The 69,939-nt window shown below is 38.6% G+C and overlaps 8 protein-coding genes across 8 annotated transcripts in view; all 8 read left to right on the top strand.

Moving 5' to 3' along the window:
* Positions 1-438, top strand: part of LOC146636094 (E3 ubiquitin-protein ligase TRIM39-like) — a 4,278-nt gene extending 3,840 nt beyond the window's left edge. The window contains exon 7 of the mRNA XM_085350708.1: positions 1-438. This exon is cut by the window's left edge and continues 95 nt beyond it. Coding sequence (XP_085206834.1) covers positions 1-438 — 438 coding nt within the window.
* A 6,319-nt stretch (positions 439-6,757) lies between these two features.
* Positions 6,758-8,147, top strand: LOC146636093 (E3 ubiquitin-protein ligase TRIM47-like). Its single transcript, XM_085350707.1, has 3 exons — positions 6,758-7,273; positions 7,798-8,025; positions 8,124-8,147. The coding sequence occupies exons 1-3, from the start codon at positions 6,758-6,760 to the stop codon at positions 8,145-8,147; spliced, it is 768 nt and encodes a 255-aa protein (XP_085206833.1).
* A 2,197-nt stretch (positions 8,148-10,344) lies between these two features.
* On the top strand, positions 10,345-12,919 carry LOC146636092 (E3 ubiquitin-protein ligase TRIM21-like). Its single transcript, XM_085350705.1, has 6 exons — positions 10,345-10,920; positions 11,095-11,190; positions 11,663-11,896; positions 12,027-12,174; positions 12,258-12,284; positions 12,369-12,919. Exons 1-6 carry the CDS (start codon positions 10,345-10,347, stop codon positions 12,917-12,919), a joined length of 1,632 nt encoding a protein of 543 aa, XP_085206831.1.
* Positions 12,920-15,455: 2,536 nt separating this feature from the next.
* Positions 15,456-25,511, top strand: LOC146636091 (uncharacterized). The gene is made up of 29 exons (XM_085350703.1): positions 15,456-15,657; positions 16,302-16,516; positions 16,863-16,941; positions 17,029-17,111; positions 17,210-17,305; positions 17,392-17,488; positions 17,601-17,677; positions 17,795-17,878; positions 18,118-18,213; positions 18,289-18,385; positions 18,474-18,529; positions 18,653-18,709; positions 19,073-19,148; positions 19,222-19,304; positions 19,377-19,472; positions 19,552-19,648; positions 19,748-19,821; positions 19,945-20,034; positions 20,136-20,216; positions 20,507-20,674; positions 20,869-20,950; positions 21,218-21,258; positions 21,357-21,443; positions 22,252-22,347; positions 23,024-23,111; positions 23,202-23,245; positions 23,408-23,506; positions 24,670-24,762; positions 25,459-25,511. The coding sequence occupies exons 1-29, from the start codon at positions 15,456-15,458 to the stop codon at positions 25,465-25,467; spliced, it is 2,643 nt and encodes an 880-aa protein (XP_085206829.1). The 3' UTR covers positions 25,468-25,511.
* Positions 25,512-26,822: 1,311 nt separating this feature from the next.
* On the top strand, positions 26,823-33,789 carry LOC146636090 (E3 ubiquitin-protein ligase TRIM62-like). The gene is made up of 11 exons (XM_085350706.1): positions 26,823-26,864; positions 28,911-29,129; positions 29,225-29,316; positions 29,980-30,199; positions 30,416-30,507; positions 31,643-31,738; positions 31,837-31,940; positions 32,081-32,189; positions 32,340-32,481; positions 32,563-32,589; positions 33,245-33,789. Exons 2-11 carry the CDS (start codon positions 28,928-28,930, stop codon positions 33,787-33,789), a joined length of 1,629 nt encoding a protein of 542 aa, XP_085206832.1. The 5' UTR covers positions 26,823-26,864; positions 28,911-28,927.
* Positions 33,790-40,126: 6,337 nt separating this feature from the next.
* On the top strand, positions 40,127-48,910 carry LOC146636089 (E3 ubiquitin-protein ligase TRIM62-like). Its single transcript, XM_085350704.1, has 14 exons — positions 40,127-40,143; positions 44,320-44,548; positions 44,739-44,926; positions 45,004-45,088; positions 45,178-45,260; positions 45,356-45,443; positions 45,521-45,609; positions 45,742-45,858; positions 46,385-46,480; positions 46,558-46,661; positions 46,755-46,863; positions 47,010-47,148; positions 47,232-47,258; positions 48,366-48,910. Exons 2-14 carry the CDS (start codon positions 44,338-44,340, stop codon positions 48,908-48,910), a joined length of 1,881 nt encoding a protein of 626 aa, XP_085206830.1. The 5' UTR covers positions 40,127-40,143; positions 44,320-44,337.
* Positions 48,911-53,455: 4,545 nt separating this feature from the next.
* Positions 53,456-55,632, top strand: LOC146636088 (C-type mannose receptor 2-like). The gene is made up of 4 exons (XM_085350702.1): positions 53,456-53,489; positions 53,908-54,282; positions 54,441-54,791; positions 55,289-55,632. The coding sequence occupies exons 1-4, from the start codon at positions 53,456-53,458 to the stop codon at positions 55,630-55,632; spliced, it is 1,104 nt and encodes a 367-aa protein (XP_085206828.1).
* Positions 55,633-64,607: 8,975 nt separating this feature from the next.
* LOC146636087 (cerebellin-4-like) overlaps positions 64,608-69,939 on the top strand; it is a 9,712-nt gene continuing 4,380 nt past the window's right edge. Inside the window, exon 1 of the mRNA XM_085350263.1 lies at positions 64,608-64,723. Coding sequence (XP_085206389.1) covers positions 64,608-64,723 — 116 coding nt within the window. The remainder of the gene's footprint in view (positions 64,724-69,939) is intronic.

Below are 69,939 nucleotides of genomic sequence, written 5' to 3'. Positions count from 1 at the left end.
TCTGATGACTTTGGGAGATTTGACTGTCCCATGGCGTTTGGGACGAGGGGCTTCACCTCTGGCCGACACTACTGGGAAGTCCGAGTGGGCCTGAGAAACAACTGGGATGTGGGTGTTGCCAAGGAAACTGTAAACAGATCAGGAAGGGTTTTTTTGAAAAGAGAAAATGGATTCTTTGCCATAGGAAAAAGGTTTTTGGAGTATAAAGTTCACTCAGCACCCTCCACAGTTCTCTCCCTTTTCCCTAGGCCAAGGTTAATAGGAGTGTACCTGGACTATGAAGAAGGCAGAGTCTCATTTTTTGACGTGAATGAGAACTTGCATATTTACTCTTTCACAGGAGAGTCTTTCACAGAGAAACTATTTCCATACTTTTATCTACTAGGTGGATCAAAGAAATCTGAGCCTTTGCTTATTAAGGATTGTCTTTATTTCTAATTCACTTCCTTCAACAATCAAAATGATAAATGAATAATAAGATCAAAGTTTAGAACTCAGAGTGCTGCGCAATCTGAACATCAATAAAAGGTATTCGGAAATGACCAATTTAAGGTTAATAATTAACACCGACTGTTGTTCCCCTGTTGCCTTGTTTTACATTGTGATAAACTATGACACAGATAAAAATACCACGTACAATTTGTTCAGAATTCCAGGCTATGAACCGTGCAAATGATGTTTTAAATATGCGCTTGTAGAGTGCGTGCACAGTATATAACAAACTAATCAGTATTATGTAGTGTTAGTTCCATCCTCTGTCTCTTTCAGAGTTTTCATTTAAGGAAACTTGAAAGACTTGAATCAATTTTTTGTTATTACGCATCCTGTTTATTTAGCTTTACTCGAGTGGGGTCAAAATCTTTGACGTAGGATCTCCGGAGTACAGCACCATGTATGGTAGTCACCACAGCTGCTTCTGTAAAAACAGGAACTTTATGGTGCATTAAGTTAACCTCGTAAACTCATGGGAATGGCTAGGAGGTTTGTTTAATAGAGAAAGGTCTTGTCTTTTCTTTTTTTAGATATTTACTTTAAATGTTCTTTTTCTGCAGTTTTTTTCAATGTATAGATGTAATAACAAATTCTAACCAGTCTCAGTCTTTAACATACCAAGCAACTTTGGCATAATCTTATATAAGTAAGGAGAAAACAGTGATAAATAGCTATAACCCATTTAAAATGAAGGCAAACAACTTAAAATATAAAGATATTATCATTTGCAGTACCTTACAAATTATTAAGTAACTCTGGCAGGAAAGAAACACATTTATTTAACTCTGATATGTTTAATTATTTGGGGGTTTTTTCGCCAGGGTTTGAGCTTTATTAACAGGGCCCGAGTTTATGGGTGTATGCTGTCCAGAAGGGCCAGCCCCTTTCCTAGCAGTGGTGGGTGTGTCTATCTCTATGTCAGGAGAACCAAGTGAGCAGAGTGTAGCTCATTGCTGTTAGTGCCTGAGGATACACAAGCTGGCAGTTAGAAATAATTGTAAGTATGTTTTATGAATTATTTCTTTTCTTTCTGGTATTTTGAAGACAGCTTTTGACCATTACATGAGATTTCTGTGGAGGTACACAGCTGAGTTGAACTTGTTTACATTGTTCATAGTTTGTGTGAGCGGTGAATGAGTCATTTTCATGTTATGCGTATTACTCTCAGGCTCAGGAGTGAAAAGCCACAATCTAAAATAAGTTTAGTTTGAAGGCTGTGTCATTGTGACAAATGTAGCCATTAATGCTGTTACGTTCATAGAGAATACTCAGTGCTGAGTGGCTGGAGGATACGCAAAACTTCAAGATTCCTGCATGGCTCTGATGTAGTACAGATGTTTTGTGACGTACACTCAGAATTCTTTCACTATCAGTATCAATGAGCAGGAACCTTTTTCCCTTCTAGTGCAGATATGCTCGTATGAAAGCAGGAAAATCCAGTTTTGCATGAATTTTTGAACAAACTGTTACGGTGGCATGCCACTTCAGAACAAATATGGTATTGCACACAAGTCTGATCAACAGTTTGATTGACTGGACGTACCTTTGCTCTTGAGCCTATAAACTCATTCATTACCTCATATGGTTACATGTGAGTAATATTCTTACTGCTCTCTTGAACTGCCTTATATACATATTTGGTTTTTCTTTTCCACATTGCTGTTTGTTGTATCAGTGACAAAATGCTGGTAATGGTAATGTTTGTTTCTGTCTTTATATTAAAGTTATCAGACTTTGTTTCATGAACAGTGTTTCATTATAACATTTCAGATCGATTTTTGTGGGATATTTGACTGACCTCCAAACTGAAGTCGTTTATTTAATACTGTGCAAATGTTTTGTGCCAACAAACCTTTTATAAATATATTACTTCCAAAGAGCCAGCCTTACTTCAGAGTGATTTTGAGCAATAGTTGTCTAAAGATCTTTTAGGTTTTTATTTGGACACTGGCTGCTTTTCACTCATGTTCAGTCCAGTCTTTATACCTGACTATTTTTACAGGAAGTAGTCGTTTTGTCAAGCCACTTAACAGACCTATCATTTATTCAATCAGAAACGTAACTCAAGGAATGAACCAGTCTTGTGTCTACACATAACATCTTTGTAAAGATCTCATTTTAAATCGTATCTTTGGGCACTTTGTTACTGTCGCCCTGTCACTAAACAAATCTCTTAAATAGGGTTAGGAATTAGAAATAGGAAAAGAAATCCAGAAAATACCTGACGCAGGACCTGAGAGAAGCATCTGGCCCTTTAGTTGATACATCTCTTGTTCACTGAAGCCTCAACAGAAATGATCTCATCGGAAGGGCGGCTGTGAAGAAGGCTGAGGTATACCAAATGAAGTGAGATTTGACGACAGAAAATCAGGTCTGATGGAGTGTTGAATCTAAAACTTTCGGTTCAAATCATTGTCAGTTTTCAGGGAGAAGTTCGAGAGAGAGGTACAACAGCGAGAGTCTGAAGACATCTGTAAAACAAGGTGGTGGCTCTGTCATGGTTTAGTGCTGCATTTTAGCCAGTGGTGTTGGAGATCTTGTGAACATTGATGGAATCATGGATGAAGAAAAGTACCATTTTGATCCACCCAAACACATGGCCAAAAACCTGAATAGAAAGAAAATACAATAATACACTATCGATAGCGGATCGCCCTCCCCAGAGCCCAGACAGTATTAGTGAAGCAGTAGGGTCATCTAAAGTGAGCCAAAATTCAAGAATAGCTCTGAATGTCCCTCAAAAAAGCCCAGAGAACTATTAATGAAGACTACTTCAAGAAACTATGAAATCTTTTTGAGAATAAACTTAACCTGGGTGTCTATTGTGTTGTGTAGTCTGGGAGATGATTGAATAATGGGGAGGGTACAGTTTCCTCTGCGGTGGGGTCGGGTGGGCTGCCCTGGTGGTGCTGCTGCCGTGGGCCCTGGTCTGGATAGGCCTGGGCCCCCTTGCCTTGGTGGGTCCCGGAAGGTGGGGGTGCTTACTGGGGTCAGCGGGGGAGCTGGCCCCAGGGAGGGGCTGCTTGCCCCTCCCTTCCTTCCCTCCCCATCCCCAACGGCTCCACTACATGCCACCCACACATGCAGGGCCTTGGGGTGCAGGTGTGTCACCAGGGTGCAGGGGAGGCATTCCCCCTTTGTCCCTTTCTGGCCACCAGTGCCTCAATTTTATTCCATAACTGTCATGATACGTTGTGTGGCAGGCAGGGGAAGGACCCAAGATGCAGATTCGCAGACACGGGGGTAAACTCAAAAACACAGCTTTATTGCTGGCCACGGGAGGCAATACAAATAAACTAAAACTGGGAAAACTAAAGCATGAACTGTACAAGGGAACCGAACCACGGGGAGAATTACACACAACATGAGGGAGAACGCGACGCCGAACAGAGGGAGACTCAGACAGAAATACACAGAGGGTAAACGAGGAAAGTGGGCACACACGGGGAACACAGGTGACACTGATAATCATAACGAGACAGGGCGGGGTGAACTGAACATGACATGTACAGGCACAGAGGTTCAGACAGGAGGAGAGAGAGCACGGGGAAACACAGACGTAACGGGCTGGGGAAACATGAAACAACCACAAAGGGAGACGAGGGCTCATAAATACATAGAGGGCACACAGGGGGGAGAGAGCCATGAAGGGAAAACACTTAGGGAACAACACAACAGGGCAACTCAGAAAACATGGCCTAAATAAGGAACAAAATACAAAAATACATGAAAACTAAGAATACTGGGCCCACATGGCCCAGGACCATGACAATAACTTAGACATCCACATTACTCATACTCCCATAACACATACATATAGGGCCTTGGGTTTAGGCACGTTTTTTTTAAATGCATGTAGACATTGAGGGTTCTCAGGAGGGGCCGTACTGACACCTGCTGCGCTCTGGCAGGAAGCATCATGCCCTCCCGTGTTTTAAATGCACTTTAAAACAGCATGCAGCCACACTGCATATGAGCTCCTGGGTCTTCACACAACCCAGTTCTCTGTTAGCTATTGGGACGCAGGGGCTGGGCGGAGGTGTGGGCTGTCCGATTGGGGTCTGGGATGCGGGGCCTCCTTGCTACTGCATAGCTGAGGACAGTCTGCTTGTCTGAGTATGTTTGAGGAGTGTGATTGCATGTAATGTGTCCATTTGTGTCTCTCTTTACGTTGGTTGAGTGCTGAGTATTTGTATATGTGTGCATGAGGGTGAAACTGCACATTTGTGTCGGTGTGCGCCTGTTTGTCTGTGTCTATATGTCAGGTCAGGACTTCGACTCCACCTCTCTGGGAACATCCCAGGGCCTCCAGAGTATGGAGGCCTTTCTCCCCTCACACTCGCTGCCGGTGGCTGATGCCCTCAAGTGTTGGTGGGTTTTGGTGTCCGTGGCTCGGTCAGGCCTCTTCAGTGGGGTGGGGGCTCTCAGACCTCCGGGCTGTGGCTTGGTTCACTCTTGCACAGCTGGCTGCCAGCAGAGCCTGCGGGCACGTTACTGCAACCCCCTGTGGCCTCTGCTCCGTGGTTGCTAGGTGACCCCTCATCTGGGGCTCTCCTCAGCTCTTCCCAGCAGGGTGTCACGGTTGCCCCTCCGATGGTCCATCTTAGGCTCTTGCAATCTGGGGGCCTCTGGATGTTTGGGGCCTGGATCTCCTCCATGCCTGGTTAATGCCCTGTGGGACGGGGCTATGGCTCCACCCCCTAGCAGATCGTTACATGAAGAAACCTTTTGAATGCAAGAATGCTCATCCACACAGGTGTGCACACAGGTGTACACATGGGTGTTCACTGTTCACTGACACAAACTACCCCTTTCTTGGCTTCTACCTCAAAGCACATTGTGTGCTGTCGATCTTGCGTGCTACACAATAACATGTAATACTTAGTATCTAGTGTTATTTACACTTAGCTAGATTAATGCGATGGTATTGCGTTTATTATATTGCTCTCTTTTTCACCTTGTTTTCCCTTTTTTCTTGGGCATCTTTCTTGGCCTTCTGACAGTATTTCTGATGGGTAAAGAACCAAACGGAAGAGGCAAAACAAAAACAAAAAAAAAGTCTTTTTTGCCTCACGTGAATGCTTGCACACGTTTCAGCAAACTGCTGCATCCAAAGAAATTAAGGATGGCTTAAGATGTTTGCACTGCACTACATGTTACTTTTTATTAATGTGTTTACTAAAGTTGGGCAGCACCTGTGGAGCAGTGATGATCTCTGTTGCCTCACAGCAAGAAGGTCCAGAGTTAGACTGCAATGTGTCTGTGGGTTCAAAACCATGCAGTTAGTGGGGTTAGGTTAACTGGTGATTCTAAATGGCCTATAAGTTCAGTTCAGTTCAGTTCAGTTCATTTTTATTTCAAACATTTCAAACATGTGCCTTCACAATCATTACAAAATATCATTCCATTATTTGTTTGAAAAGGTGTTTATGGTTACCTGTTTCTGTGTGTAAGCTCAGCGTCAGATTGGCAACTGTCCAGGGTGCACCCTGCCTCTCACCCTCTGGGAGCTGGGATAGGCTCCAGACAAAGGTATGGATAAGCTGAAGAGAATGGATGTTTGCTAAAGCCAACCAGTTTTCTGTATTGTACTTAAGTAGAGAAGCCTGTAAAAACATTCTTCTATTCATGTGATCTTAACATTAATCCTCCCAGTAAGGAAACACAAAGCAGTTTATACAAAGATGGAGTAAGTGTTATTTAAATGCCAACTACTGTTTGATCCTGCCAAGTGATACGAAACATGAGGAAAAAAAGTGTTTGTTTGACATCTGTTGCCATATTTAGCTATTAAATTAATTCTAATGAATAACCAAAGCAATAAAGACTGAAGCCTGGTGAACTGTGCATTTCCATATAGTCAGTGATACACCAGTCCATTGATGGGCATCGATGGCTCAAGCAATCAGTATGGTTATGTCCATCCATCCATTCTCCTTCATTTATTGTTATCAGGGTTGCAGGGCCAAAGTCAGTCACAAACAGGTATATGTATTATGGTATTTTGCACAAAAAGTGGACAGTCTTCGTAATGACAGTAGCTCTGTACAGAAGCCAGAAACCAGAAGCTGTTTTCTGTGCAGTGTGTAATTGTGTAGTTTCCTTCTGATATGTCAAGCTTTGTGAAGAACGATGTTGAATGTGCGCTAATAAAACCTCTCTTTTCTTGTCAGACATACTGCTTCAAACAAATCATCACCTGTGCAAAAAGCAAACTGAAACAGGCCGCAGGTTGCTTGTATTTGCACAGGCATATTAAGACGCGATGTCAGACCCTCCTAATTGCTGCATCTGTCTGGATGAGTTCGCAAGTCCCGTGTCCATCCCCTGTGGACACGTCTTCTGCTTGGGATGCATTGGAGAATACTGGAAAATCAACGAGGCCTGCCAGTGCCCCCTTTGCAAGACTTTGTTTCCTACCAGGCCACAGCTCAAAACAGACCAGACACTACATACTGTGAAAGCACCTCAACCTTTAAAAGCTGGAGAGGTTCCCTGTGACTCCTGCTCAGCAAAACGTCCTGCAGTCAAATCCTGCCTGATGTGCATGGCTTCCTACTGCACCACTCATCTGGAAGCACATTACCAGACTGAAGAGCTTAGGCGCCATCTACTGGTCAGTGTGGTAAAAAACCTCGAGGATTCTGTGTGCAAACTGCATGGGAAGAAGTTGGAGAAGTTCTGCAGGAGTGACCGGGCGTGCATTTGTGCTATGTGTGCACAGACAGAGCATTGGAGCCACAACATCATTTCTATTAGCCGGGAAGCCTTTAAGAAGAAGGTAAAGAAATTTCTGCTAAAGCTTTTTTAGAAAAAGTATTTACAAATAATTTTTGTTGGCAATAATGTAATAAGTATTCTCTAATTTCAGCTTAAAAAAAGACTAAAAAACTTGCCACTCAGTTGGATTCACATGCTATCCCATAATAATCTCAGACAATTAGTGTTAAAGCTGTTTTGTAAGTTATATTTGTTAACAAATTAAACAACAAAAGTAAGAATTTGCTTACATCTTGGCAGCCATTTCTTGCCTTTTCATTCCCTTTTTGATTACTTTTGTAAATTTGGATGGGGGTCAAAAAATTGACTCTTTTTGTAATCAAAAAGTGAACTGAAGCTCTTGATGGAGTTTTGTTTTGTGTCATCCATCAAAGCAAAAGAAACTGTCATCACGGGGTGCGCAGGATTGCAACATACTTCAGAAGAAGCTCAGGAGACCATACGACGACTTGATTTAACAAAACATGGTACAAGTGTGCCTGCAGTTTGTCAGCTCAGCTGTGCTAATGCAGTGTCTCCCCACAGGTTATTGTAAAACGAAGGAGGATGAAACTTCAGCAAGAGGTTCAAGATAGAGTGAGTGAAGCTGAGAAAATCAAACTCACTGTAGATCTCAGTGGACAAAGTCCAAAAGAGAAATGGCAAACAAATAAAGAGCTCGAACAGCTGGAAGATGAAATCTTTGAGCTCCAGAGGAGAAATGCTGAGCTAGAACAGCTCTTGAAGATTGAAGATGATCTCTTATTCTTACAGGTTTGCTTCCTGGTAAACTTAAAACCAACTGCAGCATTAAACACATGCACACAAAACACAACACTAATTTCAGTGTTGTGTCTCTCTTGTCTCTGCAGAGATCTCTCCATGGTGCTTTGTGATTCAAGAAACATGCTGATCAACAAATCTTTATTTATGTGTTTGTTTGTTTGTTTTTTTAGTTATAAAATGATTATGTAATCTCAGCTGGGTGGGTGTGTTAGCTTTCAAGGAAAAGTACGCTCTGATTCATGAGAAAGAGATGAGAAGTGTCACTCAATTATTTTTGCATTTAATGTAAGGATACAACCAGCTGACTTTTAGCCTACAGTGAAACACAAACTTGAACTATTTATACTTTTGAACCTCAATAATACTTTTAAAAAGGAAAAGCTAGCTAGTTCCCAGGATTTCCAATGCCAAGCTAAGCTAAACTGTTGCTAAGCTAAACTAAGCTAAGCTGCCGGTGGCTGTGGTCATACATTTAATGTAAATGGTATTGATCTCATGTATCACTCTGCCAGAAATCCAATGTATGCACTGAATTTTATATTTTATATTTTTATATTTAAAAAATGAATCGTTTATACGGGTTTAAAGAAACTGTGAAGTTTAGAAACCTCAGGGACGTTGAACTTGGTTGTATGAATGTAACTTATTACTGGGTGGGTGATGCAATTAACTGCTATTCAGTGCCAAAAATGCTTTTGTCTTCCTTTTTGATTAACCAATAAAATGTATGTAAAATAAAACTTATGATGAGCAATAGGCAGTATTTCGACCGAAGTCCTGTGCAATAAAAAGGTCTTGTGAAACTGGATACTTGATCTGTATGAACATGCTGAGCACACACAACACGCCCTGCTGCAGGCACACAGATGATTTGTTTATGCGTTTGCATGCCAACTCGTCTCTGGAGTGAAAAATGTGAACGGTTGGGAGTATGAACAGAAATGAAACTTAAACTCTAGGAGGAAGTCCAAAAGGAAGGACACACACTCACACACACACCAGGAGTAAAGGGAAACGGAGACAGATGCCTTTGAGATCTCATTAGCTGAAAGGTAATACTGTACTTTTTGCATAAACTTCATATAAAAAGACTGATGTTAAATGACAGATATTACATGTAATATACAGTTAGCTTACAGCAATAGATTTAAATCAAATGTGTGTGATCAACTGTACTGTAATAGAAACTTACAGTGTGTACCGGTACTTTATATTTGGTGTCGAGTTTCCTCCTCCAATCTTCAACACTCCCATTTGTGAGGCTTATTTACAGGGTGTGTCACTAGTATTCAGTGGTTTTTACTTCTTACTTTTAAGAGGGGCCAGTAGAAAGTTTCAGAGAATAAGTCGTCATTGTATCCAACTTATTGCACACAAATTACAGTGTATGCAATTCTATTTAGTTTGCTGACTTTATTAACTATTATTATTAACTATTATAAGTAAGTCCTGGTAAATAATATTAATCATAATACTTTAACTAAATGATATTACAAAGTGGAATTAATAAGCAATAAACTCAATCTTGTTCAGTTAGGCATACTTCCTTTTTTTTTTTTTGTTAGGCGTACTTCCACTAGAAGTAACTAGAAGTGGATTTGTAAACTGATTCTGAAGCCTTTGTTTCAGCTCACCTTCTTCTGCGTAAGAGACCGTATTTACACGTTTAGAGATTAGAGCGCTAAATCATCAGATAATGCTAGCAAGCTTGGTAAACCATGTGTCTCACATGGACACAGAAAGTAGTGCTAATTAACATGACATGGCAGAATTTCATACATCAAGTCGTGACCACAAACTCTTTGAATGGTTAGTACAATTAATTCTGGGAGCTGGGAGGTCCAGCTCAGTTAGCTCAGTTTGTTTAGGTGACGACTATACATCATGTGGCTTAGTTGGAAATAGACACACCCCGAGCAATGCATAGCTTTAAGCCTCAAGTAATTTAAGAAAGTGTCATATCAACCAAGTGCTTTAAAGCTGCAAGGAAGGTTTACCTAAGCCGCATACACCAAAATTTAGTTTTTGCTTCAAAGCTGAGCAATTTTACATAGAAGTGTACGGGGATTTGTGGGTGGAGCTGGTACATATTGTCCACTATCGTTATTATTTCTTTAATAAAGGACATTATGAAGTCGATGACCCCTTACAAGGTTACAGTTTCCATTTTGTTAGGAACAACTCACGAAACGCATATTCTAACATTTGAATCCAAAACAAGAATTTCAAGGAAAATTTATTTGACAAAATAAAAGTCACTGTTACTTTTCTTAGTGAATAACCTTGTGGTCCTCTCTTGAAGCAGATATGGTCCCAACTTCAGCATCACCCAGTGAGCCCGGCTCGCTGGGGAAGCATCTCCACTGCTCCATCTGCATGGACACATTTACGGATCCTGTCACTACAGCTTGTGGTCACTCATTCTGCAAGCTGTGTCTCGACCGAAGCAGTCATGTCAATGACAGTGTGTGCCCACTATGCAAGAATTATATAAGCAGGATCCCTGATGTTAACATAGTCCTGAGAGACATTGTAAAACAAATGAAAGAGATGCAGCAGGAAGACAACGATGAAGAATACACTGGAGCTGCAGGGGAGGTGGCCTGTGATGTTTGCAGTGACAAAAAGCTGAAGGCCAAGAAGTCCTGCCTTGTGTGTCTTGCATCGTATTGTTCAGTTCACCTGGACAATCATTTGTCAACAGAAAGGTTGAAGGGCCACAAGTTGGTGGAGCCGGTGGAGAATTTGGATGCGAGGGCCTGCTTGAAGCATGGACGCCCCTTGGAGCTGTACAGCAGGGAGCGGCAGGCATGCATTTGTGTTCTCTGCATGGAAGGTCAGGAGGAGGTTGTCTCAACTGAAGATGAATGGAAGAAGAAAAGGGTAAGTTACCATAACAACCTCTGAATATGTGTTTTGAGTCTTGACAGCATTGTATATATTTTACTTACTATACTGACTATATTGTGGCATGTGAAAGAATTTTCAAGTGCACAAAAAATGAGTACACGTGGAAAAAATACATTTTTAAAGTATTATTTTATGTTTCTCCTACAGTCTGAACTTGACAACACCAAGACAGAGTTAAATGAGAACATTGACAAGAGAAAAACAAAGACTGCTGAGATTGAGGAAGCTTTCAAGAGCTGCAAGGTAAGCAGCAAGTAAACTGACTTTTAGAGAAAAGTCAATCAAACAACAAACCTTTATTTGTCACATACATAATTATACACAGTACAACATGTAGTGAAATTCTTGAGTCCGAGCTGCGGACAGGCTGCAGACATAGCTGTGCCATTCCAGGGCTTGGTTTTAGCATGGGGGGTCTAGGCAGGACCCTTACTGGATACCAGGTGGGAATCAAACTTGTGACACTCACTCCGAATGTGTGTAGTCTTACCACTACACTATCCAGCTGCTATCAGACGAGTCAAAGTGAAAATCTACCATGTCAGTTTGTTTTTCAAAGATAAAAATTGTGTTTATGGTAACTGACTGAATGCTGAACCTTTCTCAGAATTAACTTCCCTAACTAAACCAGTCAAAAAGTTGTGTGGGACTCTATGTAATACAGAAAAAAGAGGTGAACAGTCAAATAGACATTCCTGTTTCATTCCATTTTCAGGACCAGCTGGAAAATGAGTGGTGCGATATTGACAATGTGTTCAACGCTGTGATGGACATTGTGGAAGAAGCCCGTGCCAGAGCCCTTAAGCCAATAGATAACAGGAGGCAGGTGTTGGAAAACAAAGCAAAAGGCCTTAAACATGAGTTGGAAGCAGAGATCAACAAACTTGGAAAGGCCATCTCTGAACTAGATAACATTTCTGTTCTCGAGGACCACATCCTTTTCCTGCAGGTAGAGAAAACTTTGGGATGATATATGTGGCACATTCATAATCAGTCTGAAGGATAAACATATCTGATTAGCTACTGACATTTTGTTCAGCACTGCTATCAAACTGTTAGGTTGTATTTCTGTTTTGCAGAAGTACCCATCTCTTACAGACACTGGAGACATCATAGACTGGGATGAGGTAAAGCTGGACACATCGCTGTCCTTTGGCACCATCAGGAAAATCACAACAAAAATGCTGGAAAAAATTCAGCAAGAAATGGATAAACTAACTCCCATTGGTAAGAGCAGCTAGTTAAGAGCAGTGAAAACTAAAAGTGAAAATGTTGACTTAATCAATCTAAAACTCTTCTTCTCATCACAGAACTGAAGAGAATCCCAAAGTTTTCAGGTATGTGATTCATATTATTTGCTCTCTTAGAAACTGTGACTTGTTTAAAATACAGACTTTTTTTACATGTTTTTAATTTTACAGTGGATGTAAAACTGGATCCAGATTCTGCACACCAACGCCTCGTGCTGTCTGAAGATAGGAAGGAAGTGAAAGATGGAGGAGAGAATCAGGAACTACCCCGTTTCTCTGAAAGATTTGATATATTTAGCAGCGTTGTGGGGCAAAATACCTTATTCTCTGGGAAGTCTTACTGGGAGGTGGAGGTCAACAACAAGACGGGGTGGGATATAGGCCTAGTAAGAGGCGATGCAAACCGCAAAGGGAAGCTCAAACTCAGCCCAGATAATGGGTACTGGGTTATTGTACATTATGAAGAAGAAAAGTATGCAGCCCTCACAGCACCGCCAGTTCGTATTCACCTAAAAGAGAAACCTGAGAAGGTGGGAGTGTTTGTGGACTACGAGGAAGATCTCGTCTCCTTCTACGATGTGAAGGCTGAGTCCCACATCTACTCGTTCACTGAGTGTTCATTCAGAGCTGAGCTTTACCCATATTTCAGCCCACACGTGAAACAAGAAGAGAAAAACTCTGAGCCTTTGATTATTTGTAGAGAGATACCAATGGAGTCTTAAGAAATGCATTTTAACTACAATATACTAAAGTTTGTTGGTCCACAACCTTCCTGTTTTTCTTTTTTCCGATACAGGAAAATGGGAATTATCAGGCATTTCATTTACCTTAGACTTTTTTTTTCATATATATCTTTACGTTTAGCAGCTAGTGACAGACCAATGATAGTAAAGCAAATACTGACCGTTTATCTTTTCTCCGTTATTTGCTTTATTACTCAAAAGCCTTTAAAGCAGTCTTTGTAACCTCTGGTTTGGTCCAATTTACTAATTGAGATAATCAGAATCATAACACAAAACAATGCTGCTACAGTGTGCTCACACTGCTATTCAACATGTGAACCAGTCAAGACTTACAACCTGAGCCAGAACACAAACTCTTGACCTAACTGTAATTTAGACGAAGCTTAAAATACTGTGGTTAGTAAGAAGAGTGTGTGTGATTTTCTTTTTACACCATGTTGGAGGACCAAATGGATCCTAGAACTTTGTGAATCAGACACTATTAAAAACTACACGTACTCGCACTCAACATTGTGACAGTTTTGCTTAGTAGTTACTTCTGTATTTTTTTTACGAAAGGTTATTCGATAATATATCCAAAGATGAAACAATTAAATTGCTTACACAATTTAATCCAGAAAGTTATTTTTTCTTAGAACAATCCTGAACATTTAATAGATTTGTTTATAAACAGATAGCTGATCAGTTGAAAATGAAGATTAACTTATAATGATTTGTTGCAGTCTTGAACACAACCTACCTCTAGCTTGATCAGCTGCAACAGCAACAACAGTCTGTGTTTAAGTGAATGTATGGGCAATAAAGATCAGCAATAAAATATTATGTTATAAGGGGCTTTCAAAACATATACTTTAATTATATTCCCAGTTTTTTAGTTATGAATCCCACTTAATTATTTTGGGGTGTTTTGTGGCTGTTCTTTAGCACAGACTTGTATTGTGTTTAATTTTATTTTGAAGTTTTTCACATTGCAAACTAGTCTGTATTTTTTTATGGCAAAGCGGTGACTGAGGTCAGTCTGGAACTTGAGATAATTAAAGCAGAGCACAGACAGTTCTTGTAACTGAGTCAAGGTCCATGATTAGCTGTGTCACCACTGTCCCATAAAAAGTACACACAAATATCAAATGTACACTTTTACAGTTTCAAGGTTTCCTAAAAGCCTCAGTGTACAGAGCGATGCATCATCTGAAAACAACATAAAAATGCAAACTGCTTTCCTTTCCTTATTTTGCCTTGCTTCCAGAAAAATAGTCAAATTTCAGGATAAATGAATGACATTCAGTGTTGTCAGGCAATGTCAAACAGCATGTAATGAATAAAATCCCTGTTTGAAAATATAACTTTGTCTCTCCTTTTTTATTTATCATGGCTGTGACCATGTTTGTGTGTCGTGAAAATATGCAGTTGAATCATGTCTGGGCAAATCTGTCAGGGGCGGTTGGCGGGTTTTTTCCTCCTTCTTTTTTTTCTTTTTTCCAGAAACGAAAGTAAAAGCACAAAACAAAGCATACCAAACATCATGTCAGCACAGAGGTAACGGTAGACAAAGGAAGAGAAGAGTGCACAGTAGAGGCACCACATGCATCCATCGCCCTGATTCTATTGTAAGTAACACAGAGAGCAGATTTAACCAGCTGATCTTTGCTATTGTTTGTTACGATAGAAAACAGAGGAGAGGAAAATCAGGAATCCACGGTGCCCTAAATAATGAGGAGCCTGTACGTCATCAAGTCACAGCTTATTTCGGTGTGATGCTACAAATGGATATCTAACGTACTCCAGGAATTGTAATCAATTTTAAAAAAAAGTAGAATTGACTACTTTATTGTTATTATTATTATTATTTAGTTTGTTTAAACTATGATAGAAGTAGGTGTTGGAGAAGACACACGTAGAGGTTTAGCTGTAGTCACATCAAAATTGAAAAGGGAAGTAATGAAACTGATGTTTTACGGTGCTTTCCTGTTGTCTATCATCAGACAGTTACCTGGAAGACGACCCAGTTGCTGCCTTTTGATGCCAGCCTGCTGCTTTTAATGCAGTAGGTCTGCAACCAACACAAGCCAGTTAGGTAAATAATATTAGCAATTAAAAATTTAGTTTTCTAATATTAGGGAAGTGACGACTTACAGTAGAAAAGATGGACCCGCAGCAGCTACTGTGGATAAGGGGAAGTGTATCACTTTCGCTACCTGAGCCGCTGCAGCTGTTGTAGCTTGGATGTTTTTAAACGTTTATATGATGATCCAGATGTTAATGCACATTTTGAAAAGAAAAAAAAACACTTCATGGTTTTTGTGCGCACAACACAAGAAAATGGTAAAAGATAACTGTTCTCACATTTGAGGTAAAATGAACACTGTAATAACAATCACAGAAAGTTTACGTTCTTGATAGTGTTTCGTGAATCACTCGGTGCAGTCAGCACAGTTATTTTGAGAGCAAAAAAGGAAGTCACACAGAATCCTCTGTGTGTCTTTTGTTGTGTGTGTAATGCAGACACGCAGCAAAAATGGAGCTCCAGGTTTGTCACTCCTGCGGATGGTCCAAAGTGACAACTTACCAGGGCCTGAGAATTCACCAGGGGAAGATGGGATGCACCCCGAAGGGTGTGAGGGTTTCAGACCCTCCACAGCATTACACACAGAGCTATGTGGGACACACAAAAACTCAAATGGACCTCAGGCTAGATGTCCGCACCTCTTTCAAGATTGGTAGGTTTGTTTGTATCATATTATGTAACATATTGTGTAACATATTGTGTAACATATTGTTTGTAACATATTATGTTGTGTGAATTCAAGATTATAACTTTTCTTTCAAACTGATAAAAACACCCCAATAGGAAAAGACCTGATCCAACATGTTCTCACTCCCAAAGTGTAACATTTTACGCTAGGTGACAAATCATCAGTGTATTACGCTTCCGGGCACCCAACACATCCCTATATCATGAGAAAAATGAGGAAACATGAGAACTGTTTGGAATGAATCTACACATGTACCTTTATTTTACTATCTAACACTATCTAACATCAGTAAAGTTGTGGTTAGGGTTAGGGTTAGGGCTGGAATACATGGTTTAAACGTCTATTACTGAGGGAGCGTCATTCTCCTGGATTTCCTCCATAACCTGGCGCCTACCATAAAAACACGGAAGGTCACCTTTCGTTTTCTTCAGGAATGCCGTGGGACGTATATTATGCCTCAGGTGTGAGAACGGGATCCCATATCAGCAGATTAAAGCTAACCAAACCTGAATTAGTTAAAAAAAATTCATTTTCATTGCTATAAATTTCTATTTTTGCTTAAAACAATTTAAAATCTTCATTTGACTCTTGAATTATGTGACAAACAGAAACAACAGAATATTCAAACCTGAGCCTGCAGGTTTGTCACTGCGGATGGAATAAAGTTACGACTTACAAGGGATTAAGAATTCACCAGGGGAAGATGGGATGCACACCAAAGGGAGTGAGGATCCCCCAAAAAGAGCAGTACAACTGGAAAAATCAGTGGGAGGAGGACACGGAATACTGGAAACCAGCTAAGAAGGCGATTGTAAAGCAGGAGGTATGAGTTTGCTTTTTAGGCCAATAAATGAGTGACAGGAAGCACTTTAAGCTTTGTCCACCACCACCGGCTTTTCTTTTTTTCAGAATGAAAAATAACAAAATAATAATTTATAAAAGTAAAGGATGACTTAATGACTTTAGTTGCTTGATGTTTCGTTAAATCACGTGGTGAACAGACGACCCCGACATTTTGATAATCAAGGTCACCGAAAGTGTAGTAACTTGCAGATCCCCCTAAATGCTCCTAGCTGGCTGTGTTACTTTTGATCACTGCACAAAAACTTCCATGTTAGTGTTTTCATTACATATCAACTTTTTCTCAACTTTATCCGTCAACCTGACAGAATTTTCCAGAGTCACCAAACGTGTACGGCTATGCCAACTCTGGAGCAACAGCCATATTCAAGGAAGAATACAAACTGAGTATGTACGCAGTTAGAATTTAGTAAAAACATGATTCTCATACAACAAAATGTGGAGGCTAACATGGAGCTGTGTTCTTACTTACAGCAGCTTCTGCATATACACAGCACTACTCCCAAAGAGCCAGAAAGTCGCAGCATCAGCTGCAGGAACACTCCACCCTTCCACAGGTACTACAGTTATCTTTAATAATGATAGTTAGAGTTAATAGTCGGCCAATTTTAAAGTGAGTAAACAGTAACATATAAATGTAATCAATACTTTTTAGGTGAGCAGGCCTGCCAGGGAGCCTTCAGCACCACCGTACCCAGGAAATGTAGTCAGGCCTAAGGAGAAAAAAGTAAAGCAGAAAACATTATCACAGGTACCTTTTTGTTTTTACAAGTTAAGATATTTTTCTTTTAAACTTTAAAAGAAAGTTTAAACGAAGAACTGTTTTCTATCTTTTAGATAGAAAACAGCAGCACGATGGTAGAATACCTGAGTGTTGACCTCTGTAGAGACTATGCAACAACAGCAACCAAAATCAAGCAGGAGCCCAAATCACGTAAGTACAAACAAAGAATTAAGTGTTACAGTTTATTCAAGACAAGCTTTGTTCAAATCATTAGGAATAGATTAAAAAAGTGTGATAAAAAATCATCTGCTCTTAATTACAGCACTTCACACAACTCCACAGCCATCTTTCCACAGAGCCAGCCGTCGCCTGCTGCAGGAGTTCCCCCCTGGTTTAGAGGTACTGTGTTTTTTTGCTAAATAATGCTTAAGCATGTGACAAACCACCAAAGTTTACTGCTGACGCTTTTTTTTAAAGTGCAATATCACTGGAATTAAAGTGTTTTCTGTATGTCAGGTACAAAGATCCTTGCCTCCAACTCCTCCACCACGGGAACAAGCAGTGCTGCCTATGAAAAAAGACAGCAGGGAGCAAACACAGGTACAAAACAGATTGTTTGAAGTGTAGCTTTTGTGTTTTAGTTATCCTTGACTTCTTTAAACAACCACATAATCAGTCCCAGCTACGGTAAAACACCGGGAAAAGCAGGTAATACGGTTTAAGATTTAGCATTGCCTTTTTTTTTTAAATTGTATTTTGCTATTTAGATTCAGGATGGAAATATCTGCTCAAATAACTTTAAAGTGATTAAATATGTCAGTGGAATCAATATTTTTCAGATGAACAGACCTGCCAGGCAGCCTTCAGCACCATCATACCCAGGAAACATAGTCAGGCCTAAGAAGAAAAAAGTGAAGCAGCAAACATTTTCACAGGTGCCTCACTTTTTTAGATTTTAAGGTTATTGTATTTTGTTTTTTCCAGTTTAAGTAACTTTTTGTCTCTCTTAGACAGAAGACAGTAGAGAAGTGGCAGGATATCTGAGCATTGACTGCTGTGCAGACTATCCAACAACAACAACCAAAATCAAGGAGGAGCCCAAGTCACGTATGTATAAACAAAGAAATTAACAAAATGTATACAAAAGAAGATGTTTTTTTTAACCTGTCTGAAAAAACCCTCCTTTTTATTATAGCACTAGCAACCCCACAACCATCTTTCCAAAGAGCCACCAGCGTTCAGCAGCAGGAGGTAGAGTGCGGTGATTTTCTCTAAGTGTTCCAGCTTGTGCGCTAAAACAGCAGAGTTTGGTATCACGTAGCGCTGTGGTTTGAAAAAGAGGAAGAAGCTGTGTTTTCTTTTTCTATGTTTCAGGTTCCCCTGGAAGCAGCAGTGATGCTCAAAAATCAAGAGAGGAAGGATCAAACACAGGTACCAGACGGGCTGCTTGAAGCAGAACCTTTGTTTTAGTATTTAATCTTTAGCATTTCACATCTATAGTACAGTTACTAACTGCAGAACATCCCTCAGAGGAAGAGTTTGGTGAAGGACTGTCCAGCACCAAACCAACTAATCACATCATCCTCATGTACTTTGTCTTTAATGCTAAGCAGCAAATGTTAGCCAAGCTGGCATCATGATCATCATAATTAACATGCATGTAGCCCATCTTAGTCTACTCTTTGAGAGTATCACTGAGCAGTTAGCGTGGCTGTTGTTTTTTCATTCATTCTATAGTAAAAAGTCTTCAATAACGGCAGCTAGTTTTCAAATAGTTTCATTTTAACCTGACAGAATTCACCAGGACCAGCAAAGACAAGCAGCAGTAACAGCTCTGCAGCAACGTTCAGAGAGGATGAATACGAATCAGGTGTGTACAGAGCTACGATCTAAGAGTATGACTTTGAATAGAAGCGAAAGCTGGAACTATGATCTTTTTACAGCAGCTTCTGCACAACGTTCCACCCAAAGAGCCAATAACTCAAAGTCAGACCATCAACTTTACGAGTTCCCCACCCTTCCACAGGTACAATGGATCCATTCATAGTACTTTAAAATGAGTAAACAGCAGCATGTAAATGGAATCCATATTTTACAGGTGACTGCACCTGCCAGGGAGCCTTCAGCACCGCCATACCCAGGAAATGTAATCCAATCTAAGGAGGAACAAATAAAGCAACAACCATTATCACATGTATGTCACTGTTTTAGACCTTAGGACTTTAGGTTTTACACATGTTTCTTCAGTTTAAGAAACGTTTTGTCTCTCTTAGGCAGTAGACAGTAGTGCAATGACAGGATATATAAACATTGACCCATCTGCAGACTATGCAACACCAGCAGCCAAAATCAAGGAGAAGCCAAAATCACGTATGTGTGACCAAAGAAATAAAGTTTATTCAAGACAAATTATTTTTAAAAAATTTGTCTGGGAAAAAAAACATTAAAGCAATCCTTTTTTCCTCACAGCACCCCCAACCTCACAACCATCTTTCCAAAGAGCCACCAGTGACCAGCAGCAGGAATTCTCCACAGGTTTGAAGGTAGAGTCCTGTGACTTTCTCAAAAAATGTTTCGGCTTGTGTAATAAACCACCAGAGTTTGGTGTCATGAAGCAGTGTTTTGGTAAAACAAGAATAACATGTGTTTCTCTAAAAATGTTTCAGGTTAGAAGATCTGTCGGAGAACCTCCAAGTACTCGAGAACCGGAAACAGCAGAGCTGCTAGAAAAGAAAGAGACGAAGGATCAGAGACAGGTATTGAATAGACTGTACGAGGCCGACCTTTGTTCAGGCATTTAGTCAAATTTTAGCCATTAGCAGTCAACATTTGCATTACAGTGCATAACATCTTGCAGATGATGAGTCCAGCAACCACAAACCCAGCACCAGCAGGCCAAGCTGAGGAAAATCACACACAGAATCAAACATTTTCACAGGTACTGCAATTTAACACATTAGACTGATGACCTTTAACCCGTTAAGGCCTGAAATATGAATTGCCAGAAAATTCGACCGTATCTACAATGAACATCCACCACTGTAACAAAAAAAGTAGCTCCCCCTTTAAGTGATGAATGAGCTTTATGCATGTTTTTAAGCCAGTGTAGTCCTTTCTTTTATAAAATTGAGCCTCTTGTGACGTATACTAGGAACATTATTTTATTCATTCACTTTATTTCTGGTTGTTTTGAACGTTACGGCAAATGTTTCAATTTTAAACCTCCAGGCAAGCAAATCAGCCAGAGACCACCCGACAGCACCACCTCCGGTCCCGCCGAAGAAGAAGCATTCGGCTTTATTCAAGGAAAGGCTGGAGAGATTCAAAGCTGAATTACAGCCAAAACTTCAGATGACAGAGGGGAAGAACTGTGAAGTCAGAGCCTGCAGACCAGAGGTAAACAGGAAGCTGTAGCATGTAGTCACCAACGGCACCTGATCAGAATTAATCTAATTAATTTAGCTACATTTGAACTTTTAATCTAAGACGTTTTAAGCATTGTCGTTGAAAACATCTTACAAATGTTTGAGATGCAGTTTGTACTCTGAAATGTCTCAAATTTTAACAGCGATCCTCTCGTTTTTTGACAGAACGTTTCAGATGTAATGAGTGCAAACACACAAACAAGTCCTGCAGCAGCGGACGTCTCACCGAAGGACAATCCAACACAGTGTATGTGATCATATGGTTCAGTCGATAAACATTCAGAATCAGAATACTTTATTAATCCCACAGGAAATGATGTGCCCCAAGACAGTAAGAGTAACTAACTCAACTAAATGAAATATTACAACATATAACAAAATAGCTCTACTTATAAATATCCTAGCTTATTACACAAAATTAAACATATATATAGTTGACACTGAGGTGCCCCTCTATGATTTCAGGCTAATGCATTCATGCTCAATGATGTAGCTGTTGTGTTTGTGTTTGCAGTGGATCACGCTGCAGAGGCTGAGCTCTCCACTGGTGTGAAGGTACAGAGTCTTGCATATCTCTCACTCACAGTTGTGACACTGCAGAGCGTTCTGATGGGAATGCTTGAGTTTGGTTGTCGCTATGGATGTTTTTTCAGGTGAAGGAACTCGCCCGCATGTTTTCAGCCAAGGAAACGCTGATTTCAACAAAGGAGAAACACGGAGCCAACCAAAAACCATCTCAGGTAAAACCCTCTTATATCCTGTAGTACATCCCCAAGTTAGGGATAACCTAGAACAGGGCTGTCAAACATAAGGGCCAGGGTCCTGTATGGGCCTGGCAAAGACTTCAATCTGGCCCACTGGATGTTTTTGGAAAACGTGAAGGAGGTCATATATTTTAAACTTTTTATTTTATAACTACAGACAGGTCTGTGAATTATGCTACCAGAACCTTTTCTGCAATTTATTTTTTTACAATTTTCACGCAAAGAGCAGTGCTGACAGTCCTTTAACCTCGGTTTCCAACTGGGGGAAAAGGAGGAAAAAAAGGATCTTACGGCTTTGAGGTGCTCAATATGTAGAGCAATTTATTTATTTACAATTCATTATTTCCTAAATGCACTCAGCTGAAAACAGAATTCAGAATGTTCTCTCAGCTTCTCAGCTCTCAAATCAATTCCTCACTGCTGCTCAGTCCTCACATTTCAAGATCCCAGTTAACAGCTGGCTCTCTGCTGGCTGCCAGCTGGAGGTTGAGAGGCTGCTGTCCATCCAGTCATCAAATACGCACTCAAAGCAGCCAATCAGCAGTCTCCACCTGTCTCAACAGTCAACACAAACCCACACATACGTTAATGGGAGGAGCCAAATATGTAAAACATGGGACATGATCATGATCACGGACCAACACCTGTGCTCGAGCCTGAAGGCTAAAATACACAAAATATAGAATCTTTAATCATGTCTACGATGACCCCCCCCCCACCCCTCCCCCCACCCCAAACACCATTTAATGAATCACGGCTTTCTAATATGTTCAATATCTTTCAGGTGAAACTGCTGGCTCAAAGGTTTTCAGTCATTTCTGCCCAGGAAACAGCAGCCAAAGCAAAGGAGGAGCACGGGGAGGAGCAGAAACCCACACAGGTGCAGGGCGAGTGATCTGTTGCCTTTCCTCCATCAGTGGAAAAGTCATTTAGCTCTTTGATCCAGCCTGAAGTACCCAAATAACTCATGAGTGGATCCTGTTTTAGCTTCAAGCTGCTGGTTGAGCAAAATATTACATTTAAAGTTTTTATGTTGGAGTTCATTGTTTTTCTTTCTGTAGTTCAAGACCTTGTGTCCGTGTCGATGCAGCATCATCAGGCACGCACTCTTTATTTACAGAACACACACATTTATAACAGGAAAGAGTCGCTACTCTCGATGCGCCCGGCCTCAGGGTGCTCTCTCTCTCAAAGCAGTGGCTCTTGCTTCTCACTGTCAAGTATGCAGATCAGCTACAGCACTTCTGTGTGGGCATGTGTCCATCTCCAGGTCTGGGCAAACTGCCTAATAAGCACAGGTTAATTAGGGAATGCACAGCCAGTGTCCCAAATACTCCACCTACTCTCTGCACCGCACTGCACCACTCCTCCTCCTGCAGTTGAGCCAGAACCGTGCCCCTCTGCGAGCACATTTCACAGAAAACCATGAGCTAGATGAATCCATCATGAAGCAAACATATATCATATATGTTTGCAATATATCACAGGAGACAAATACAGGGAGCTGTGTTGAAATTCTTCATGCGTTATAAACTATTATCCACCTTTTCTGACAGATGGTGACAGATTCAAAAAGCAATCCCATTGAAATCAATTCTGCAGCAGCGAAAGCATCACTAACAGCGGAGAAGGATCCCAAAATATGTATGTCACAATATGAGAATGTTTATATGTAAAATTGAGAAAAATACAATAAAAAACATGGCTGATGATTACTATCATCTTTTTCTACAGCGTGTGAAAATGCACCACTCTCAGATTTCTCCTCTGGTTTGAAGGTACGACTTCCTGTGCACGAAAACGTCTGACACTCGTTCAGCCAGACCTGACAGCTTGTTTCACTGCAGCTGCTGCACCTGAGTGTTTCTTTACTACAGGAGAGGTTTCATCTGTTTTCTTTGCTTGATTGTTTTCAGTTCTTATTGCTTGCTGCATTTTAGGTGAAGCATCTGGCCCGGATGTTTTCAGCCAATACAACACAGGAGAAAACAATCGGACTAAAAGAGAAACGGAGAGAAGAACAGAAACCTGCAAACGGGGTAAACCACAGTCGATGTCATTTAGAAAGCAGAGAGCGTAATGTGGTATGTACTGTAGAGGGTGTAGGGGGGTGAAGCAGGAAATGCTGCTAAAGCAGGAAGTGTTGGTTTTTCTTCTGATGATATTCTTGGTATGAGTGAAAACAGAAACATATATTCCCTTTTTGGGTTATGCAACCACCAAAGAGGGTGATTCTTAGTTTTTAACAAATTCTGTTTCCTCTATCGTTTTGCGCTGACTTCACCACAATCTGACCAAGAAGTTTAAAAAAAGAACTAAAAGTCATGTTGAGATAGCACAAATGTGCCGGGGTTAGCACATGTTTTCTAGTTTTACACTTTCTGTGTGAAACTTTCATGTTCTCCTTCGGCTGACCTGATGTGGCATAAGTGGGAAAGAAGATGTTGTTTTATCATCTTTACTGCTGACTTTGACCTTTTTTATCAAAAGACAAAATGACCGTCTGTTAAGCAGCTGCTAGAAAGTAAACTGGACTTTTGTTGTAGCTCTTCCAACTCCCCAATTCTATAAGACCAGAACACGTCTGGGACTACATTTGGACACCGATCAGAAAGTAGTGCTTTGTAATAACACAAATTTTGCTATTGATCCAATACAATACTAGTACTGCCAATACTGATGCTTTGAACCTATAAAGGCAGATTATGTAGGAGAGAGCAGTGTCTCATGATTTATGAGCTTGATCATCACTAATTGAAACATTGTGAACACATTTTACTGGACACTAAATCATTGTGATTTTTATTTTGTACAATAATGAGTTAACAAAACACACCTTTTGGGTTTTCATGTGTTCTGAAACTGGATTATTTTGGAGACATGGACCCGTAAACGAGTCTGTCTCTAAAGGACTTCTGGTCGCTGTGCTGTAAGCTAACAATAAAACAGATGTGTAGTCAACACAAAAAGGTTCAGACATGTTTCATACTGCATGTTCAAGGGTTTTTTTCATTTCCAAGAAAAAAAAAATTCAACACTATTAGTAACAAAGTAACAATCCTATCACACAAGTATTGATCCGATACCAATACCACCGCTGGTATCCATACCATCGATATTTAGTTGGATCCGCCCACCTCTACCACAAAGTCCATGGTTGGGTGATAATTCGATGGATACTTGAGTGCCTACTATCTTTCAGGTGAAGCTGCTTATCCAGAAGCTTTCAGCCAGGGAAACTAAAGATCATCAAAAAGAGAAAGACCCAGACATGAAGGATCGAAACCACTCAAAGGTATGGCACACATTTCATATTTAAAATATCTGTTTCAGATTTTTCCTCAAGCTTTTAGTCCTGAGTTTTGGAACTGCAGCCAGTGCTCGATTAGCAGCTGATTTGTTGGAAACGTGGAAACTCAAGTCTCAAACATGTCTTATTGTTTCAAAATAAAATCCTTTTTAACATTTTCTGATGCTTTTAATATGAAAGAGCAGTTGTGGTTTGTGTTAGCAGCTAGGTAACTGTGTTTTGGTTTGGTTGTTTTTAGCTGTGAAAGCTAACAAGTAGGTAGCTGAAGACCATGAAATATTATTATAGCATTTAACAAGCGGTGCTGTGACTGCAACTCCAAACTTAAAGCTTTTTTTAAACAGTGCCCCGTCACTACTGTTGTTGCTTTGTTCTCCTCATCCTCTTTTTCCTTCTTTCTTATTATTCTCAGAAGGATGAATCCTTTCGTTTACATTTATTTGTTTGCATCATTGTTGTCATGGAGTTTGTTTAAACAGAATTATGTGTGTCACTTGCAACAAGCATGAGTGGAGGCAGGTTGGTCCCCCTAAGGGAGGTCAGGTCTTGCCTGGAGAGGGGGACCAAAAAAAAAAAAGTAAAAACAGTTTGATCACGTCTCATTTGTATTCATAGCAGGTATGATTCCTGTTTCCTGGCATTGTTATATTTACAGATGTGTTGTTTTTGTTGTAACTGTAGTGGATATAAGGCTGGATCCGGGCACAGAGAAGCAAGTGAGAGCCAGAGAAGAGAAGCAGAAAGCTCCAGAGGTTTAGACGTAATTCAGCAATCTGCTTGGGCTCAGCAGGCTGATCCATGGGAAATCTTACTGGGAGGTGGAGGTTAGCAACACGAGCATCTGGGTGTAATAAAAGCCAGCACAAGCCGTAAGGAGAACCTCTCACAAAACCCCAAAAATGATTCCTGGGTGATCGCAAAAAGATGACAAAGTCTGCACAGTCCTCACAGAACCACCTGCTTCATTTGCCCAAAGGAAAACCTCACAAACGTTGGAGTTTTTGTGGATTACAATGAAGGTTTTGTTTCATTCTACGAACCACAGTGTTTATTTACTGGGGAACTTCACCCCTATTTCAGTTTGCATGTTAAAGAAGATGCTTACCATCAGTAACTATGCATGGGTGTTTGTGTATATGTGCAGTTCTTATTATTATATTTTTTCTTTAAGTGCCATGTTTGGTAGCATATGCGGGGGTTCTGCCCGGGTGTTAATGGTAAATCATTCAGTCCCAGTCTGCTGTCATGTATAAGCCTAGATGTTGCTTTTGTTTCATGAAAAATAAATAAACTCATCTATCTCTCTGTCTCTCTCTTCCTTATCATCCAGTGAGGAGGATATGACAATTACAGAGTGCAGCTACTACACTTTTATTAGTGTTCAGCATGAAAAGCATGAAAAAAAGCCCTGCGTGCTAAATGAGGAGTGTCTTTTACGCCCCACCTTCTCCTTTACACTTTACTGTCTAAAAGTATTAAATATATTAAATACCCACCTAATCGTTCTAACTTACTGTCATGTAAAAGATCGCATCAGGCTTCCCGTCAGTTTTAAACTTTAATTTTTTGGGGGATTATAATATTGGTAAAAAAAAAAACAATCCACTTCTAACCACGAAAAAAAGTGTCGGCATAAAAAACTAATTAACTGATTAAACTCATTATAATTTCACCTTGACTGCCTGTCTTCCACATTAAACGGCTTTTATCGGAAGCTTGTTTTAATATGTATTGTGCTACTGTTGTAAGCTACGTTAAATACTGTTATAAAAAATATCAGTTAAAAATATTCAAAATATCAGGATCAGGAAGATGTCAGCTGTGTTTGTATTTATTTTCTCTCGTTATTCTTTCTTTTTTTCCCCTTTTTTTCCTCATGACGTTTGTGTGTTTGTTTCTCTTCCATGACGTTTCCAGTAACCGAGTATTTCGTAGTGACGTGTCGCAACTCCTTACAGTTGAATTTAAAGGGCTGGTTTCGGGATTAATATGAAAGAAAAACGAAACTGAAACTGAACCAGAGAGGAACAAAGTTTGGAGACAGCAGCAGATCGCACAGCCGAGGATCGAGACATACGAAGGAGCAGGTAGGCTGCTCAGCACTTTGGTGTTTACTTTTTGAAAAGTCTCATGACAAAATAACCTGACAATCTCACTAACACTCCCTCTCGTGCCTGCATGAGTGAAGGAGAATCAGATCATTTTAAAATATTACGACTTTGTATAATATTATATATTATATGAATTTTATTTTGTGTAGATGTTGTGAAGTCATCTTGTGTGTGAATTAAAATCTAACAAGTTGATCGTTAACTGGTAGTTTGCAGAGTGCAGCACACAACGTTATATAGACACAAACTCCAGTTAATTACACGTCGATCGTTTGAAGATAAGGAAGCTGTTACAACCTGCACGGGGTGTGTGCTCAAACTACTTTTTTCCACTAGGCTGCTTTTCTTTCCATGGCAGGAATAAACAAATCCAACCTGAAATACAAATACTACTCTTGGAGAGTCATTTTAACTCCTTCTAGTCCAGAGCAGACATGGTGTGAGTGTTTGTGCTGTGCAAAGGAAAATGTCACTTCCCCCTTCTTCACGCATAGTCAAACACTGAAAGGTAGATTTATGTATGGGTTTATATAAAGAGACATGATATAACCATAAATTCATGTTTTATGGTGACCTGCATCAATAAAACTAATTTCGTTTTATTGTTACTAATTGCATTTATGTAGATCCCCGTGTTATGTACACGACCCATGTCTTTGTACATTTATATTTGACTAAACATCATGTACACTATAACCACACATAAACATTCATTTTTTCTCCTACACCAAGTTGATTGGGATTAGACACAAACTTATGCAACACAACTCCAAACGGTTCATGTGTAACAGTCACTGTTACACATGAACCACTGAATAGTACTTTTGTCGCACTGTATAAGGGTCTTAGATTTGAATTCAGGCTGGGGACAGTGTGGCGTTTGCATGTTCTCCCTGTGCCTGGGTGGGTATTTCCTCCCACAGTAAGGCAAGGCAAGGCAAGTTTATTTGTATAGCACAATTCAACAACAAGGTCTGCTTTACAGAGCCATAAGAAACAAAAACAAATAAAAAGCATGATTTAAAATTGATTAAAACAAGCAAACAAACTAACTAACTAATTAACAAACAAACAAACAAAACAGTATATAAAATCAAAACAGATAAAATCACAAATAGATAAAATCAGTAGTTAAAATGTAAGTTTTGAAATTTAAGCTTAAAAGTGTGGATTTGGTGCTTTATTCAAATGCAGCTGAGAACAGGTGAGTCTTCAACCTGGATTTAAATAAACTGAGTGTTTCAGCTGATCTGAGGCTTTCTAGGAGTTTGTTCCAGATATAAGGAGCATAAAAGCTGAATGCAGCTTCTCCGTGTCTGGTTCTGACTCTGGGAACTGATAAAAGACCAGATCCAGATGACCTGAGGGAAGGTTCATACTGGGTCAGGAGGTCACAGACATGTTAGGTCAATCATGTTGCATGTTGTTTAATCTTAAGCCCTGGTCACTCTTGATGTAATCACAATGTAATCTTACTGTGACAGAACTCTTTAACTTCCTGTTTTCATTTGGCTAGAGAAATAAATAAATATCTCATTAATCTCATATGGATATGTATTTCTGATATAAGGACATCTGTGTTAGTAACTATGACAGCATTGAACCGAAAAAGCTATTTTTAACCTGAAACCCGCATTAAACCCATTAAACTACTGTACAAGTAGTTTGGTTCCTAATGTTAATACTTGAAATAATCTGGAAGAATACTTACATTTCCGAAAGTTGTAAACACAGCCAGTATGCAGTCTGCACCACAACTATATGGTCACACGCAAAATAAAAATAAAAATGATAAAGCTCTCAATTTAAGTTTTATTAATCACCTGGCTATTAGAATGAAGAGAAACAGTAATGAGAAAACAGATGAAAGAAAAACTTCTTGCCAGAGGATGTAGAGGTGTGGTGAAATTTAGGGAAAGATAGACATAGAGTTAAGGATGTTAAAGTAAATTAGACATGATTAAATCATACACCGCTCATTTTTGCTTTACTCACAAATATGTTGACAAAATTTTTTTACAGACACCCAACTTATCAACATGAACAAACAGGTTTGCCACTGCGGTTGGACCAAACATACAACTTACCACGGCTTGAGAGTTCACCAGGGAATGAAGGGATGCACGCCAAAGGGAATGAGGATCCCTCAAAGTGAACAATCCAGGTTCTCCCATAAACCGAGCTACAATGAATCTCAAATCAAAATAGAAGAGCCTTTTGTGGATTACTTCAAGAGTTCTGGTGAGTGTTTGTGCTGATGTAGGACCAGGAGAAATATTCTCACTAAAACTTCTGTTATCATCCCAGTTTACAGTGCCTGTCTTCTTTCTCTACAGTCTTTGAGACTCCACAGCGCTCTCGTCAAACTACTGAACTTGAAGATTTGAGAGCTCGTAATTTTCTGCAATCTTCTATCGGTGGACAGCAGGTACTGCATATTTCTTAAGGACGACAATTCAGATGCATGTAAAATGGACTTACACAGAAGTATACATTATCAAGCCAAAATAAAGCTCCTCATAAAGAGCACAAGGTGGCCGAAAACATCACTTTGCCAGTTTGCTAAGAATTTACAGGCCTTTTGCCTGCATTACAGATTAATTCCTGATTTCAAAGTAAAACTATATAAACATTAGTTTTATTCTTCCTCCAAAGGTAAAGAGTATGTAACCTGAAACCCTTATTAAACCCATTCAACTACTGTACCATTAGTATCACATTCTGAGTTTGGTTCAAAATGTTAACAAAAGCAAGATACTTCAAATAATTTGGAACAACACTTACTTTTCTGACGGTTTTAAATACAGCCAGTATGCAGTCTATACCACGACTACTATGGTCACAAAAAATAAATGGAAATGATAAAGCTCTTAATTTAAGTTTTATTGATCGCCTGCCTACAAAAATGAAAAGAAACAGATGAAATAGAAACTGCTTACCAGAGGAGTCCAGAGGTGTGGTGAAATTTAGGGAAAGATAGACATAGAGTTAAGGATGTTGTTAAACTAAATTAGACACGAACTACATCCTTAAATCATACGCTGCTCATTTTTGCTTCACTGACAAATATGTTGATAATATTCTGTTGCAGACACCCAACTTATCCAACATGAACAAACAGGTTTGCCACTGCGGTTGGACCAAATATACAACTTACCACGGCTTGAGAGTTCACCAGGGAATGATGGGATGCACGCCAAAGGGAATGAGGATCCCTCAAAGCGAACAATCCAATTTCTCTCATAAACTGAGCTACAATAAACCTCAAATCAAAATAGAAGAGCCTTTTGTGGATGACTTAAAGAGTTCTGGTGAGCGCACCGATGGTACAGCATTTGTGCTGATGCAGGACCAGGAAAAATGTCCTCACTAAAACTGCTGTTATCATCCCAGTTTACAGTAACCGTTGATGTATTTCAGCATTTTATGTATTTTAGCAGTATAGTGACCCCAACATCACGCTTAAACCATTCATAACTGATAACAGGCATAGAACAGTTTACAGTGACAGTCTTCTTTCTCTACAGTCTTTGAGACTCCACAGCGCGCTCGTCTAACTACTGAACTTGAAGATTCCAGAGCTCGCCGAGTTCTGGACTTTTCTATTGGTGGACAGCAGGTACTGCATATTTCTTAAGGACGACCATTCAGATGCATGTAAAATGGACCCATACTGAAGTATACATTATGAAGCCAAAATAAATCTCCTCATAAAGAGCACAAGGTGGCCAAAGGCATCATTTTGCTCATTTGCTAAGAATTTAACAAGCCTTTGGCTGCATCATTCAACAGATTCATTGCTGACTTCAAAGTAAAACTACGTAAACATTAGTTTCATTCTTCCTCCAAAGGTAAAGAGAATGTAACGAGTTCCATTTGTTTGTTTGTCTGCCTGTCTTTCTGTTTCTTAGGAAGATGTTAGTTTTCAATATCATTTTTAAATTTTGTGTGATGTTTGATACCAATAACAACTCCAGCCGATTTCATTTTGGTGAACAGAACTTCACTACAATAGGCCTTGGAGGACATGAGCACCTAGGATGACTAAGCATTTTACCTTGACCTTCTTTGTTTGAGCGTAAGGTCAAAGTTGACGCTTGCGCTCTGTTGCTCTTGTTGTAGCTTATGGTTGGCACAGCTCACAGCTCAGTAAGCAGCAATCAGTCTTAAACAGAAAGCTCTGTGTTTGCATACAGCTCAGTCAAAGCCACCACACCCCTAACTTTAGGCCTTTATTAATATCCACATAGATAGATCATATAGCCAATTTTTTGACAGTAAAACTGTTAGGAAGGGGGCAACTATTGTAGTTTTGTACCTGGTTTTAAACATGTATTTTAATCCTATTTAGCCTGACATTTTGACACTAGAGTCTGTCTGTTGGGACTGAATCCCTTTCGGAGCCATCCTCCAGTGGCCACTAGAGGAACTGCTGTTTATGAGAATTCATTTTCCAGCCCAATATTAATCAGTTCTCCAGGTTGATTAATAATTGGATTGTTTATCCACCATTACATTAACATTTGCAGTGTCCAGTGACATGCTTCATGTGTGCTATCATCTCTGGTACAAGCTCAAAGCAGGAACTCTTTTAAAAGCGCTATACAAATACAGGCAAAAAAAAAAAAATGCTCGCAAACCTGAAAAACACAAAACTCTCGTGCCAGCAAATCTCAGCATAACAGTCGACTCTTTTTTTTTTAAATCTCATTATAACTTGTAAATATTATACGTGTCCTTTGTCCTCTTTCAAGGCTAAACAAGAAAAACTGAAAGCTCATTTACAGCAACAAATTCATATCAGAGAGCACAAAATGGCAGAAGTCAGATCATCAGTAACAGACTGCAAGGTAAAGACTGTAACATATGTTTGATTTTTTTTGTTTTGTTGTTTTGTTTGCTTTAATATCTTTGCTCTAAATCCTCCACTCTGTTTGACGGCTTTCAGGCTAGTTTGGATGAAGAGTGGCTGGAAGTCAACGATTTCTTCTCAGACATAATAAAAGTTGTGGAGGATGCTCGTCAGAAAGCCCTTCAGCCTCTGGAGGAAAGGTTGGTCCTGTGAGATTATGATGTTGCAGTTAGTCTCTCAGTTCATCAGTGAGGAACAGCTTAACATCACCACGGAGATCCTTTGTGTTGCTATGGTGCAGTACATTTGAATAAAACAGGCTCTCCTGTGCACACTCTAGGAGACGGAAAGTAAAAAGAGACACTCAGGATCTCCTCCAGAAGCTTCAGAGAGAAATTGATGTGCTCAAAAAGGCCATTGATGAGTCAATCAAAAACCCAGACTTGGAGGTGAGCCACAAGGTCCTGAAGTCCATCTTCTGGTCTTTTGAATACTGGAGCATGAAATCACTTAAAAGAGGAAACATTTAATTTCTATTATGTGTCAGTTCTGCTTCATTTAAAATCATTACATTTAATGATGTCTCCACACATATACAGGTTTCTCCTCTAGCAGGCCTGAATGACTCTAACTGGAAAAATGTACATGTTGACACTTCACTGTCCTTCGGCACACTGAGAGCTACGACTTCAACCATGATGAAGCAAATTCACAAGGAACTGGATAAACTCTCAACTATCGGTGAGTCTTTTGATTCGTCATGACTTGTGTTAAAATCTATACTTGATATACTGCATCTTACTCAGATTTCTACTTCCACAGAATTCAAGAGGATTCCTATATTTGCAGGTGTGTATGTCAAATTAAGAACAGTATTAAAATAGAAAGAATTGGCAATTGTTCCACATTTTCATTGTAAATACACACAAGACACACTGATGGACAACAGACAAGTTCCAGATGTTGACACTGACTAACAGAAGGAAACAGGTGCGGCTCAAATGTTGAAAGGATGGATCCTCAGTTTCTTATTGGAAAAAATCCTTTGGGAAATGATCATGTTTGACCTAAGTTATAACTGATTTCAAAATAAAATCCCCATGATACTTACAGTATAGGTATTTAGATTCTTTAAACTCCGGCATTTAAAATAAAAACCTCTTGTGATGTATTAGATGTAATAAAAGTTTTTATTGTCCAGAATTGGAGTCTTCTTGCTAAGTTTTCGTTAGATATGAAAATTCATATGTAGTTTACTAAACTAAAATCTAATTTTCTTATGTAATATTCAAAGGTCATTTAGAAAACAATGGCAAAGATCATTTTAAGATAACCAATTTTAATATTTTCTCACTTGTTATCTTTTTATCCAGTTAATACAAGTAGCTGGTGAGGTGTTGAAACTGTATGACATGAGTTATATTTTTTCTGTTGATGATCTCTTTCTGGTCGTACTGTAACAATTAAATCATCTTTTTAATCACTTGTGTTCTTTTGACTGCAGTGGACGTGAAGCTGGACCCCATCACCGCACACCAAAGACTTGAAATTTCTGATAATGGGAAAAAAGTGAAAGATAGTGGAAATATGTCGACAGATCCTGACTCTCTGCAGAGGTTTGATGTATTTGGAAGTGTCCTGGGGCTCAACAGGCTGTCCTCTGGCAGGGCATACTGGGAGGTGGAGGTCAGGAATAAGCCCGGGTGGGATCTGGGTGTGGCGAGACGTGACGCAAACCGCAAGGGGAAACTCTCAATCAATCCTGACAACGGTTACTGGGTTGTTGTACATTATGAAGATCAGAAATATGCAGCCCTGACGACACCACCAGTGAGCCTTTCACCTAAAAGGAAACCTCAGAAAGTCGGGGTGTTTGTAGATTATGAGGAAGGTCTCGTGTCCTTTTACGATGTGACATCTCAGTCTCACATCTTCTCATTTACTGAGTGTTTGTTCGGTGGTGAGATCCTCCCGTACTTCAGTCCACATCTGAAACAAAATGAGAAAAACAGCAATCCTTTGATTATCACTGCTGTGCAAAAACAGTAGTAATCACATGCACTGGATCTGGTGCAGTGAATGCATCACTGGTAAGCAATATATGTGTCCAGGTGTGCAGTAACAGTTTAATGTTTTTTCTGTGTTTAAACAGAGTTTTCTTACCTCTCTACCAGGCATTTGCTTGCCCAATTTTCAACATTATTCATTATAACATGCATTGATGAAGATCTCCTGACTCAGGTTTTTATGTACTATATTTTCTCACTTTTATTTTCATTTGAAAAGTAAAAACTAAGTCTTACATACAGCAGTGCAAATGTATGAATTTACAGAAACAATTGTTAGCATGCGTGTTGAAACACCTTTTGCAAAAGACAGAAATGACAAAATGTCTTCTAAAGATAAAGCTGTTAAAACACTTTAGACACTATTCCTGTTTCTTTAAGAAAAAACATTAGGACATATTATGATCAAATGATGTTACGTACTGATCACCAGTAACTGGAGCTGGTGCATTTTTCAAAATCAGCTATTAGCCAATTCCTATCACAGTAGCATGAAAACACTATTTTTTAAAGTTTTGTTTTATTTATCTTCTAATCCCTTATAAAACAAATTGCAGACAACCAGCAGACTGAGGAACTTCCTCTGAAAGCTCTTGGATTATCCCACTGTTGGTCTCCTTCACTCACTCACGTGTCCCGGATAAATGTCTTCACAGACATTTTAAACACTTCGAACAATTTTTTCACTGCCCCTTATTTGGACATTTGTAGCCTAAACCTCTGAGTGCTATGTCACGTTTGCAGCATTAAAATCATGCACCTAGATAAAGGTAACAATAAGAAGTAATTTTGATATGAATCCCTTGAATGCAACAGGACACTTGACTTTGTTGTACGTGGACTGGTGTATGTATGAATCTGAATCCTTTAGTAAATAATATAAGTGTGTGTATGTGCTTTTCTACTCACTTTGAGCAGATTGCTTTCTCACTACAAGCCTTGGGGTACTGGGGTAATTCAGGACTCAGGATCTGTGACACACAGGGGAGCCAGGGATCAAACCACAAACTATGCCAATAGCAGATGGCCTGGCTTACCAACCAAGCCACAGGGGCCTTTAAAATGTTAAGTTACCTTTGTGCAATTAGGGTTATATCAAATGTCTGCTTTCTTAAGAGTTGCAAGACTTGAGTACTTGAAATCTCTGTGTGCCTGTGACATTTGGACTCTGCTGTGTACAGCTGTGATCCCTTCCACCACCATACATGCACACATACTCATTTTCATATAAAAAAACCAAAAATTATTTATAACCACGAAAAATTAATACCTAATCCTAGGTGCTTTGGGCATTTTGACCCCTTGAGTGATCTGTTGGTCCCCACAAGTACAGCATCATGCCAATTTCATGTGCTAAAAAGGTGTCTAAACATGCACACACACAGACACCTCAGCACTCTTCCCACGGCTCTGACTATAAATGCTGTTTGTTTTAATTGTATAACAAAGGATGGATTACGAGTTCTTCTTGTTGTGTTTTGCTGATTGTCCATCACTTACTGTGTCAACAAAATGCTTACTTACTTACTCTTTGTAGCTCTGTTTTACAGATCCTTTTTGTAACTATTTCAATCTGCTCAATCATTTGTTTCATTTTGTAGTTTTGCTTGTCAGACTTCTTACATTGTGGTCTTCAGGAGTCACTATATGCCATTTAATAGTTTTGTGTAATATATTTTATGACATCAGATGTACAGAAATGAATAAAATTGTCATTTAGGAACATTTGTTTTGCATTTTTTTGTTATGATGTTACCACAAATAAATTTGTGGCATATACATATAATGTATTATTATTATTATTATTATTATTATTATTATTATTATTATTATTATTATTATTATTATTAATACTACTACTACTAATAATAATTGATATTATTATTTATTTCTCATTTAGGTGAATGTGTCAGTAACAACAGGGTGATGCTGCTTTTATCTCCTTTGAGTTGAAATGTGTCCCAATAACCACAGTTTATCTTTACAAGATTCACTTCTGACTTTACTGCACTTTTATTTGTTTCTGTCACAAACACTCACCTAATTTTCTCGTAGTTATTTTTTTTAGATATCTTGCTTGATCAGATGTGACTAGAATAAGGCTTCTTGAACCATTATAAGCTTCATTCTGACCTGTGATTCTCATCAAACAGTTCCCCTTCACCTGGTCCTCTATTATTGTGTAGCAGGTTCTCCTCAGAACCATCCACAAAGGCAGGGAGCTATTGAAAGATTCCATCAAACCCTGATGTTCTTGTTGTATGCTTATTATACAGAACTGGATCCTGACTGGGAGGGGAGACTGCCGTGGCTCATGCTAGCAAGAAGTCACCCAACGTAGTACTGGGTTCAGCCCATATGAATTGGTTTTTGGTCACACTGTTCAGGGTCCAGGAGCAGTTTTACAGGATGACTGGAAGACCCTCCCACCTCCTGTAAATCTGGCAGACTATGTTAATGGCTTTAGAAGGAGGTTGTATGAAGCTGTAAAACAAGCAAAAGTTCAACTGAACACAGATGAAAAATCAGTTTTACTGTAGAGCTGAAACACTTGAGTTTAGTTCAGGGGACAAAGTGTTGGTACTGCTTCCTGTTATTAACTTGTCCATATTCTGTACTGCAGCAGGTGTCAGATCAAAATTATCTGGTTGCTACTCTTGAACGCAGAAGGAAATCACAACTTTTTAATGTAAACCTGTTAAATCTCTACGATGTTCCTGGATGTGGTGCAGAGGATGTGACATCAATTGTTGTGGCAGCTCTTTCAGAGGGGTTGGTTAGTGGGAGGGTCGAAACTGGGGAGGAATGTTCGTCCATTTTACAGGGATGTCTGAAAAACTCTGAGTTGCTCAGTAACTTGGATGCTTTGTTGGGACACTTAGCAGAGTCTAACAAGGAAGAATTGAAGAAGCTAACACTTTCTTTTCACTAATTGTTTTCTGACACCCCCTTGGTTACCCAAGTAATTGGGTATGGCATTGATGTTGACTGTTTGGCAGCATTTCTATCACACTTCACTGGAAAAACAGGATCAACTGAAGTCTGAAGTGAAGTACATGTTGATAATATTGCTTCATGTTCAAATTGATCATCCCCATGCTTGCTTGTACAAAAACCAGATCTGACCTTTCAACCCTGCACCGATTGTCGTAAAGTTAACCAGGTCACAAAGATGGATTCTTTCCATTGTCACGTGTCAATGACTGTGTGGACGGGATAGTCTCAGCAAAATTTGTCAGTAAATTTGACTTGTTAAAAGGTTACTGGCTGTGTTCAGATGCAGGCAGTAGCGGTTTTTGATACTGGCGACACGGGCGGTTGCCTGGGGCGGCATCGTTGTGGGGGGCGTCACGGGCATCGGCAAAACAAAATGTAAAAAAAATTGCTCGTACTCATGTTTTCTATCACCCATTTGCTGGGAGTTAGGCCGCCGATAAGTTTCTCAAAGCATTTATGCAACTGGGCGATAGTCATTCAGGCAGCTCACCATGTTCTTCTTGGGCACTGGAGTGGCTGACTTAAAGCGGGATGGTATAATAGACTGTAGCAGTGAGAGGTTGAAGATGGTGATGAGAACACTTTAACAGTCTTTGTTGTTGTTACACTCTCAGTATGTATGAGAGTATGAGAGTACAATTCTGTTCCTTCTGCAAATATACCCCAAACCGTGTTGTAGGCCTGTGGTGGCTTCTGCGGTCCACACTACTCGATAGTGGAGAAGGAAGCATTGGCTTATGGGCTCTATAAAATTTTTGAAGTGTATGCAGGGGCAAGTGATAATCCTATTGTAGCTAACACAGATCAAATTTTTCATTGCTCTGAGTCTGGGGACCCAGTGTTTATGTGTTTCTGGTTTTGAATATTTTTTTGATTTAGCATTGTTCTTGGCATTGTTATTTGTATTTCTATTTTCCTTAATTCTCCCCTGCTTGATTTGTTAGTTTCTAGTCTTTAGGCTTTGTAACTGTGCCTCCTCTGTGTTCCATGTGTTCAAGTTAGTTGTGTTCTCATGTCTGTTCTTACCCAGTCACAGTGTCAAGTCCACGTTTCAGTCCATGTCTCATGTGTCCTGTTTTATTTTGATAGTCCCTGTCCTGTGTGCAGTGTATTTAGTTTTCTTCCTCCTTTGTCTCACTATGTCATATTTGTCCCATTTGTGTTCCACTTACGTTTGGATCACCTAAATCCATGACAGTCATTCAGGCAGTAATGCCTGGACTGGAAACAAGCACCTGTGGCTACACAATAATTACATTTTATTTTGAAAATATAAGTAATGTAACTAGAAAAACAAAGTTGTAGAAAGCATAAACTTAGGTTTACAGAAATTAAATCTGAGACTTTGTTTCATTGTAAGATTATAACAATAGTGGCAATGTTGTTTGTTTTTCAGCAGAACAACGTCTAGCATGTTGGCTGATGTACGTTTTGGATTTGAAAATAAAAGTTGGGCTGATTTTAACACCATTACAAGAAGTGGTGTTAATTATTTTTTATTTGCATACAGTGTTATATTAATTTAAGTATTGTACTAGAAATTTCAAGGATAATAAAGAAATGTGATTAAAAAATGACCACAAATTGTTCTTTAATTTAGTGGAACTTAAAATGTTTGTCAGTCAGTAAACAATTAGTATTGTACAGTCAGAAACATCAAGTTGTTCTTAGTACTGTATACGTGCAATGAATAAGTTGTCCAAACATAGTCATCTTAAATAAGCTTTACTTAATTCTTTTTATTTCTGGGAACTATTTAGTTTGTAAGAGTATTGAGTTTCAGTTAAGTTTATTTTCACTTTAGCATATTTATTATTATTATGTCCATTTCGTACTACATACAGATGTTTAGTTAATATCTGCAGACAGACACATTTTCCCTGTAACAATGTTCTCACTCCAACATCAGTTTAAAAATTTGATTCATGTAATGCTGAGCCAGTCATATTTTTGTGATTAAATCATAACTATATCTTAATTAAAGTATAATTTAAGTGCAATGCTGGTGTGCAGGGGTGCTTTGTGGGAATGCTGTTAACTTATTATAAAATGCTATGTCTATTTTAAGCTGTTAGCCAAATAATAAGCAGAGATATTTGTGTCTTTCTTAAAAAGTCAGATCCTTAGAGATTATTTGAAAAATGGATCAATGGCTATCACAAAATGAAACACTCTAAACCTGCACTGGGAAAACAATCCCTTATTTCACCTGTGATCACATACTTTGTTTTTCCTGCACAGCAATGACCAACACAAGGAAAGAGTTCAGCTGGTGTCAGGAGATGAAGAAAAAGCCTGATCACTTTCTCTGTACAAAAACAAGAGGCAAGGGGAAATCTTACTGGAAAATCCTTGGGAAACCTTACTGGGAGGTGGAGGTTAGCAACACAAGCATCTGGGTGTAATAAAAGCAAGCACAAGCCATAAGGAGAACCTCTCACAAAACCCCCAAAATGATTCGCACAAAGATGACAAAGTCTGCACAGTCCTCACAGAACCATCTGCTTCCTTTGCCCAAAGAAAAACCTCACAAATGTTGGAGTTTTTTTGAGTTACGAGGAAGGTTTTGTGTCATTCTACAAACCAAAGAGTGTTTGTTTACTGGGGAACTTCACCCCTATCTCAGTTTGCATGTTGAAGAAGATGGTGCCACTGCTAGCCATCAGTATACATGGGTGTGGTATTTTTTGTGAACTGGTTTGTGTATATGTGCATTTGTTTTTATTATATTTTTTCTTTAAGTGCCATGTTTGAAGCAGGTGCAGGGGTTCTACCCGGGTGTCAATGGTAAATCATTCAGTCCCAGTCTGCTGTCACATATTGCTTTTGCTTCATGCTGGAAATGGAAAATAAATAAACTCATCTATCTCTCTGCCTCTCTCTTCTTTATTGTCCAGTGAGGAGGATATGACACTTTTATGTGTTTAGCTTAAAAAAACATTTTTTTAAATGACCTGCGTGCTAAATGAGGAGTGTCCTTTGCACACAAAGCCCCACCTGTGTGACAAACACCTCCACTTTTACACTTTAGGTATCAAAAATAGATTTTAGCATCTATATGTCAACTGTTTGTATTTGGGTTTTTTTCTCTCTCTCGTTTTTCTTAAAGAATGAATGAACGTTGTTCCCTTTTTTTCCTCATGACGTTTATTTGTTTATTTCTTTTCCATGACGTTTTCAGTAACCAAGTATTTCGCAGTGATATGTCGCAACTCCTCACAGTTTCGGGATTGATTTTGCCGAAAGGAAACTGAAACTGCTGAATCTTTATTAGAGAGGAGCAGAGTGTGGAGAAAGCAGCAGATCTCACAGAGGAGCATCGAGATACGCAGGAGCGCAGGTAGGCTGCTCTGCACTTTGGTGTTACTTTGAACTTTTTGAAATGCTTCATGATAAAATAACACGACAGTCTCACTGACCCACTCACTCTCGTGCCTGCATGAATGAAAGCCTTGTTTGTAGAAGAATCAGATTATATTAAATCATTACTCCTTTGTATAATACTATAAGTATTATATATATGTTTTATATGTATTTTATTTTGTGTAGATGCTGTGACGTCATCTTGCATGTGAAATAAAATCTAAAAAGTTGTTAGTTAACTCGTAGTTTGTAGAGTGCAGCACACAACGTTATACAGTTGGGGGTTTTGATATAGGCGACATGGTGGGGGCGGGATTATGGGCATCGGCAAAAATAGTTGCTGGCACCAATGCTGCCAACGCATTTTTGTGCTTGCATGGGTACTAGTCAGTTTTCTATCGCCCATTTGTGGCGAGTAAGGGCGCCCTCCGTTTGCGAGGTGCGCCTGTTGCTTGCTGCACAGGGAGGAGAGGGGCGGGGCGGCGAGGTATTCTCTGGCTCGGTGTATAATAACCAGCTCACGAAACAAAAACAAACCAACGGACACAAAAACACCAGACTTGTAATTTGCACCGATGTGTTTTCTAAATTCTATCACACAGATATACTCGAAAATTGAGCGCGAGGGTCCTCGGTGCGCCTACTTGCTGCTGCTGCTGTGCTGAAGTCTCACACACTAGTGATGGGATTTCCGGCTCTTTTTAGAGATCCGGCTCTTTCGGTTCGGCTCACTAAAAAGAGCCGGCTCTTTCGGCTCCGAACCGGCTCTTCAGGTTGTTTTGTTGCTTTAATTAATTTATTATTAACAATAATATAAAATTATGCACAAAAGGAATTACTAACATAAAAACAAGTGGTTTTATTTATATATGTTTATATATAAATATATGCGGTGGCCCCTAGAGACAAAACACGTACAAACTCCAAAACACATTTCTAGCATGAACTGAACTTCCAAAGCAGAGCTACTAGATCACTTAAATTACACAATTGATAGCATGTGTGTATTGTTTGTGTATTTATACACAGGCACTCATATATATATTCAAATAATTTTAAAAAAAAGTTCATTTACCTGTTATTACCACACACCAAATCCGGTCGTTGGTACTTGCTGGCTTGTGTAGCCACAAGATAACAAAGGCTCAACACTGCGCCCAGCATCCTGGAGCACTTCTGTTGTCTTTTGTACGTGTTTTGAGTTTTTATGTGCTTCTGAGTTTTTATATGCTTCTGAGTTTTTACGTGCTTCGGAGTTTGTACGTGTTTTTACATGTTTTGGAGTTTGTACGTGTTTTTACGTGTTTTGGAGTTTGTACATGCTTCAGAGTTCGTGCGTGATTTGAAGTTTGTATGTGCTTTGTCTCTAGGAGCCACCGTAAATATACTTTTATTTATTCACTCCACATAAAATGTAATAAATAAATCATATAATACAAAAATCAACTATTCACATTTCAAGTTTTAACTATTTAAATTTTCAGCTTTTTCCTTTCACAAATTTAAAGTGAAAAGAACACAAAACACTGCAAACCACAACACAATTAAATATAAATTATAATATGAAAACTAAAAGAACATGCACATTCTCTGTCATATGGACCTGCATGAATAAACTTTCTCAATCCTTTATCATCTGCAACCGAAAATAGTTGTGGATGATTACTATACCTTTCTAATGTTGTTGTCCCTGCCTCTCTTTCTCTCTCTCTGGCTCTGTTCCTGTGCTACGGAGTGTAACTACCGCCCCTCCCCCCTCTGCCCAGCGTAAAGCACAAGGCTCGCGTGCAGAGTGAAGCGGAAAAAAAGTGCGAGAGAGAGGCTGAGAGAAAGAAAAAAAAAAACCCCACGTGACGGCTCGCGATAAGGAGCCGGCTCGCGTCGTTCACGTCAAAGAGCCGGCTCTAAGAGCCATTTCGTTCGCGAACAACCCATCACTATCACACACAACCTGTGGGGGGGGGGGGGGGGGGGGGGGGGGTGTGCTTCCAAATAAAGCTCATTTCATTCATAATGTTGTCACTCCAAGCCCATTATGTATTAATTATTTTTTTCCTGGGTTGCGCGAAATCCCAGAAAAAAACCCCTATATAAGCCGAATCTGTGCACATGCATACAAACTTATACAACAAAACTTCTGTTAATTACACAGATCTTTTCAGGATAAGGAAGCTGTCATGGCTATAAAATTAAACCGCAGGTTGCACGGTGTGTGCTAAGCTTTTCTTCCATTAGGCTGCTTTTCTTTCCATGACAGGAATAAACAAATCCAACCTGAAATGCAAATACTACTCTTGGAGAGTCATTTTAACTCCTTCTAGTAGCTACAGATTAAATGTCAGGGCGTGAGTGTTTGCCTATAATTATGTGTTATATGTGTGGTCAAAGTTTGAAAGGGAGATGAGTTTTAAAATGAATGTTTAATGCTTATTAAAAATAATAAAACACTAATTACATTTATGTGGCTGTAGCTCAGGTGGCAGAGCAGGTCAGCCACTAATCAGAAGGTCGGTAGTTCAATCCCAGGCTGCCTTCTGGCTGCATGCCAAATATCCTTGGGCAAGATACTAACCCCATGTTTGCCTACTGGTGGTGGTCAGAGGGCCCGGTGGCGCCAGTGTCCGGCAGCCTCGCCTCTGTCAGTGCGCCCCAGGGCAGCTGTGGCTACAATGTAGCTTGCCATCACCAGTGTGTGAATGGGTGAATGACTGAATGTAGTGTGAAGGGCTTTGGGGTCCTTAGGGACTAGAAAAGCGCTATACCATTTACGCTTTACCATTTATGTGTTATGTATAGGATCGATATTTCACCACATTTATGCTTTATTTAGGCAGATGGCCACCCTTCCCCAGCCTGGCTCTGTGGGAGGTTTCTTCCTGTTAAAAGGGAGTTTTTCCTTCCACTGTCGCCAAAGTGCTTGCTCGTAGGGGTCATATGATTGATTTCTGTATGTATTATTGTACCTCATAATGTAGACCTTACAATATAAAGTGTCTGGAGGCTACTGTTGTTGTGATATATAAATAAAAATTGAATTAAATTATTCAATATTATGTATAAGTACATATATGTTGTAGCTTGATAATGTTTTTTAAAATCTCAGTGGAATGGTGACAGTTTTAATGTATATCTTTACTGACATGAACTCTCCACACTAAGACACAAAACTGTAATATCAGTGGGGGGTTTTTTTGTTGCACATTCAGTGCCACTAGAGGGCGCCTAATCACTGTGCAACACAAGCGAGTCCGAGGTGTAATTTTTGACAGTTTCACTTTTTTTAAAAAAAGTATTTTTATATATAAGGGGTAATATATTTGTCTTAGTATTTTATATGTCTGTCTTGTAAAGTGGAACAGAGAAATGATGGGTAACTGAGGGGCAAAAACAATATGGTCATCATTTCTTTCTGATATAAGGACATCAGGACATCATGCAGTAATGCCTTGAAAGGTTACTTTTAACCTGAAAAGCACAACTTTTAATAGTAAAAAAAAACTCTTCTAAAAGTAGAGTATACACCATAGCAGAAACTATGAACACACAACAAGCCTTTAACAAGACAAGCTGGAACCACACAGGAAACACACCTTGAGGGAGAAAATGACAAAGAACAAAGGAGGACTCAGACATTGTTTACATACTAGGAAATCAGGGAGATGCAAAACACCAGGGAACACAGCTGAATGGAATCAGACTAACGGGCTGGGAAGTGGGAAGCAAAACTGAATAAAAAACACTCTTGATACGTGGACTATCAAAACTAATCATGAGGCAACAAACACTGAGAACAGGACTAAGATGTGAACCATAAAAAAGCCAGAATGTCAACAATACAGAACTGTAATACAGATAAATAAATTAAAAACCTGCAAAACACCCCAAAACTCAAAACTCTAGGATCATGAGAAAAGAAAAAACTGTGACTTTTAATTTCATTAGCATAAGACAAACAATAATAACCAAATTGTTTGGAAAGAATAGCATTAAAATCAATTATTGAAGCAAACTAGTGATAAACTACCCTCACTGATAATTCACACATTACTCATATTATTCCTAAAATCTAAAACCACATTTTCTAAACAGTGCATTTAATAATTGAACTCTTACTGGTTTCCCTGTTGTTTACACCCTTTTCTGTCTACTTCAGATACTCAACTCATCCAAAATGAGTCTTCAGGTTTGCCACTGTGGCTGGTCCAAAACGACAAGTTACCAGGGCCTCAGAGTTCACCAGGGAAAGATGGGATGTACACCAAAGGGAATGAGGATCCCTGAACATGAACAATTCAGTTACCTTCCTACAGTGACTATCCTGAGTCCTCAGATCAAATTAACAGACCCATTTATGGATATTTTCAAGAATTCTGTGAAGTCTGGTGAGTGCGCTGATTGTACTGCTGCCCTATAGTTACACTTTGTGCAGCTGCAGAGGATAAATTTGTCACTTTGACAGTTCGTTACAGTGTATTCTCACATTGTTAAGGAATGATTTACTAAAAAATAAACAAAGAATATGCAGGAAGAGTTAAAATAATCGTTCCTTAATGTGTCACACAAACACAACAGATTCAAACTCAAGCTACTACAGCTGGCCCAGAATCACAGTTGATCAGGACCTCGGAGATCTCCAGGGAGGGATGAGATCTACACAAAATCAACTGGAAGAGAACAAAGTTCAACTCTGGAGAAATCATCAAGAAGAATCTCATCAAAAGTGCAGCAGACCAACTTTCAGTCCTTCAGTCAAGGAGGAGGTATGGCTTTTTCACCAAAATATGAGAAATTACACTAGATTAGCATCGAACTGTATAATCACATCTGTTCTCTCCAGCAGAATATGTTTCTGCCATCAAGCTTCATCCCCCAAATCGATTCTCCAGCCAGACAAGCCTCTGCAGTAGAGATAATTAAATCATGTATGCATTTTAATTTAGTTAGTTCATAATGACAACACTCCAAAAAAGCAAGGTGGCTTAATTTAACCATTAATCCTCTTTTGTTACAGTGGTTGAAACTCAGCAACAGTCTGTGCCAACAGGTTCAAACATGGGCGAAGATCAGGGGCTTGATTTAGGCTCTGGTGCACAGGTACACAGATTTTCTTTTCAAACATATCAAAGAAGTGTTAGGACAACTTGTCAAGTGACACCCACTGAATCTCCACTTCTACTTTCCTTTTACAGTCTGTGTTCATGTCTGTGTCACAGACCTTCAGCAACCACAGTGATCACACAGACAACACAACCACAAAGATGGAGACAGACACATCATGTACGCATTACAATCTTCACAGCTGATGATAGTTCAAGCCAGCTTTGCTTGGTAATAACTCTCTTGTTCCTCTGCAGTCTTTGAGACTCCTCAGCGCTCTCATCAAAGCACCGTGAGCTCAGACAAAGCCCGTCGAGCTCTGGACTTCTCTACTGGTGGACAGCAGGTACTGCAGATTTCTTAAGTACAGTTATTCAGATGCATGTAAAATATGGTTTTAGTATAAATGTGAAACAATTTTGCTAAGAGTTAAACTGTATAAAGATTAATTTCATTACTTACTGCTTTCATATTTTAGGTGGTACAACTCTTGGAGCTTCCTGGGAAAGCAGCCCAGCACGCAGCAATCTGCCCCGAAGAAAAAGAAAAGGAGATAGACAGGCTGAAAGAGAAGAAGACTAAAAAACTACAAAAGGTAATGCAGTTTTAATAGTTGTTAAAATAGTGGTTCTGAGTAACAATGTAATAATTAGTAGAATTTTCAGTCACTAAAACTGAAAAAATTCTAAAAATGCTCCAAAAAGTGCCAACAGCACAAACACTGCTTGGAGGTCCAGTTCAGACACTCATAGTAGTGGAAGTAAAGCCTCACAGAGTGTTACAGGCTACTGCTGCATGTGTTTGCACACCTTTTAGTCAAAGCCACCACACCTCTAGCTTTAAACCTCCCTAGTATCCACATTTAGTTAAACTGCAGAAATATCGCAAAGACACAAAAAACCTGGATGGCCTCTAAATTTCTGCTTCTAAATTCACATAAAACTGAGGTTATTTTACTCGGCCCTGAAAATCTTAGAAATATGATATCTAACCAGATTCTTACTCTGGATGGCATTACCTTGGCCTCCAGTAACACTGTGAGAAACATTGGAGTCATTTTTGACCAGGATGTGTCCTTCTATCATGAGACCTTTGACTCTGAGCCATTTTCCTCTTTCAAGGCAAAACAGGAAAAGATGAAATCTGATTTGCAGCAGAAAATTCACATCAGAGAGCTCAAGATGGCTGAAGTCAGATCATCGGAAATAGACTGCAAGGTAAGGATGTTTATTTATTTTTCATTTGTTTGGTTTCTTGCTTTGATGTTACTTTAACACATCCACTCTCTTTTCAGGGTACTCTGGATGCCGAATGGTTGGAAGTCAATCATTTCTTCTCAGAGGCTATCAGAGTTGTGGAAGATGCTCGAAAGAAAGCCCTCAAGCCTCTGGAGGAGAGGTTAGTACTGTCAGTTTATCAGTGGAGAGCAGCTGAACATTGCCAGTGTGCTGTTATAGAGCTGTACATTTTACTCTCTTAAATACTGTTTAGGAGACAGAAAGTGAAAGGAGATGCTCAGGATATCATCCAGAAGCTGCAAAGAGAAATTGATGTGCTCAAAAAGGCCATTGCTGAAGCACCCAAAAACCCAAACTTGGAGGTGAGCTTTGAGGACCTGAAGTCCATCTTTTGGTCTTTTTAACATCTCAGCATAAAAGTGCATTTCTGCACTTTGGAAATTCTGTTTCGTTAAACTCATTAAATCTAATCTTGTCATATGCTGATGTTTACTGTGTGCACACACAGGTTTCGCCACTAACAGGCCTAAATGAATCTACTGACTGGAAAAATGTTGACACTTCACTCTCCTTTGGCACACTGAGAACTACGACTTCAGCCATGATGAAGCAAATTCACGACAAACTGGAAAAACTCTCATCCATTGGTGCGCCCTTCATTTTGTTATACTTATATTAAAATCTGTATTTTCTGATTTATTGCCACTTACTAAAATGTTTGTTTCCACAGAACTCAGGAGGATTACAAAATTTGCAGGTGTGTATTTCAAAATGAAAACCTTATTTAAATGAAAAAATGTGATTGTTTTGCATTTTGATGTTTAATACAGATACATACTGATGAACAGCAGTAGGTCTTGTAATGGAAAATTAATAAGCTTTAAAAGTTGTGAAATTTTTAAAATAAAAACCAAAGCTTTATAGAAATTTAGCAGGATTCTCTCAAATTCCAAAATAAAAAAAAGCCTTCAGCTCTTATTGTTTTCCAGAATTGAACTCGTCTTGTTAAGGTTTAGTTGGATGCAGTCAAAATTAATATGTAGATTTCCAAAATAAAACATAATTTTCTAATGTACTCTTTCAAAGTTATTTAAGAAACAAATGGCAGAGATAAGTTTTAACATTGCCTGTAGCGATTACTTTCACTCATTATCTAGCTGATGGTGATGATTGGTCATCGGGCAGTGAGACAGTTTGTATGGCACAAGTCATATTTTTGTTATTTCAGTTTTTTCCTATTTAAACACAAAGGCATAAAGTTTCTCCTCCTCAACTGTAACTGTGTCACTGTGGAAACAAATTGCCCCACAGTAATTTGTCTGCTTATATATTTCTAAAACTGCTCACTTAACTGCAATCACTTCCCCCCCTGAAAAAAGGGTCTATGGAAAAACATGAATAATTATTTTTAAGGATATGAACACGTTTAGCTCGGGCACATTTTATTACTCTCACATTTTGTCACGTGAACGATATTTGACACCTCTTGGCGAGCAGCAAACTCAACAAAAGCCTAGCTGCTTGTCGATAGTGTGAAACCTCTCTTTATTGCTTTATCCGGAGGAAGATGTGAAAAAAAGTTCAGGGAACGGTTAGGGTATCATGCATGCTCATATCTCATCTCCTTAAGATTTCATATACAAATATTATTTCTTACTGAGGACAAACCTGTTGTTACTAATGTTTCCATAGCAATACTTACCACCATGTTTGGGTCAGCTTTGGCTGAAATGTTTAATAGAAAAAGTAAATAAAGTAAGGGGAGTCTTCTATTGTAGTTTATCCATAACTCTTGTGATGCTTCCACACTTCTACCCACCACACGGTCCTGTTTTTTTAATCACTTGTGTTCTTTTGACTGCAGTGGACGTGAAGCTGGACCCGGCGACCGCACACCAAAGCCTTGAAATTTCTGATAATGGGAAAAAAGTGAGAGATAGTGGAAAGATGTCGAAAGATCCTGATTCTCCACAGAGGTTTAATATGTTTGGAAGTATCCTGGGGCTAAACAGGCTGTCCTCTGGCAGGGCATACTGGGAGGTGGAGGTCAGCAAAAAGACCGGGTGGGATCTGGGTGTGGCGAGACGTGACGCAAACCGCAAGGGGAAACTCTCAATCAGTCCTGACAATGGTTACTGGGCTACTGTACATTATGAAGACCAGAAATATGCAGCCCTGGCAACACCACCAGTGAGCCTTTCGGTTAAAGAGAAACCTCGGAAAGTCGGGGTGTTTGTAGATTATGAGGAAGGTCTCGTGTCCTTTTACGATGTCACGTCTCAGTCTCACATCTACTCATTTACTGAGTGTTCGTTCGGTGGTGAGATCCTCCCGTACTTCAGTCCACATCTGAAACAAAATGAGAAAAACAGCAATCCTTTGATTATCACTGCCGTGCAAAAACAGTAGTAATCACATGCACTGGATCTGGTGCAGTGAATGCATCACTGGTAAGCAATATATGTGTCCAGGTGTGCAGTAACAGTTTAATGTTTTTTCTGATGAGTTTTCTTAGATTTTCCAAGATTGTCCAAATTTCAACATTTTTAATTTTTCAACATTTTTCATTATAACATGCACGAAGATCACCTGACTCAGGTTTTTATGTACCATATTTTCTATTCAGTGTGCAGTAACAGTTTGCTCACTTGCCCATCGGGCATTTGATCGGTCAAATTTCAACATTTTTCTTATAACATGCATTAGTGAAGATCCTCTGACTGAGGCATCAATTTTAGAGTTTTATTTTTTATGTACTATATTTTCTAACTTTTAACATTTGAAAAGTAAAAAATAAGTCATACATACAGCATTGGAAATGTATAAATTTTACAGAAACAATATGAACAATGAAATAACAGAAAATTATTAACCCGGGAAAAACAGAACACTGGAAACTAGGAGGTCTGGGCGTGTTGAAACACTTTAGACACTATTCCTGTTTCTTTAAGAAAAACGTTAGGACATATTACAATCAAATTATGTTACGTACTGATCACCAGCTAGAGGTGGTGCATTTTTCAAAATCAGCTATTAGCCAATTATTTGGAGCATTAAAATCATGCACCTAGATGAACTTCAGGAAGTCATTTCAAATTAATCCCTTGGATGCAACAGGGCACTTGACTTTCTTGTACATGGACTGGTGTATGTATGAATTGGAATCAGAATACTTTATTAATCCTTAAGAAAATAATATAAGTGTATATATGTGCTTTTCTACTCACTTTTACTAGAAGCCTTGGGGGATTGGGGGTTATTCAGGACTCAGGATCTATGACACACGGGGAGCCAGGGATCAAACCACCAACCTTACCATTAGCAAATAGCCTGCTCTGGCAACTAAGCCACAGGGGCTCTGTTGTTGAAAGTTGACTTTAAAATGTTATGTTAACTTTGTGCGAATAAGCTTACATCATATGTCTTGACTGTTGTCCTAAGAGTTGCAAGACTGGAATACTTGAAATCTCTGTGCCTGTGACATTTGGACTCTGCTGATTCTTTTCTGCTGTGTACAGCTGTGGTCCACTCCACCGCTGTATAAACACATACAGCACCCCCTTCCCACAGCTCTAACTATAAATGCTGTTTGTTATAATAGTTGACCAAAGAATGGATTACGAGTTCTGCTTGTTTGTTGTGTTTTTGCTGATTGTCCATCACTTATTGTATCAACAAACTGTTTGCTTACTTACTCTTTGTAGCTCTGTTTTACAGATCCTTTTTGTAACTATTTCCTTCTGTTCAACCATTTGTTTCATTTTGTATTTTTTCTACTCAGACTTCTTATATTGTGGTCTTCAGGAGTCGCTGTATGCCATTTAAAAGATGTATGTAATATAATTTATGACATTAAATGGACAGAAATTAAAGAGACTATCATTTAGGAACTTTTTTTTTTTTGCATTTTTTGTCATGGTGTTACCACAAATATATTTGATAAGTAGATATCTTTAAAATCAATAACTAGATTTAAAAAATAGAAAATATAAATAGAACGTAAAATATCAACTATTATCATTAATAATAATAATAATAATAATAATAATAATAATAATAATAATAATAATAATAATGAAATGACATCAAGACTGTCATTTCTTATTTGTCCACTAGATGCCACTAGTGAATTTGATGCACACATTCTTCATTGTTGTTTTGTGCTATGTAGAAGTTCTGGATAATGGATGGAAATATTTCATGTCCTCTTTGAAATACTCTCATGATGGTCAGTTTCAGTCAATCAATCAGTTTATTTATAAGCACATTTAACAACAACACAGGTCTCCCAAAGTGCTGTAAAAGTAAAACTAACACACAGAGAAAAAACAAAACAAGGCTCATTAACAATTAAAAGCTACGGAATAAAGATGTGTTTCTGGACGAGGTTTACAAATGCTGAGTTTTGGAGAGGTAATAATTTGAAGAAGCAGACTATTCCAGTTTAGGAAACTTTTCAGCTGACCTAAGAATTCTATTTGGAGTATTTTTAGTTTAAAAATCAAAGTGGTAGGAGGGTCCATTTAGAGACTTAAAAACAAGCAATGAACTCTTAAAATCAATTCTATAACATACTGGAAGCCAATGTGAATGAGAAACATTGGGGAAATATGGTTGTGTTTAAGAGTGCCTGTAAACTGTCGGGCTGCAGCATTCTGAACAAGATGGGAGAGCAGAGTCTGGCTGATACCAAAATAAAGACTATTACAGTAGTCAACTTGGATAAAATAAATGCATAAATCACTTTCTTGAAGTCAACAGATGACCAAATGTTCTTAATTTTTGCAAGGAGCCTGAGCCAAATAAATAACAGGATTTATTTGTTTCTCTCAAATAAAAAAATTGCCATCAAAGAACACTCCCAGATTTTTTGCAACTGGACTTCTGGACAGAGGGTCCCACTCCAGCCAAAGTGCACAGAGAAACAGGCTCAAAGTGTTAAAAAACAGCTGAGAAATCTGCTGGAACAGAAAGATCATAAGCTTCGGCCCCTGGTCAGCTCATCACTGGATCCACTTCAGTTTGCCTACCAACCTGGCATTGAAGAGGATTATGCTTCCTGCAGAAGTTCTCTGATGACTCTGCAATAGTCTGCCTCATCACTGACATCGACGACAGGGAGTACAGAGAACTGACCCAAGGCCAAGCTGGTGGTAGAAAAGTAGTAGTAACAGAAAAATCATGACACAATATGGTGGAGCAATAGAGAAAGCAAGCATACACAGCAACGGAGTTCAACTCAGCAAAAACAGTCCACAATTCACCTCTTTCCTTTTGATGAACAATGATAATGGGCTAACAGTTAACAGTAACACATACTGCCACGTTTATAGCATTCTGTGGATGGCAGTTACCTTAAACAGGGGAAGCAGTGAGGACAAATGAATGAATAATACTGACACACAGCTCTCGCTCTCATTCGTCTGTATTGAGTGAAGGAAGAGACGCGCGAAGCATTACCTTGAGGCACTACCAATGGATCGACGCCCAGGCAAAACTCTCACCACTCATCACTCTTTACATTTCCATTGCATAGTCCATACAGCAACACAGTCAAAACAACAAACAAAACAATAATAAAAGCATGCCACAAAATATAAGGTCATTATTTCACTGAGAATAGTATTTGCTTACAATTTGCACATAACCAAAAGCAGAAGTAAAATTAGATACTCAGTCTAGTGTGCCTCCATTCACAATTTTATTAAAATTAAATGTTGGAAGCTGAAATTTTATCCAGGTAATCCAAGAATCCTGTATCATTTCACCAAGTACAAGATGATTATCTCAATCAAAGCAAACCTGAAAACTTGAAGCAGAGCAGAAATTCCATTCAGTTTTCTTTATTCGGGTCTATGAGTCAATCTGCTGGCTCAACTAATTTTGTGATTTGTTTGACAGAGTGGCAATCACTCAGCAGTGATCGTTACATACACCTGCTTTAGATCTTATCGGACTCATTTCTATGGGGCTAATAACCTAAATTGAATAAACTGATAACACCAGTAACTGTATATAAAAAAATAATGTACCCAGAAAGACAGTTTTAGGTGTGGTTTGGATTAAAAATTAGTAGACTGGATTGGATAAATGCCTTCATTTGTTGGTTGCAGTCTCCTGCTATGATGTCTGAGTAGCTGCAGCTGAAGCAGTGATATCCTGTACTTTCTAGAGCAGATCAAGTTCTAACTGTGCCTCACACCCAGTTTAACATAATGGATGAAGTTATTAAGCAACACAGATAAGGACGATATGTTTATACGTTCTTGCTTGGTGGACAGTTAGTAGTGCAGTGCGTTCTTCCCCTTTTTTCCTGTTTACTCATAAAGTAAATGACACCTTTTATAACTGGAATATACAAATCCCTCTCATCAGTGGATCATTCATTCAGGGGAAATAGTCCCAGTCTTGTATTTGGATATTCAAATCCTAACCTTGACAAAAAAGAGCTCTCTTTACTGTATATCAATATCTACTTGAGAGCTGTCTTCGTGAACACACCGTATAGAGAAGAAATTATAACATGTAAGTTTAAAACCTGTAATATATTTTATGTATGTGGTGCAGAGGTGATGTGTAGAGAATATCTGAAATATCTTGTCAGGTGTGATACTAAAAAAAACAAAACTAAAAAATATGTTACCTCAACTCTTACTGAAAAGATGAACTAGCATTAAATAAAAAAGAGCTTTCAAGATTAGTAATATCATTAATTTTATCAGTTTGTTCATGAGCTGCTGAATTATTTAAAAAACAGTTTCTGTTCTGGTTCATAATAGTTCACACTATTTTTCTTTAAGTATGTTGGTCTTTTTCACATGTACTTCATATGTCCTACTATCTTGTATTGATCCATCTTTTCTTTCATCTGACATAAAGTGAAAAAAAAGAAGTTTTGTTCAAGTCTTTGTTTCCTTGAGTAATAAAACATCACTTTAATCTGTCAGATCAAAGATGCAGTGGAGTCTGTATCTGCTTATTCTGATGGGTAAGTGGATTGTTTACCAAATATACTCTTTTTAATTTAAATAAAATGAATATAGAATATTTATGAATATAAATTAACTACTTGACATGTTTTTTTTCCCCATTTTATTCTGTTAAGAAAACAATATCAATAATCCTATATAATACCTCTGTAGGCACTTTGTTATATACCATATCTGTAAGTGTGTCTTTGTATTTGTATTTATTTGACTGTTATTCTCAGCTCTGTACAAGATTGCCCATGTACCTGGACCTATTGTATGAATGCAACTGGCAAATAAAAGACTTTAGCTTAGATTCACTCAGTCTTCTCACATCTGCCCATTCACTACAGTCAGAGTCTCATTTAAGTAACGATGTTAACCTGTAATATTTAATTTCTTCAGTCAGACTATGTTTATCATATTTCTGTATTTCAGGTCAGTGTTGCCTCTTTACATGCCGCCTGTATGAGTACCACTTTATTAAAGAAAACAAGAGCTGGTCTGAAGCACAGAGATACTGCAGAGAGAAATATACAGACCTGGCCAAAGTGTTTGACATGACAGACATGAGCAGACTCCGTAACTCCGCACAGAATCAAGGAGAAGCCTGGATTGGACTGAACAACAACACAGGTGGAAACAGGACGTGGCGTTGGTCTCTGCCAGGAGTGGAATACATTCATAATGACAGCAGCTGGAATCAGAATGGAAGACAAGAAACTGAACCTGGGCCTGGAAACTGTGGGAGGAAAAGAGACAAGCTGGTAGATGTTTCATGTCACCATCCTATGTGGTTCATCTGCTATGATGGTGAGGAGATATGAATAATATTAAATAATATTATAATATCATGATATAAAAATATAATGCAATCACATAATTGTGAAGTGAGAAGATAGAGACAGACAGAATTTCAGGTGAGAAATTATTGAGGGATGTCTTTGTGTGTTTTTCTGTTTGTTTTACAGAAAAGAAGAAAGACAATAAAACGTTGTATTTGATTGAGGAGAAGAAGAACTGGACACAGGCTCAGAACTACTGCAGATATAATCACACTGACTTGGCCAGTGGACTGAATCAGGTAGATGGAGAAGAAATGAAGGCTCTGTTCATTGGCCGTAACATGAGTGTGTGGATGGGTCTGTTCAGAGACAGCTGGAGGTGGTCAGATGGGAGTAATTCCTCTTTCAGATACTGGGATATGGAGTTATTCAATGATGAACAAAGCAACAAGACATGTGCTATGACTCTGTTAAACAGATCAGGAAAATGGAGCTCTGATGAATGTGACAAAGAAAAACCCTTCTTCTGTTATGATGGTGAGTTTTTATCAACATGTGTCTGACTGGTTTCTCTAAAAGGAGGATCACTGGAATCACTGACAAGATCCAACTGAACATGTTGTGTATTTTTCCTCCACCTACATCTGCATGTTTGCTGAATTAATCTCATAAACATGAACACACTTAGTTGACAGTCAGATGACTTTAAATATCTGTGGGATCACTTTGAGCTACTTTTATGTTCAACCAACATTTTAAAGTCTCTGTTGTCTGTAAATATGGAGAGAAGTTGTTTTGGATTCCTAAAAGTTTAAAAACATAAATATTTCAGGATGTTGTCGACCTGTCTGCACAAAGTTCATTAACATTATTATACTGTTTTCTACTGAGGGCAGAGTAACACACACGCTTTTTCTAGGTTTTTTTATTTTTTATTTTTTTATTATTGGAACAAAATAAACAGCGCAGAGAGTTTCTCATGTTTACAGCTCACTAGATTCAACGGAATGTGTTGTTTTTTTTCTTTATGGCAGATAAATTGATCCTGATCAAAGAAAACAAAACCTGGAAGGAGGCCTTGGATTACTGCAGAGAGTCTCACAGGGGACTGGTCTCCATCACTAACCCTTACCAACAGAGATGGGTGGAGGTGAGAGCCAAGAATGGCTCGAGTCCTTTTGTCTGGCTCGGCCTGCGCTACTCCTGCACTCTGGATCTGTGGTTCTGGGTCAATGACAAGCTGGTCTGCTATGAGAAGTGGAGCAGAGAGGGAAAGACTGAGGATTGTGGCAGGGCTGTGGGCATGATGAGAGGAGGACAGTATGAGTGGGTCAGTCAGAGAGACAATGAGACATACAATTTTTTATGTTTTAAATAAGACTTCAGAACTATTTTAGAATTTAGACACGAGGCAAAGTAAGATTTATCTCATCTCCATTTATTACAGATTTCATTCTGGAGTGAATTGGGATTTTGTAGTTCTCTGCTGTGAGTCACTGGGGTGTTTTGGTGATGGTAAAATTTCAACTAAGAGTGAAAAACAAATCTATAGCTGTAAACGACACAATATTGGTAAAATTTGATATTCGCTAAGGTAATTATGGTTTCCTCATGTTCTGCTTGACATTCCGTTTCAGTGATATCATAATTGCTTTCTTCATTATTGCTGCATTACTTCATTATTACACTTTTGTTGATAGATAAAAAAGTCTGTTTTAGTTTTTATGTTTGTTGTTTATTTTTTTTCATCTTTGTAATCTTTTTGTCTTTACGAACTTATAAACTGGCCTTTGTGATAATATTTCCAGTCTTTAATGGTTAATAAATATTAAAAGTTAATATGACAAACCAGAGTATTTATATTGTAAACTTTCACAAAACCACTTAACTACTTTTTTTCATAATGATGTATTATTTAAAGTGACATGCTGTAAACCGATGACCTGTGTCTGTCACAGTCGATACTCCTTACAGTAGTTCTTGGTGCATACAGGAAATCCTTTAAAATTCTCACCCATTCGACCCTAATGAGACAAAATGTCACTTTCTCAAAAACTGCTTCATGCACCTGAGAACTCTTGGCATCAAGGGCGTAGATTTGGTTTTGGCATTGGTGGGGACGGATGATTCAACCACCGAACCCTGCCCTGTTTCCTTTTTTTTCTTGATAAAAAGAGGAGAAATATACTTGCCTACATATGCTATTCTACATGCTTTTAAACCATTTAAAATTATAATTCATAGTTTTATATGTGAATTATATAATGTTAAGTTACTATTAAACAAATGACTGACTAAGTATTTTATACTTTAGTTTACTTCAACCATATTCCATATAAATCAGGTATCATACAAACATAAAAATGGCTTCAAATACAGTCATGACAATAAAAGAATATGACTTTAAGGACTTAACAACATTACTTCAGTTATATTACACCAACATCTCTTATACGTTAGCATTAAGGGAACACTGAATGACCTGGTGGTTTTTGTCCATAAAACTACTCATCTAAGATTACCACAAAGTAACAGATCTCTTAGCAAAATTATGCAACATTTTAGGCACTATTGCCCCGATCAAGTCAGTGAGCTGGGATGTTTTACTCTAAACATGAACTACTGTTACAGCAACAGACATGGACTACTGGTGTCCCACACAACAACTCAATGTCCAGTATGTGAAGGAGCCACACACATGCCTTCTCCTCTCATTAACTGAGGTAAACTGCTGGCATATTTGTTTTACATCTATACTGTCCAGTCTCTCCTGGTGGACATGGCAACACGTTATTCATGGTTACATACAATTTTAGACTGATGTGGGCCAAAGCCTAAAACGATGTGCCGGGGGTTTGCTGTTCTAGATATTTGAAGTTTGCACAGCTACATTCTCGCCTGAAAAATTTGTAAAAGTTTATTTTGCAACCCAGAAAGAGTAATAAGAGGGGCACTGAAATTCAGGATTGTCCCAGAAAAAACGGGAGGGTTGGCATGTATTGCCTTGCATAGCCTGTAACGTTATTATGATGGACAGGTTTTATGAGTGAACTTGACTTTAAGGGACTTACAGGTTTCTTTGAAAAATACTTTCTTATATCCAGGTTCTTTTTGCTGCCATCCTCCTCTCCTCCTTGCAGGTCCTGGCAGCGCAGGCTTGCCGCTGCTAAAACTAAACAGAGCTCCCTGAAAGGCACAGCCAATCACATTGGCCATATTTGTCACATGACGTAGGACTCCAGTAGAGAAGTAATTTAACTCTTTCTGCACCGCTGGGTGAATGAGACGCTGACAGATCGCTTTTTTTTATTTATTTCTATGGGTTTTGTTTTTCTTTACTCGAAGAGATCAAATTATTGGTGGGGACATTCAATAATCGATGGATATTTGTGGGGACATGTCCCTTCCGTCCATACCAAATCTACGCCCTTGCTTGGCATTACCCCTGTGTTTACTTCATCCAAGCGGTCATTCTCCAACTTGGATTTAAAAATGTGTTTACACTCCAGGATTAAGCAGAAGAGACCCACTCACCTGTCCCTGATAAAATTTGAAGAATGTCCTTTGTAAATGCCATGAGTAAATTTGAAGCCAAAACCTCTGAGTGCCATGTCACATGTCAACCACTATCATCATGCATAGATGAAGGTGACATTTTAGCAGTAAATTAATTTCACATTAACACCTTTGACACAAAAGGGCACTTGACCATTTTGTACTTATAACGTGCTGTTCTACTTGCTTTGAGCACTCAAAACACTTTCTTACTACAAGCCTCATTCATTCATTGACACAAGTGCTTTTTTTTCCAGTGTCTAAGCTCTTTAACCCTGACATTCACCCTCCAGGGGGAGCACATGAGTCAACTCAGGTGTCAGCATCTTGCCCAAAGATACGTTGACACACAGGTTTGAGGAGCCAGGGATCAATCTACTGACCTTCTAATTAATTGACCCGCTCTACCTCCTAATAATTGTGAGAATTACAAAAATGTTTTAGAAACACAGTTTTGTGTAAATAAGGTTATACTGTACTGTCTGCCCTTTCTTAGGAGAGCTCATAGCTGCAAGACTGACATGCTTTTGAAGTCACAAGAGACACACATACTTGAGCAACTGTTCCTTAAAGGCCCTTCTCTAAGCTCTGACTATAAATACTATTCATTATATTTATATGTAAAAAGATGAATGAGTTCTTCTCTTGTTCTTAAATGTTTTCATTTAAAGTCCACAACAGTTGTGATCATTATATATTATGTATTTAAATCAATAAAAGTGTCATTTACAGAACCTTTTTTTTCAACTTTATATTTTTTGTCAAGATGTTGGTTCAAATAATACAATAAAACATGTTTGACCTTGTAGTTTTTCCAGACTGTTATTCCTCAATCGTCCACTAGATGTAACCAGTGAGTTTGACTTTCTGCTTTCTGCTTGTTTCTAAAGCCTAAAAATGTCAGATTTTTTTCCAGGTTTATATAAAAATAAGACAGATTGTTACATTGTGTCAGTGTTATGAAGAGGCAAAGCTTTGTAAAGTATGAGAAGAATCTGCTCCGGGTACTAGATTTTAAAAAGAGCTCTAAAAATTGTACAAAATGATCAAAACATCAAAAGATAAGCAAAGGATACTTTACTGTGTGATTTCAATAACATGTTAGACATTTTTACTCAATTCATTTTATAGCTACCACAATGACTCTGTCACACGTTACTCGTGAAAAGAATTTAGTTGCTGTAAAAAAAGTTATTTCTATATATAAAACATGAGTTTAGAAAGGAGTGCAATGAGTGAATTTGCTATTTGATGTGACTTGTATACATTTGAGTGAGCGTGTGTTATTTCATGATCATGTTAAAAACAATTCAATACTTCACATTAAATTTGTTGTAACTCACTGTGAATGCCGTACAAAGCAAAACACTTCAACCATATTTTGCTTATTGATTGCCAATCATGTGGAATATGATGGATTCATAATAAAGGTGTTCAATGACAGTCTAGTGAAATATTTTAGCTCGTGGCCGGTGCTCTTTGTGTTCTTTTTCTGTTTTTCTATACTTCAGTTTATTTGTTGTCCACCCACTGTGGGTGTAAAATGGAAAGTTTCACACTAAGTGTGTGAATGTGTGTGTGAATGGGTGGATGACAGGTTGTGTAAAGCGCTTTGGGGTCCTTAGGGACTAGAAAAGCGCTATACAAATACAGGCCATTTACCATTTACCATCTAACACCAGACACAAGTGTGAACTTCTTCATTTACAGAAACAGAAGGGTGTGCTCTCAGTTTGTGTCAAAAAACATTTACACATTACTTATTTGCCTTGAAATGATCATTAACCTATACTTTATAGAAAGTGGAAATTTGAGATGATTGGTTGTTATAGTTCACACCAGAGAAGATGCTGGTTTAAAAGAGGGAAACGTTTCATAGACTCAAACCTCAGTTGTTTTTCTCCTCCATACTAAAACAGCTACACTGACAACATAGGAAGTTCATGTGATCAGGTAAGACCTCTTCACACACACACACACACACACACACACACACACACACACACACACACACACACACACACACACACACACACACACACACACAGTTTCTGCCTCTAACAATGCATATAAAGACAATCTTTTATAATTTATCAAGTAGCAGTAACAGTCTTTTGAAAACCTTTAATTTTCCGACATTTTAGTAAAACCACTACAATGATAATGATGACCCTGATGTGAAAAAGTAGATATTAGACTTACAGTGCACTTACAGTGGATTTGTTTTAATTTATTTCCACCAGTTTTGTTACATAAATCTCACAATAAGCAATAAAGAACTACTTTATACCTGAGATGGTTAAGTTTACAGTTTAAGTGTTTTAACTGGCAGGATGATCTGCTGAAGAATGATGGGAAACACGGGAGCTTTTACAGTAGCACCAGTAGGATTTCCAATAATTTGTGAGTGACTGTGTCACACATGTGCACTGAAAGACTGGCGGAAGACATAAAGCCCAACACTCATGCACACTTAGATAAAGACAGTCTGACCCAGGGCAGCTGTGGCCACAACTGTAGCTTGCCTCCACCAGTGTATGAATATGAGAGTGAATGAATAGTGGTATTGTAAAGTGCTTTGAGGGCCCCGAAAAGCGCTATATAAATGCAATCCATTATTATTATTATTATTATTATTATTATTATTATTATTATTATTATTATTATTATTATATAGAATGAAAAGAGGAAGGGAAGCAGCAAGCTTTATGCCAAATATAACCACCTTTAAATATATGTATGAAAACTGGTTATTGCTGAACCTTTAGTGCTCTATAATTAGTAGTTACATGACACGTTAGCATCTTTGTCTATAATTTGATTAATAGTCAAATAATGGCTTGATTAAAAAAACAACAAGAAAACGTTGATTAATACAGACCTTTGTAGTGTTAGACATGTATTACATTGTTTCTGAATGTGTGAATAAATGTACTCACAATGTTTTTTTCATACACACTAGATAAAATGAACGCTGTCCTTCTGACTATCTTGTGCACTCTCGCACTCCTGCATGGATGGAATGCAATGGTTTACAATCCAAGCCGAAACTCCAACCCACGGAACAAGTACAACAATCGCCCATGTCAGAGGACCTGGAACAATAATGGATTCAACAGATTTGTTCAGAAGCACATCCTTCAGCAAAACTTCAACAGAAAATCAAAGGAGGCATGGCAAATGTGAGTTAAAGGCTTATAGATAGGTAGATCGATAGAATGCTGTCTTTTCCTTAACAGTGCAACTGGCAAAACACAATGGGATCCAGTACACAAGTACGCTTTCAACAAACCATATGCTTACATTCTTCTTGGCATAGATTCAACAAGGTGCTGGAAACATTCCTCTGAGATTTTGATCCATGTAGACATGACAGCATCAGAGTGGATGCAGATTTATAATGCAAATCTCCCGTTTCACCAAAATCCCAAAGGTAATATTGGATTGAGATGTGGTGATTATGGAGGACATTTAAGCCCACTGAACTCAGTGTTAGTTCAAAAATCTAGTTTGAGCAGTCTGACTAGTCTCCTCTGAGCTCTGACATAAATAAGGCATTTCTGCGCAATGACCCGACACTCACTGGTTATTTTCTCTTTTCAGACCATTCTCTGTAAACCATAGAGATGGTTGTATGAGAAAACACCTGTAGCACTGTTTTTTTTTTTTTAAACTTGAACCAGTTATTCTGGCAACCACAACATTACCACATTCTGAGTCACTTAAATCACCTTTCTTCACCATTTTGATGCTTGTTTTGCACTTAAGGGCATCATCTTGACCATATTACATATTTAAATTCACTTAGTTGCTGCTATGTGACTGACTGATTATATTTGTTTTGAACATGTGTACTCAACAAAATAGCCAGTAAGAGCTGTTTAGCATTTACTAAAAATAACTATAACATTATTGATATTATTTATATTAATGTAAGTGTTATGGGGGTTTTTTTGTTTGTTTTTTTTAAAGAAAAAAGGTTAATGTCCTGACATTAACATAGGACACTGATATGACTCTTCAGGTACTTGGAGAATGAAAGACTCTGCAAAAGACCTCTGCAGTCCTTCATCAAGAAGAAGGATGAGAAACGTGTGGTGAAGATCTGTAATGGCTCCGGCAGGCGTGTTCGTGATAACTTATGCATCAGTACCTCAACCTTTAAGATACATGATGTTGAAGTGAACACCAGCAGCTGTAGCGTTACAAGAATTACGAAAAGCACAACAAAAGTGATAGTGGCTTGTGACAAAGTTGGAAACCAGTGTCGTCCTGTTCACTTTGAAAAATATGCGTTCCAGAAGCCAACAGATGAACGCTGTCATGGTTAGCTAATTTTTATTTTTTTTGCTTGGATAAACAATCTCCTTGTATGTTTTTGCTCTTTGCTACATTAAATATTATTATTTGTTATATGTCCTTTGCTTATCTCATTAAATCCTGGTCCTATAGCATTCAGTGAGAAAATCAAAAATGTGACTATATTCCACATATAAAAGGAACAGTTAAATTTCTTATGAATGCACTTTCAGCTACAGTTTATTTGCAGCTATACAAAGAGAGAAACGCATGAAAATTCATCATGATACCATCATAAATAAGACAATGTCTTTTATAAGCATGGTTTTCATTTTAAGCTTCGTTGTGATCCTCTCTGTGTTTATTTGTCAGTCTTTTCCATACGGTCCCGCAAATATTTTAAACCTATTTACTTTTTATATTTTATATGCTAACATTAAAACTAAATCTCTTTGGAAGTTAACATAGTTTTTGGTTTCTATTTTATGGCACCTAAACAACTCACTCTGTTATGTCATTTTGTTATGAACAAAATAAACAGTCTGAGTGAGTTGTGGGTTTTTGTTGACATATTTTGAGTTTTGTGGTTACTATTGAGAAACTGAGAAGAAGTAAAATTCAGGGTGGTATCGCCGATACTCGTCCGATACCGATACTTTGTACAAAAACTTAATGTGTTATTGTATTTTAGCTTCATCAAATTATCGCTTCATACTGATTACAGGATGTCAGGCTACTTATTCTTATTGTTTAATTATGAAGAATTAAATAGAAATAAAAAACCTGAAGCTGTGCGTTAATTGACGCTATTTGAACACATATATCTTGTCATTTAACATGTTTATACTTTCCTGGACATTTCAACAAAAACATTCAACATTCACACTTTCCCTCATTCACAGTAGTGCTGTGCCACACTCAGAATTTGGGTATGAATCCAATACCAAGTAAATACAGGTATAGTGAAAGATGAATTCTCAATTTGCAAATTCTGAACACATTTTAATCACCACTATATCACTGTGATTGTAACTTTCCACAATAATTACTTAACACAACAAAACACACCTTTGAGCTTTTCATGTGTTTTGAAATTGGGCTTTTGGAGACCATAGTGCATGTTTGAGGTTTATTTTTTCCAAAGAAATAGTTAACACAGTTCAGCAGGCTACATACTGAACTTGAATGATAAAAGCAAGTATCGACCCAGTTGTGCTAGTATTGATCCAATACCAATACTAGTGTTGGTATCAATACTATTGATTTTTGGATCGATCTGCTCACCTCAGTTACCAGCCTGTTTTTGAATTTATTGGATTGTAGTTGCTTTCTCTCAGGATTTCTGCACTTTTGCAACGTTGGCTTCAAACGTAAATAAGAGGTCAAGTTTATATTTACATGTTCTAGTCAGGCAAGAGTGCTGTTACAGGTGGTGGATAGGAGAATATATCAAAACACCACCTGTGCATGGGAGCACAGGCTTGTAAAAGACCTTATAGAAAATAGTTTTATATGCACAAAAATGTATGAATCATAGACACATATCACACATATATTCGGGTATTGTACTTCCAGTCTTAACCATAGTCGCTGATCATTTATTTTATTTTATTGTCAATTTTCTCAATCCCTGTGTCTAGACAGTAACTACCTTTAGTTTTCAGAAAATTGATTGATGAAAAATGAAATATTGCCTTAAAGTTCCACTAAGCTATTGTTACTCCCCTCACCTTTCTAATATTCTATCTGTAAAACTCAAAGCGTGAAACTGTTCTTGAAGAGGAATTATTAAAGAATCAAATCTTATAACGAGCTGTCATGTACACACAATACTTACTGTTTACTAGTATTACCGCTTCTTCCGCCATATCTCGTGGGAAGAAAAGATGATGTTGTTGTTGTTGTTGCTTTTTGTTTCCTGTAAAGACAAGCATTGAATGCTGAGTGAGTTTGCCTGGTTTCCTGTGTGAGGCACTGCCTAGATGGTTAAAAAATATTCTGTAAAAATATTCAAAGTCGGTACGTTTTTTTTAATCATCATTGAAATATGTGTTGCTTCTCTGTGAGACATTTGCCAGATACCTCACTGTAAAATCTAATATTTTGTTTTATTCAAAATATTAAGTAGACTGAACCCAGTTTTTATCAACTTGTTATTAGAACTCAGTTTAAGTAAGTTACAGCACTTTTCATTCAAAAAGCTGATCAACTCAGTTTATTTGAGTTGTCTTAACTTGTAAAAAGTAAGTAAGCCAGAAATTTTGCTTCTCAGTGCAGAAGGATAAAACGATATGGTTTGAAAATGCCACGTCACTACCGTCCTCCTCCCTCGCACAGATCAGCCCGCATGTTCATGGTGCCAGCATTTTTTTTTTGAGCAAACCTGGAGAAGCTTCAGTTCAAGAGATTGTTGTCATTGCTGTGAATGTTTATGTGATACCGCACACCAAAGCCTTGAAATTTCTGATAATTGGGAAAAAAGTGAGAGATGGTGGAAAGATGTCGAAAGATCCTGATTCTCTGCAAAGGTTTAATATGTTTGGAAGTATCCTGGGGCTCAACAGGCTGTCCTCTGGCAGGGCATACTGGGAGGTGGAGGTCAGCAAAAAGACCAGGTGGGATCTGGATCTGGCGAGACATGATGCAAACCACAAGGGGAAACTCTCAATCAATCCTGACAACGGTTGCTGGGCTACTGTACATTATGAAGACCAGAAATATGCAGCCCTGACAAAAACCACCCGTGAGCCTTTCGGTTAAAGAGAAACCTCGGAAAGTCGGGGTGTTTGTAGATTATGAGGAAGGTCTCGTGTCCTTTTACGATGTCACGTCTCAGTCTCACATCTACTCATTAACTGAGTGTTCGTTTGGTGGTGAGATCCTTCCATACTTCAGTCCACATCTGAAACAAAATGAGAAAAACAGCGATCCTTTGATTATCACTGCTGTGCAAAAGCAGTAGTAATCACATGCACTGAATGTGGTTGGCAATATGTATGATTGGGTATGCAGTATTAGTTTGCTTACCTGCCCATCGGGCATTTCATCTGCCAAATTTCAACATTTTTTACTATAACATGCCTTAATGAAAATCCTCTGACTGAGGCATCAAAACGTTTTATCTTTTATGTACTATTTTTCTAGATTTTAACATTTGAAAAGTAAAAATAGGTCATGCATACAACAGTGGAAATGTATAGATTTTACAGAAACAATATGAACAATGAAATTACAGAAAATTACTAACAAAAACAAGGCTGGGAACTAGGATGTCTGGGTTTGTTGAAACACCTGCAAAAGACAGAAATGACAAAACATATTCTAAAGATCAATTTGTTAAAACACGTCGAACACGATTCCTGTTATTTCTTTAAGAAAAAAATATTAGGACATATTATGATCAAATGATGTTACGTACTGAACACCAGCAGCTGGAGGTTGTGCATTATTCAAAATCAGCTTTTAGCCAATTTTTGGGAGCATTAAAATCTTGCACCTAGATGAAAGTAACTTTAAGAAGTAGTTTGACATTAATCCCTTGGCTGCAACAGGGAACTTGACTTTGTTGTGCATGGACTGGTGTATGTATGGATCAGAATCAGAATACTTTATTAATCCTTAAGAAAATAATATAAGTGTATGTATGTGCTTTTCTACTCATTTTGAGCAGATTGCCTCTTATACTTCAAGCCTTGGGGGATAAGGAGGTAATTTAGGGCTCAGGATGTATGACACACAGTTTAAGGGGAGCCATGGATCAAACCACCAACCTTGCCATTAGCAGATGGGCTGCTCTACCCACTAAGCCACACAGGACTTTAAAATATTAAGTTAACTTTGTGTGAATATGCTTAAATTATATGTCTTGACTGCTGTCCTAAGAGTTGCAAGACGGGAATACTTGAACTCTCTGTATCTGTGACATTTTTTTGTCTGCTGATTCTTGTCTGCTGTGCACAGAGGAGTGTGGTAGTCCCCTCCACCCCTGTGCAGACACACACACAAACACAGACACTTCAGCACTCCCTTCCCACAGCTCTGACTATAAATGCTGTTTGCTATAACTGTATACCACAGGATGAATTACGGGTTCTGCTTGTTTGTTGTGTCTTGTTCATTCTCCATCACTTACTGTATCAACAAAATGTTTACTTCTCTTTGTAGCTCTGTTTTACAGATCCTTTTTGTAACCATCTCCATCTGTTTGCTACTCAGGCTTCTTATATTGTGGTCTTCAGGAGTCACCATATGCCATTTAATAATGTGTGTAATATATTTATGACATCAAAAGGACAGAAATGAATAAAATTGTCATTTAGGAAAAAAAATAATTTTGTGCATTTTTTGTCATGATGTTACCACAAATAAATATATATATATATATATATATATATATATATATATATATATATATATATATATATATATATATATATATATATATATATATATATTTTTTTTTTAAATCTGTAGATAGATTTTAAAATATAAATAACACATATAATATCAATTATTATCATTAATAATAATAATGATATAGAAATTACTTCCAGACTGTCATATCTTATTTGTCCACTAGATGCCATTAGTGTGTTTTATCTCCATCCTGATGAACACATTCTCATGTTCTCATGTCCCCACCCATTGTTGTTTTCTGTTATGTAGAAGAACGTTCTGTATAATGAATGGAAAATTAAAGTAAATACTTCATGTCCACACACAAATCAGAGAAAATATCCACTCCACTTTGGAATACTCTCATGATGGTCACTTTCAATCAATCTGTTTATTTATAAACACATTTAACAACAACACAGGTCGACCAAGCTGCTGTACTTAGTAAAAAGGAAAACAAATACACACAAAAAGAACAAAACAAGACACAGTCACAATTAAAAGCTAGGGAGTAAAGATGTGTTTCTAGATGAGATTTACAAATGTCGAGTTTTGGAGAGGTCCTAATTTGAAGAAGCAGTCTATTCAAGTTTAGGCGCAGCAATCACAAAGTCCTCGTCTCCTCTGGGTTTTAGTTTGCTGCTAGGAACAATCAGAAACAACTTATCAGCTGACCTAAGAGTTCTATTTGGAGTATTTTTAGTTACAAGATCAGAGAGGTATAGGGAAGCTAATCAATTTACAGACTTAAAAACAAGCAATAAAATCTTAAAATCAATTCTATAACGTACTGGAAGCCAGTGTGAACGAGCCAAGACTGGGGAAATATGGTCTCATTCACGAGTGCCGTCTAACCCTAACCTCATTCTGAACAAGCTGAAGAAGAGAGCAGAGCCTGGCTGATACCAAAATAAAGATTATTACACTAATCAAGCCAGGATGAAATTAATAGATAAATCACTTTCTTGAAGTCAGCAAATGACAACATGTTCTTAATTTTTGCAAGGGCCCTCAGCTGGAAGAAGCTGGCTTTTACAACAGGATTTATTTGTTTGTTTGTCAAATGAAAAATTGCCATCAAAGAACACTCACAGATTTTTTTTTGCAATGGGAGTTCTGGACTTTTCCAGAGAGCCCTACTTCAGCCAAAGTGCACAGTGAAACAGGCTCAAAGTGATCAAAAACAGCTGAGGAAAACGCGGGAACAGAAGGATCATAAGCTTCAGCCCCTGGTGAGCTCATCACTGGACCCACTTCAGTTTGCCTACCAACCCGGCATTGGAGAGGATGATGCTTCCTCCCGAAGTTCTCTGATGACTCTGCAATAGTCGGCCTCATCACTGACATGGATGACAGGGAGTACAGAGAACTGACGCAAGACTTTGTGGCAGGGGCGGGGCGTGGGGGTGGCTTACTGGGCTTAAGCCCGGGTTGTTTTGTCAGAAGCCCGGGGTCTTTTGGAGTGTAATTTTTTCATAGTTAGATGCCTGGCTGACAACTGTATAAAACAAAAAGTACACACAATATTCGAAGCACATAGTGCACACTGTGGGAATTTACGACTGTGCGTGAATCCCCCCTGATATTGGTATGATCCGAGCTCAGGCACTAAGCGACTGAGCGAGAGGGCGGGGCAGCTGCTGCTTGTGAGTGCGCTGTTGGAGAAACGGAGCCAGCCATACTAAGGAGAGCTTAAGTTTGACCAGGTACCAAAGCAAATCATTCATACGGTACAAATAATGTAAATATGACGGTGCATCACCAAAGATTGATATCAAACTGATCACTTGACCAATATTACGTTACTTGCTCTTCAAGTGAATCAACAAATGGCGAAATGAAAAGCCGAACAACAACAATGCTATTTTTTTAGAGAGTCTTAGCTTACGTGTGTTTATTTCATATTTTCAGTTTTTACCCTCCCCGACTAAATCGGTTTCAGTTATGTACTGAAATATAAGAATGGACATTAGAGGCTTCTTTCAAAGAAAAAACTCAGGTAAATGTTATCTTATATATTATGCTTTGTATGTTGTTCAGTATATTTCTATGCAAAACAAGAGGGATTTCAGTACACAGCAGGATATTCACATTTGTAACCAGATATTTACATACACTTTAGGGAGAAAACATAAAACATTTTTACTGTACAACATCAATTTAGAGTAAACTTTTGTTTTGTTATTTTTCAAATTCTGTATTTATTAAGTTATGCAGGCTTGTTTGCACAACAAGGCTAAATAATTATATAAACTTTTCTCAGTCTAAATATTGTACTTTGGTAGAAGATAGTGCAGGTCTATGATGATTTTTAGTGCTACTATCATCTAGTTCTGATTGTGGTTCTGTCTTGGTTAAATCCTAAGTAGTCCTGATTTTGAACTGTTGTAGTCCTGTTTTAATTCTGGATCAGTTCTGGGTCTGGTTGAATTGGGGTTTAGTCCTCGTGTCTTGATACAGCCCTGACCTTGTTCTGCCTTGCTGCTTAATTAAAAAACTAGTTTAAGGTGTCCTGCACATGTGATATATATTTTTCCCTATATGAAGTCACTCTTTTTTGAACAAAACTCAAAACAGAGACAATTAATCTTTTAGTCATTTCTACCCCCCCCCCCAAAAAAAAAAAGAAAAAAAAAGAAAAGAAAATCCCACATGCATACCACCCTTTTGGGCTAAGCCCCGGGTGTTTCAGATGTCTGGCTCCGCCTCTGCTTTGTGGACTGGTGCCAGTAGGATTACCTCCAGATCAACACTGGAAAAACAAAGGAGCTGGTGGTAGACTTCCGCAGGCACAAACATCCAAGGTATAGACATTGAGGCTGTGGACAGCTACAGGTACCTTGGTGTTTATCTGAACAATAAACTGGACTGGACTCAGCCCTTTCCTGTACCTGCTGCAGAGACTCAGGTCTTTTGGAGTGAAGGACCCACTCCTGAAGACCTTCTATGACTCTGTGGTGGCCTCAGCCATGTTTTAACGTGTGGTCTGCTGGGGTGGCAGCAACTTGGCTGGGGGACAGGAAGAGACTGAACAGGCTGATCCGGAGGGCCAGCTCTGTTCTAGGATGCCCTCTGGATACAGTGGAGGTGGTGAGTGACAGGAGAATGGTGGCTAAGCTGTCATCTCTGTTGGACAACATCTCCCACCTCATGCAGGAGACTCTGACAGCACTGAGCAGCACCTTCAGTGGCAGGCTGCGGCACAGAGACTCTGCAGGTATTTCCTTCCTACTGCTGCCAGTACAAAGACTTTGCAGATGACCAAACACACACATCTGACCCAATTATAGATACAGCACACCTGAGAAGGCCAGTCCCAGTTATAAAGCTACCTTGACTGAACCTCTGTCTCTCTGTCTCTCTTCATCTGGGGCTCATTATGCTCATTTGGTTATGTTCAGTTATGACAGTTGTATAATTTCACCTGTGTTTGAGT

The sequence above is a fragment of the Diplotaxodon limnothrissa genome, linkage group LG3 (assembly GCF_057381915.1).
Source record: "Diplotaxodon limnothrissa isolate DT_005_m linkage group LG3, D_limnothrissa_male_GT1.1, whole genome shotgun sequence".
In the NCBI taxonomy this organism is placed as follows: domain Eukaryota; kingdom Metazoa; phylum Chordata; class Actinopteri; order Cichliformes; family Cichlidae; genus Diplotaxodon; species Diplotaxodon limnothrissa.
This window is presented reverse-complemented; position numbering and strand designations above follow the sequence as displayed.

What these genes read in the sequence shown, in the direction of transcription:
- LOC146636093 (XM_085350707.1), top strand. Translation starts at nt 6,758, where the DNA reads ATGTCAGACCCTCCTAATTGCTGCATCTGTCTGGATGAGTTCGCAAGT. An exon ending in GGGAAGCCTTTAAGAAGAAG is followed by an intron (nt 7,274 to 7,797) that starts GTAAAGAAATTT and finishes GTCTCCCCACAG; the next exon opens with GTTATTGTAAAACGAAGGAG. An exon ending in ATGATCTCTTATTCTTACAG is followed by an intron (nt 8,026 to 8,123) that starts GTTTGCTTCCTG and finishes TTGTCTCTGCAG; the next exon opens with AGATCTCTCCATGGTGCTTT.
- LOC146636092 (XM_085350705.1), top strand. Translation starts at nt 10,345, where the DNA reads ATGGTCCCAACTTCAGCATCACCCAGTGAGCCCGGCTCGCTGGGGAAG. An exon ending in ATGAATGGAAGAAGAAAAGG is followed by an intron (nt 10,921 to 11,094) that starts GTAAGTTACCAT and finishes TTTCTCCTACAG; the next exon opens with TCTGAACTTGACAACACCAA. An exon ending in GGATAAACTAACTCCCATTG is followed by an intron (nt 12,175 to 12,257) that starts GTAAGAGCAGCT and finishes TTCTCATCACAG; the next exon opens with AACTGAAGAGAATCCCAAAG.
- LOC146636091 (XM_085350703.1), top strand. Translation starts at nt 15,456, where the DNA reads ATGGAGCTCCAGGTTTGTCACTCCTGCGGATGGTCCAAAGTGACAACT. An exon ending in AGAGGAAGGATCAAACACAG is followed by an intron (nt 18,710 to 19,072) that starts GTACCAGACGGG and finishes TTAACCTGACAG; the next exon opens with AATTCACCAGGACCAGCAAA. An exon ending in TCAGAGCCTGCAGACCAGAG is followed by an intron (nt 20,675 to 20,868) that starts GTAAACAGGAAG and finishes GTTTTTTGACAG; the next exon opens with AACGTTTCAGATGTAATGAG.
- LOC146636090 (XM_085350706.1), top strand. Translation starts at nt 28,928, where the DNA reads ATGAACAAACAGGTTTGCCACTGCGGTTGGACCAAACATACAACTTAC. An exon ending in CATCAGTAACAGACTGCAAG is followed by an intron (nt 31,739 to 31,836) that starts GTAAAGACTGTA and finishes GACGGCTTTCAG; the next exon opens with GCTAGTTTGGATGAAGAGTG. An exon ending in TCAAAAACCCAGACTTGGAG is followed by an intron (nt 32,190 to 32,339) that starts GTGAGCCACAAG and finishes ACACATATACAG; the next exon opens with GTTTCTCCTCTAGCAGGCCT.
- LOC146636089 (XM_085350704.1), top strand. Translation starts at nt 44,338, where the DNA reads ATGAGTCTTCAGGTTTGCCACTGTGGCTGGTCCAAAACGACAAGTTAC. An exon ending in TCTCTACTGGTGGACAGCAG is followed by an intron (nt 45,610 to 45,741) that starts GTACTGCAGATT and finishes TTCATATTTTAG; the next exon opens with GTGGTACAACTCTTGGAGCT. An exon ending in CATCGGAAATAGACTGCAAG is followed by an intron (nt 46,481 to 46,557) that starts GTAAGGATGTTT and finishes CTCTCTTTTCAG; the next exon opens with GGTACTCTGGATGCCGAATG.
- LOC146636088 (XM_085350702.1), top strand. Translation starts at nt 53,456, where the DNA reads ATGCAGTGGAGTCTGTATCTGCTTATTCTGATGG. An exon ending in GTGGTTCATCTGCTATGATG is followed by an intron (nt 54,283 to 54,440) that starts GTGAGGAGATAT and finishes TTTGTTTTACAG; the next exon opens with AAAAGAAGAAAGACAATAAA. An exon ending in ACCCTTCTTCTGTTATGATG is followed by an intron (nt 54,792 to 55,288) that starts GTGAGTTTTTAT and finishes TCTTTATGGCAG; the next exon opens with ATAAATTGATCCTGATCAAA.